We start from the raw sequence: 72089 nt of genomic DNA on the forward strand, positions 1-72089 counted from the left end.
ATCTAGTGAAGGGGCAGTTACACCTTTGTGTTACGTGTTACAAATAAATGTGTTGCTTCTAAAAGGAACAACGTCTGCGATTCAGTTGGACTCACTACACATGTGTAATGCGAGCGTAAGCGAGGTTTCGCCGCTCAGCTCTGGGCCAATCGGATGGCCCGGAGTATTGGGGGCGGGGCCCAGTAAGGTGGGCGTATGGGGAGGTCCGCCGCCCACCTCCGGTCCAATCGGATGCCCGGATGATCAGGGGCGGAGCCTAGGGGCGGAGCCGAGAGGGGCGCTAAGTGAAGGGCGTGATCTGGAAGGTTCGGAAAGGGCGTGGTGGAAGGTGGAGACGGGATGACGTGAGAGGGGAATATAAGGGGGATCCCGAAGAGGCTCGTGGCAGTTGGCATCGACTCGAAGTGGGACCACGTCGAGCCGTGGAAGGTCTCCAGCGCCAGCGGTGTGCGGGAGTGCAATTGACGGAAAGAGCGCGCGGGGCGCGCCAGTGGAACAGCCGGTCCACAGTCGGGACCGGCGGAGTGTGAGCTGCATAACAAGAATAAGACGGAGACCAAGCTGTGTGTCGTCAAAGTCTTTTATTACACATGTATAAGGAACACTTGAAACGTATGGTCCTTCCCATAATTTCCAAGTATCTATAATGGTGGCTTATTCTGGAGCTACCTGAAGTTGGCTCCGAAACATTTTAGTTAATTCCCTAATCACCCCTTCACCATAAGCCTAATGTACTTACACTGCTTTACATCATTTTGAGCTGCAATTACACTTTGATTCTTAAATAAATTGTAAAAAAAAGTTTTGTTTTTTAAAAAATCCACAGGCCATCTCTGATGTCTCATGTATAAACCTAAATTGTTACATTTCTGTTAAAAACATGTCGCTATATAAAAAATGGTGTCGTTCCCAGCTTTTTGCACCACATTATTTTCTTAACAGCCGCTATGAAGTAACTAACGTGTATGTCCTCTAAGCCGTGTTGCTTTCTCTGGGCTTTTGTTCCATTTTGTCAATGCCCATGGTTCTGATCCATATGGTATAGCAAGTAGTATTTTCTTCAGGCATGTTGGTATGTTGCCTTTAATTATGAAATTCACTTTTCCAGATGTAGGCCGTAAGGTGAACAAGGAAAAAGTGGCAAGAAAATGATTTTCGTTCCCACACCTGGGAACTACTTTATAAATTTATTTTTTCATAGACAAAACCATTTTCGACTTTATGTTAAAAGTTCTCCGCAAAATACCCTGCAGTTTTTTTTCAAAATCCATAAATGTATATAATTGTGAATTGGGAAAAACGAAAATCTTATGCTGCTGGTTTTGTTTGTAACTTTATTTATATACATTTTAGCAACACCAAATATCTCTCAAACTGACACTTATACATGTACCTAAACACTTGAGACAGGTTTTGGTGCATTATATACTCAAGTGTGAATGTAGCCCATGAAATATGGCAAATTTGTAGAAAATATGCTTCAACTTCACGGATTGGCACAAAGCAAAATTAAACATAAACATTTTAAATTGAGCAAAACTGTGATGTTTTGTACATCAAAATTTTCAGTAGGTACTGTGTAATCACAGAAAGATACAAATATAAGCACACTTTGGCCCAAGTTGGCTGAAATGACTCGAAATGCTACACTGTCCCCTTGTTTTGGAATGCTGCCAACAAAAATTACAATTCTACCACAGATTCTTTACAGCTCAAAATCACCCTAAATTATAACACAGCGCATATTTCCTCATCGGTATCATCCCTATCACTATCAGAGCCATCATCCCATGTAGGTCTTCTGTTTCCTGTGAAACATTTGCACAATTTTGGCACCGACATAAATCAGTACAAGACAGTCTTGCAGACATACAGGAACATCTTCCAGTCTCACATTTGCTATGCTTGCAACTGCAGTGGACTGCCTGCAACACACTTTCAGGGGCAGGATTTCTAGTCATCCAGGTCACTGTTAACTCACCATCCTCGAGGTGCCATCCATTGCCAACGGGTGAAGGGGCACACATTATACCTTTTCAGAGAATGTCTCATTATGGCTGCTTGGTAGTTTGCCCTTTTGAAGTGTTGGTACAGGGCGTCACTTGTAAGGGGCATGGATAGTTCTGGAAAAGCTGACGATGCCATACAGAATGCTTTGTATCTTGCATCGTTCACATTTTCGGCAGATGACTGGCCATACAGGTGGCACACATATGTGCAAAGTAGCTCAAAGGTAGACTGTTCTAGGTTAAAACTGCTACCCAGATTTGTAAAAGCAGTCAGATATTCCTCTTTCTCACAAGCAACAGAAAATGCCTTTCTTTTGCCTTTGCCATAAAAGGCACTTGTAGAGTCACAACCTGAGAAGGTATGGATCCCAATAAGTGCCAAACAGACACTTGTGCCAAGAGCTGACGACACCTTAGCTAAGTCAATGAGCCTTGTTTTGTTGCCAACCCCCGTGAAAAAATACAACCTACATGGTAAATCTTGCTGCAGACTTAAAGCAATCACTGCCACATCAGTATCAGGGCTCTTGATGACTACAGTTTGATGTTCCTGTGCAGCATGTTGTGCATGTAAAAACACCCTGGTGTCACATTCCTCATGATCACATGTCAGATCTTCAACAGCACTGAGAGTATGTAAATCCTCTATTACAGTCACGCAGTGACACAGGTCTCCATGTGCTATGTACAAGCTTAAGTCCTTTCCCACAGTGGTAAGATCAGCCTCTCGCCACACAACATAGAGGAATTCTGCCAGTGCTTCTTTGTTTGTTCCATCTCATATAAACTTTTTCCATTGTGTTGATGTCTTATGATCCCGTCCATACATTTTCACCAGTTGTGTACCACCACCAGCTCTACGTGACCGTTCTAGGTTTTTAATACTCATTTTTGGATACTGGTCAATCACAAAGTCTATCCGTGTACAGTTTGTTTCAGAGCAAGTTTGACTATGTACTGCAGTATGGTCTCTGCAAGCTCTCCAAAGGTACTTGGTATTGACCGAATGGCTTGAATGACTGCCATGCCATCAAAGAGAATAGCTCCACTGATCACTCCATTGATGGATCCTGGGGCAACAACTTTGGACTCAATGAGTATGTCTTGCAGTCCTGCATCTCCAAACCTTTTTCCTAGAATGCTCAGGTAGGACATGCATGTGTGAAATTCACCTAGTCTAATCACTTTACGCTGAGTAAAGTCATCATCTTTCCAGCAGATTTGCTCAGCTTTGGCATATATAGCTTTGTCAAAAACTAACACTATATGGTCCAGTTCTAGCTGATTATGAATTTGGACACTTCGCTTCAGAATTGTGTTTACTGTTGACATCTCTGTCGGTGAAGCCTCAATGACTGGAAGATAATACAGTGCTGACTTTTGCAGAGTGCCATCACCTTGAATTAATGTATGTAAACCTGTCCAGCTTGGTATTGTGCATCTTTCAGCATCTATGGACTTTACAAAAACATATGCCAGTTCAGTTTGTACAGCAGACGCCGTGTTCAGTTTGTATGTGTCCGCCTGTAATGGAACACTTTCCTGATGAAACAAGTTATGTGGTCCTTGTCTATTAGACTGATGGTACTGTTCAACAGGGATGCTAGGGGGTACTTTCAATGAGGTTTTTCCCTTCTGTAGTGGTTGTCTGTTTGTTGTTGACACAGGTTCAACTACAGAACTTTGCAGCATAATCCCATTTGTGTGGTGGGTAGTTCTACGACCTGACAGTGTCTCCTCCCCAAAGTCAATATTGTCCCACACAAGTACTGTAGGAACCTTCTTTGAGAATCCCTTTGGTATTTTGTCTCTGCCCTCTACTAGTTGAAGTTGGCCAAGGCTAGTGTCTAGACTGACAACTGTGTCCCATGCTGCACAATGTCCTAGTCTATTTAGAAGTGACACAATTTGTGATGAACCTGTTAAATGGCGAACCGTTAGACCAATACACAATGATTTAGGGGTCTGCCTCCGACCCTTAGATGCAAGATACACAATGTCTTGACAGATACATATCACTTTTAGGTTCAAATCATCTGGAATATCAACATAATGGGCCAGTGTTGGTTCCTCAGTTGCACCAATAATCCAAAAAATCAGATTGTACAGTTCAATTGGAACGACAGATTTTGCCTCGCTCACATTTAGATCATCTGATGTGGGTGGCCACGGGCATTTCATACCGGGAGAGTCACACATAAGCATCTTTAATATTAATGCCACACTGTAAAGTGTCCTCGTGTCCTCTGCAGTATTGATGGAGGCCATTGAACTTGGTCTTTGTGGACCAGCTTTTGCACTAGCCCTGTTTTCACAGTCACTTTCGCTAGTTACATCAGTTGACTGTTGTTTCTGTACCTGATGGATGAGGTAGCCTGTCTATCAGCTTATCTGCAGACAATGTCTCAACGAAAACCATCTCACTTATGTTGCGCTTCTTGGGGTAGTGAAACACCAGCTGGGGGAAATCACGGGCCAACCTCCTACTTTTGAAATGTGAAAATGTGAGGGAATTATTAATTAATATTTATTAATATAAAATATTGCTAACTCACTGTTCTTCTGAGGTCACAGTAACTGATGCACTAGACTTTGTCAAGAACCTGGTGTACTGTCTATAACAGGCCTTGTGGTATCGCACCTCCAGAGACACACAGTCTTTGTCTCGAATATGCACAAGAATGCTAGTATCTTCCTTCATCTCAGCAGCTTTCAGCAAATTGCCTGTAAATAAATAAATACTAATTAAACCAATAAAAAACTGTGTTAAGAGTTAAACAATATTGAGTGTTCTGGCTGTAGCTGTATGCAAAACAATGCAAATCTGTCTCTGACTGTAAAATAAACATTACATAAATTATGTAATTGTAATTGAAAGTTAGCCATGGTACCCAGCATAAGGGAATAAAAGTTCAAACGTGTGTTTGTGTGTTTTGTTTTTATCTACGTGCTGACGTTTCTGCCTGTGAAAGATGGTCCTTCTGGCGTTTGCCTCCCACAGTAATGTACTTGTCCGTTGTCTTACAAATTATGCACAAGGCAGAAAGCACAGTACCAGCACAAGCTACTGGCAGGCCGGTCCTGGACCTAAGTTTTTTTGCGGGACAATCAACTGCAGCGATACTAACGTTACTACCCGATGGCTCAGACTGGCCTTGATCTTGAGCTTCAAAACGCTGTGGCCCGTTTCTCGGCCGCATCCAATCGCTTTTTGTCAATGAAACGCCTGTAGCAAGTGGAGTGAAACCCAGCGTCGTCGGGAACATTGTCAAACTCGATTTCTAGACAATGTTTGTATGTTTCTGCTATTCTCCGATTCTCACCTTGCAAAAAAAGCCACCGTTTGACGCAGTTTCTGAATGTATCCCACCGTGTACGTGTAAAATCCTTTGTTTCTTCTTTCTTTATGGACGTGAGATGTATGTAGCATTGTTTAAAATACTTTTTACAGACTTTTGAAGGAGGTCTGGCCGTAATTTTCTCCTCTTCACTACTCGATATTGACAACAAGGGCGCAGACATCTTGGACTAATGTTTACCTCTCGTCACAAAAAAGCGGCCACCTTATTGGTCTAGCGGGAAGCACGTGACGCAAAGCCTCATCACTGATGATCAAAATATGATTACGCGAGGAAAGAAATATTGCCAACTTTAAACAGTAATAAAAAAATAAACTGCAGGATTAGACATGGAGAACTTTTATTTTCACGGCCAAAAGCAATAGATATTTTTATTAGAATGAAAATAATTTAGTGCCCCATATATGGGAACGGGATTAAACGTAAAACGTCTTCACCTTACGGCCTAATGCACTCCAACCTGCTCTTGTCCACCTCTTTATATCATCATTAACTGCCCAAGGTGCAGATACTCTGGATGTGTTTTTCAGTTGTGTCCCTCCAACGGATATCTCCAATTTTTTGCACACTTCTTGTACAAGCCCAACGTTTTTGCATGCATTATTCTCAATCATGTCTTGTAATATGTTCCCATTGTTTTTTTAATCAGAACTGTCATCAGCAAATGTAATATAGTTAATGCTTTTTCCATGTATATGTATGCCTTTTTAAAATCAACATACACATAGAACAACTTTATAGAAAAAACTAGGTTTACTACCCGGCTTCGCCCAGGACATGGATTATCGACGCCCGGCCGTCTTTGTCTCCCCAGTGGCGATGTTCACACCACGGTTACTCGTTTGAGGCTGAGTCGACCTAGGGGAGGCCCAGGACCGGTTCAAATGATCGTCACAGGTGGTGGTAGTAAGTGGGAATCGAACTTGGGTCGCCGAGTTCATAGCGCAGCGCACTAACCACTACACTACCGCTCGCCCCACACACGCGCCCCCCGTCCATAGGTACACATACACGCGCTCATCACTCACCCTCAACACTCACCCTCACCACTCACCCTCACCATTCACCCTCACCACTCTCCCTCACCACTCATCCTCACCAATCACACCCTCACCAATCACCACTCACCACTCACCCTCAACACTCACCCTCACCACTCACCACTCACCCTCACCATTCACCCTCACCACTCTCCCTCACCACTCTCCCTCACCACTCATCCTCACCAATGACACGCTCACCAATCACCACTCACCACTCACCCTCACCACTCTCCCTCACCACTCTCCCTCACCACTCATCCTCACCAATCACACCCTCACCAATCACCACTCACCCTCAACACTCACCCTCACCACTCACCCTCACCATTCACCCTCACCACTCTCCCTCACCACTCATCCTCACCAATGACACGCTCACCACTCACCCTCAACACTCACCCTCACCACTCACCCTCACCATTCACCCTCACCACTCTCCCTCACCACTCTCCCTCACCACTCATCCTCACCAATCACACTCTCACCAATCACCACTCACCACTCACCCTCAACACTCACCCTCACCACTCACCCTCACCATTCACCCTCACCACTCTCCCACACCACTCTCCCTCACCACTCATCCTCACCAATGACACGCTCACCAATCACCACTCACCCTCACCATTCACCCTCACCACTCTCCCACACCACTCTCCCACACCACTCTCCCTCACCACTCATCCTCACCAATGACACGCTCACCAATCACCACTCACCCTCAACACTCACCCTCACCACTCACCCTCACCATTCACCCTCACCACTCTCCCTCACCACTCTCCCTCACCACTCATCCTCACCAATCACACCCTCACCAATCACCACTCACCGTCAACACTCACCCTCACCACTCACCGTCACCACTCAACCTCCCCTCACCACTCACTAATCACCACTCACAACCGCCCTCACCATTATATTTTTGCCCCAGTCAACGCCGGATATTTCCCATTCGTAGCAGTTTATATCAACTCTATAAGCAACTTATATTAAACAGGAAGCGCGATCGTAAAGTAATTTACAACCTTCGATTAGTCCTTTGTGCGATTCAAAGAATCGATTCCTGGCATGTTGGGGGTTTAGATTTTGAATGATAGAGTTTCATTTTAATTGTTTTTTTATTTTTTCAGGAGTTTTTAATTACATTTTAGCCCCGGTCAACGCCGGATATTTCCCGTTCGTAGCAGTTTATATCGACTTTAAGCAACTTATAGTAAACGGGAATCGTCCGAATGTAAAGGAATCTACAACCTTCGATTCCTTTGCGCGATTCAGAGAATCGATTCTTGGCGCGTCGGGTTTAAAAGTAATTACACAGTTGTTTTTTCATTGGTATGTAATGTTTGAAAAATTTCATAAGATTTTAAATGTATTTTCCCCCCGGGCAACGCTGGGTATATCGAGTTTATACGACAAATGCGTGCGCATATTTTTAACGGGAATTAAAAATGGCGTCCACCCGGCAGTGAATGCGTCGTTACCCGTTGCCAGGGGCAACCGCCGTCCAATGAAACTGCGTATGGTCCGGCGACACACAGACACACAGACAGACAGATTTGCGATTTTATATATATAGATATCCTTGTTTGACTCCACCTTCCATTTATTTTTGTAACTTTGTTAAAATATTGAATGAGCCAATATTATGCATTTTCTCGAGCACATCCCAACCTGCAAACCCTGGGACACCTTCTAAACCGTATTAAATCCAAACTCCCCAGCCTGTTTTTTTTCTTCCAATTGATCACTGCATATGTCGTGCACATTTTTCAGACACTTGCGTGCAATGCTGCCATTCTCTGAAAACATCTGGGGGGGATCAGGGGGAGTTTGGGGGTGGAGTTGAGGGAAGAAGTCAACAGATCCATTTGGATCAGACCTACAGCACGCACCTCAAGCGAAAATATTGGCAAGTGCATTTGGCACTTCTATTTACCAAAGCGAACTGGAGGTACACTTACTCATGTAAAAAAATACTTAAGCTCCTGTGTTTTTGATTGAACTGTATTGACATGCATTAAGTTTGATAGAACTGGACAGAAAACCCAACTATAATAACTATGTAATTTGCTGCATCAACTGTCAGCAAAGCTTCCTTTAGTTATGACCATAAACAAGTAAATCAGGGGAAAAATCATGTTTTCGGAAATATACGTACATATTTATCTAGAACTGCGTTTTGTGTTGAGCTTATCCTTCCCCCACACCTCTGATTATCACGGTTGGCCACGTACGGTGCAAAATAAGTTCAACATACGAAATACCAGATTGTGCACCGTATTTAGCTGGCAATAATTACCACAATCATGATGGCAATATTACGCACATGATTTGTGTACGTTAAAAGCTCTGGCGTACCAGACACAAATTAAAATATATTTCTCCTGCTGTGGCTGACAGCCATTTGAGGAGGACCTTGGGTTACACAACTCCTGCAGAAAGGGAGGCAGCCCACACCCATGAAATAGCCACATCGCTATTATATATGGCTCAGGTGCATGATGCCCTTTTGACGTGTTACAGAAAGTTATGCATTTTTTAATCCAAGACACAATCATGGATTTTGATGTCATATTTCTTCAATTAAAGACTGTAAAGTGTTAATGAGAGATCAGACTTCCAGAACACCTCAGCAGGCAATACTTAAAAGGTATTGGCAGACTCATACGAAGTCTCCAAAGCCTTTCCTTACTTGATAAGAGGCCTCACACAGAGAGGGAAGGGTTACAGGTTGATCAAGGGAATGACCTTAAACTACCTTCAGTAGAAAGACTGCATGCAGTCTCAAAATGGTCGTTCGCTCCTGAAGAATGATACAAGGGAACAACAAAGCTTGCAATTCTCCCACACATCTGGGATAACCACTCAAATGGCCACCTTTCACATCACAAAACAGTGCTGCCGATGGTGTAGCTTCACTGATGTCGCAGGCAATGACCGAGTCGAGACGCCTCTAAATGATATGGCGATGCAGTCCCCTGAAAGAGTACTCAAGTACGTAGGGTCCACACAAAACGGTCAGGTTGGCACAGGTGCAGGTCACGATTTCATTTCTGCGTTGGCATTTGAGCGGTGATTCTGGGTATTCAATCTGAGTAGTGTTATGGAAGCCGGGGGGACATCCAACACATCGCGTCTGCATTCTTGTCAGTTACCTTCCCTGTCTACAATTAATTGTTGTTGAAATTAATATTTGTAAATTTGAGATTCGAATTTTATATTTGTGAATATAGATGAGGAACGTAGCTGTGAGTGGTGTAAGTGTAGTAGGTTCGAATTAGGTGCACACACACGCAGCTTGGAGGCAACACTTTTTATTAAACGGTAAGTAATATAACACTGTACATAAGGTGGTGACCACCTTCCTCAACTCACTAACACTCTGGAACACGACACAGACTGGACCAGGCAGGCAATGGCCTGCCTGGCCCAGGACGACGACTCGGGACTTGACGACCGATGATGTCTTCACTTTGGAGTACAGTACAACAGCCTCGCTCTGCGTTCACACCACGCTTATATCTCCTTTGGCGTGGCTGGCTCCGCCCCGGCGTGGCTGGCTCTCTTCAGGCCACGCCTCCCTTCCCAGGACACGCCTCACTTCCCCCACCTCTGGGAAGGTCCGGATCCCTCCACCACGTGACCCCCCAGGTACCCCCTTGGGGCCCCCAGCCTTCGTACAGGCCGACACAGTAGTGACCATTCTATGTCACTACATCACCCCCCCCTGTATAAACACACAGCCGTCCCCGGCTGTAACACAACTGTGAAACATCGAAAAGGTGTGCCTCCGAACCAGCAACATCAATAAATGACCGGCGACCGATAAGAAATACAATCACGTAATATATACAGAATCGACGAGGGTAAAAGGGAACCGCATAGAAAACGGGGAATTAACAACAAATATACATGAAAACTGGCTAACCCACTTACGCTCCAGCACAGCCTCCCCGTGAGAATCACGCATGCACTGACATGTGAGTGTGGCCATTGGAACGACGGCATAGGCAATGAGCAAGGAGTCTGAGAGGCATGTAGAGCAGCCAGTCTTCAACGAGTCCATGTGGCCGGGCCTGGGGAACCAGAAGCGGCCCAAAGGGCACGGCCCCTCCCCCCAGGAGTCAGAACAGGAGGAGCAGGAGTAGCTGACGCATGCTCCACTCCCCCCCCAGTCCATAGCCGGTCGGCATAACCGGCGACTTCAAGGTGCCAGGTAGATACTGCCTCCTGTGACGAGAACCAAACCCTCCTGAGGCATCACTCAACGAACACTCGCCTCCGCTCTTCGGACATGACAGTCACCTGTTAGCACCCCCCCCGCCTTTCCGACGTGGCGTCACAACCAGTAGCACGCGTCGGCCATATCGGGGGGAAGAATTTGCATGTTACCACCCCACCGCCTTTCCGACGCGGCGTCACAACCAGTAGCACGCGTCGGCCATATCGGGGGGGGAATTTCCATGTTACCACCCCACCGCCTTTCCGACGCGGCGTCACAACCAGTAGCACGCGTCGGCCATATCGGGGGGATTTTAACCCAGTCTCTCTCCAAGACTCGCATCGCAGCATATAGCTGTACCGACCGAGCTGAGACCCAGTCTCTCTCCAAGACTCGCATCGCAGCATATAGCTGTACCGAACGAGCTGAGACGACCTAGTCTCTCTCCAAGACTCGCATCGCAGCATATAGCTGTACCGACCAAGCTGAGACGACCCATCATTCACTCACTGCACAACATGCACCCTAACAACTGAGGGATACAGTCTCAACGTAACAGGACAACTCCACCTGAACCTTACGAATCTCCAGCCCACTGTTTCAACGTGCCTCGGAGGGTCTCAACCTCCGAGCCGTCAGGTCAAGCTGTCAGCCATAGCATGACGGGACCACACTCCCCGAGCCATGTGAGCGCACAGCCCACAAGGCTAGACAAGCCACAGAGTGTCTCGATCTCCGGGCTGTCAGGTCAAGCCATCAGCCATTGCATGACGGGACCACACTCTCCGAGCCATGTGAGCGCACAGCCCACTAGGCTAGACATGCCACGGAGTGTTTCAATCTCCGGGCTGTCAGGTCAAGCCGTCAGCCATTGCATGACGGGACCACACTGTTCATGTTAGACACGCAACACTCACTGGGCCATCCTGGTCAGGACCTGCGCCCCAAGATAGGTGACAGCCAGCAGCACAATTCCAAATCCCTGACAGCATGTCACCATCGCAATTTAACACCATCACAACACATACAATTTGAATTATGATCCCCCACAGAACTGATCCAATGCCGAACAGGTACGCACAATTTGTGACGATCCCGAATATTCAATGGTCACAACAATACACCTCACATCCCGTATCCGTACACATCATCTCCGAGACTCGCATTGCAGCATGCAGCTGTACCAACCGAGTGGAGAGAGCAACGCAATTTGACGGCAATTAACGGAACGCACCCCCGATCCATGTAGAACACAAGGAGCATTCCCGCACAAAAGACATCATCTGTGCAACAACGGACAGGAACCAACCAGTGAGTTTGAAACAAACCGAACCTGTCATTTCAAAATCCCCTTCAACATTAACCATGGGACTCAGGGCATTCGAATTTTGAGAGCAAAAAAAAAACTAGACACAAACGTCAAAAATCGCCGAATTGATTAATACAGTATATGCAGTATACCAAGTTCGTACAGTCAATCATTTGGCGCAATGCTCCATCCAGTCCCCACATGGCAACACACACAATCAATACTCCAGACAATCCGTACATAGTAAATAATCACAAGCAAGTACCCAACAGTCCATACACTGTTAACAATTTCAAGCAAAGCTCCATACGGTCTGTACATTGGCAACAATGACGATCAAAGTTTCTGACAGTTACAAGTGACAATCACGAGCGAAACTCCATACAGTATACACAATAACAATGGCGATTTCGCAACACAACGATGTAACAACACGAGTCATTAACACGGCAACATACAGGATATAAACGGAGCTCGGGACACCAACAACAAATTAATCATTAACTACACCCAGAAGATACCGATCTCGACGCCGTAATTAACAACAACACTGTTACAAGCAGAAACCCGCATGGTCGCCGCGTCACTTTATCACGCACACAACCGGACGAACACGCTCCGCAAACCAGCGAGTTAAAAAAAAAACACCCGCGATCGCAACCCGGCACACGCAAGATGGGTGAAGTTATTATTATTTTTCTTGAGGCCGGGTGCTTGTCATGTCACGACTCGCCTGGCAAACTGTGAATAGTGGAGGACGGCAAGGTGGAGGACTGGGACACCCCGAAGAATCTTGCATGGTGAACACGGCCTGCTCTTGCGAACCCCCATCCACAAGACGGGGGTGCCACCTGCACGTGTGGAACTCCCCCTCTGCAGGCGTTGATGTCGGCGGGAGCGGCGCTTTGGCGGGGACAGTGCCCCGACCCGCCGCCGAAATGGCGGGAGCGGCGCTTTGGTGGGAACAGCGCCCCGACCCGCCGCCGAAATGGCGGGCCCACCGCGTGGGCCGCATGCCCGGGCCTCCCCCGCCAGCTCCGTTCCCGATGGCGGCGAAGCAGCAGTGCGATGCAAGTCCCACCGCTCCGCGTGCAGCGCCATCTCTCTCTCTCTCTGTCACCGGGGCTGCCATCCCCGGGGCTGTCCGAAGGATGGTCGTCACACCGTCCCCGTCGTACGAAGGTGTCCAGGTGAGTTTTATATTTGTTTTTCGTGTGCCCATTTTACTTCCCTAGGATAACACCTAGCAATATTTATTTTTCCACAACTTCTGACGCCAAATGTAGTAGTTTCGAATTAGGTGCACACACACGCAGCTTGGAGGCAACACTATTTATTAAACGGTAAGTAATATAACACTGTACATAAGGTGGTGACCACCTTCCTCAACTCACTAACACTCTGGAACACGACACAGACTGGACCAGGCAGGCAACGGCCTGCCTGGCCCAGGACGACGACTCGGGACTTGACGACCGATGATGTCTTCACTTTGGAGTACAGTACAACAGCCTCGCTCTGCGTTCACACCACGCTTATATCTCCTTTGGCGTGGCTGGCTCCGCCCCGGCGTGGCTGGCTCTCTTCAGGCCACGCCTCCCTTCCCAGGACACGCCTCACTTCCCCCACCTCTGGGAAGGTCCGGATCCCTCCACCACGTGACCCCCCAGGTACCCCCTTGGGGCCCCCAGCCTTCGTACAGGCCGACACAGTAGTGACCATTCTATGTCACTACATAAGTAGAAACAGCTGTATGGCTCCTTCAGGTATGCAAGTTGCATCTTTCGCTGAGCACGTTTCTGACAGCACAGCAGGGAAGAGATGCATTCACAACGTTTCAACACAAACGATTAATATCAATGACCTATTTCTTCTGAGCTACTATCCTGACAGGGCTTTAAACCTCTGGCTCATCCATCTCGGTTTTTCAGTTAAGAGTGGTTTGTCTGTGCCTCTTATTATTTTTAAATGCTTTTACATTTTAAGAACACACACCGACATGTACTGTTTGTTGAACTTCTTTTACACTATACGTAGCCAACCATGCTAATCGGAGGTGCGGGGGAAGAAGAACATAAACACAAAAATCAGTTGTAAAGAAAAGAGTTTTCAATCTATGTATATTAACAATCGTGTCCATAGCAAATCCCACAAGACGAACTAACACTCTGTGACGTGGTTTTGGGTCAAATAGTCTGTGGGCCAGGGCAGAAATGGGTACCACCTAAGGGAGAAACACTTTAGTCGTGCTGATGTATTTAGTCTCATAAGGAGCTATTCGATAACCCAAACCTTTCAAATGGTTATACCATAATTAAATTAAATAGGAACCAAAAAAGTTCTGCCACTTCAAGTAGTACCGACAATTGAGGTCTCGTGGACTAAGAGTTTGAGTAGGAGGGCCCAACAATGGCCAACAGCTTGACCTCACAGATGATGAAAATACCATTGACAAGAAATACCATTCACAAGAAATACCATTGCCACAACAGTCGCTTCAATTCCCCTCCACAGCAGCAGTTTCTGAGATACTATGACATGGTTTCCTGAAAGTTTAGAATGGACCTTTGGACACGTGCATGTTGCTGGTCTCTTTAGGCAACCGTATACTGCATCGTCAGCATTCCAATGTGTATTTTTCATCTTAAGACAATATCTAAAATGTTTATCTTGTATATAGAAGAAACTTTAGTTGCTAAATACAAATGAAGCGTCATAGCGATACTCTGCTACTCCTGGCACAATGGTCTGGCTCAACCACTTCAATGTAAATTCATAGTTGCGGCTCGAAATCAGCATACGAAGTTTGTACTCAATTTCATATGAGACTTAATTTAGTTGAAGAATATATATCTTAGCATTGGTAAAGATTCGAAAGTTATTTAATGCATTGAGGATTTAATGTTTTCATGTCTCGATGCTTTTAATAGTAACAATGACATAACCACGAGATAACAAAAAATATATTAGTGATACGGCATGTGCAAGGTAGTAATAGTTGTGGTTAAATACACGTGACACTTGACAAACGTCAGGCACGTACTCGTGTTTATAGCCTAATCAACTCCTGGCCCTACACATTCTAAGGGAACCCGAAAAATACATCCGATGAAAATACAATTGCCTCAAAGAACATTGCACGAACTGGAACAAACGCTAAATGTTGAGTCATCAAATAAACAATTTCACCTGCAGACGATAAAAACATATTTTGACAAATCATGTTAGTTCACGCGCTGTTAAAACTGATCAACGTGGTGAGTTGTGTTCAGAATCGTCCAATAAAACGAATATATGCCAAAGTGGTTTGTGAAGAGATCAACTTCAAACCAGTTGTGTGCATTATGAAATTCTACGCATAATAAAGGTTTTTTGGGTTAGATCGCGTAAATTTGTGTCGTTAAAACCCGCCACCACCCGACACAGCCAACTCGTAAGGGTTGTCACGTAAACAGAACATGCCAATTAATCACTAGTACAGCACACCGGTGTGTTGGGAGAGCCAAGCCACAACATTTACAATCTGAGTACGACGTTTCGCCAGTAATTACAACTAGCTTCATCAGGCGACAGCCAGATTTGTGGAGAAGTCCATCTGTTTCGTTCCTTATATAGAGGCATAGATGTGGTGACCACGCTTCTGCGCTCTTGCGCAAAGTGGGGGGGGGGGTTACTGAGGCAACGTACATTATGCATGTGCATTAATGCGAGCCCTTTGAACTTGTCCTTCCTGTCTATTGTATTAAAATAGCTGTACCAACGGTAATCTCTATTGAAGTACGCTGCCCTTTATCGGCATGCATTTAAATAACGTATTATTTGATGATTCGATTCCACGCAGCACTAAGGCGGTAGCTATCTGATTATTTATTTCTTTAAATTTCGATAGATTCTCTCATTAGTCTTGGCCAGTAGTAGCTAGTTTTGCACAGAACTTCAACATTATCCAAATCAATTGAGTGTCCTTGTTGGCACGCGTGTTCTGCTACTGCTGACAGTTGTATTTGGGAGAATTTAATATTTCTTTGAAGTTATTTTAGTCTCGTGCTGATCATTCGTCCTGTTTGCCCAACATAATAATATTTACCACACGTGCAGTTAATCCTGTACACACCTTCTGCTGATAGCTTCGTTAATACATCTTTTGCACCAGATATGAATTTCTGTATTTTATGTACCGTATCAAATCTGACTCTTTCGGTAAACACTGTTTTACCATTTCCACCCCGTCCGAGCAGAATATCCAGAAATGGTATAGTTATGTTAGCTTCCACTTCCATGGTGAACTGGATGGATGGTTTTGCGAGTTGAGATTATTTAGAAATGCGTTAAGTGTATCTTTGCAGTGTGGCCAGATCACTAATGTGTTATCCACACATCTAACCAAGCAGATGGTTTGTGTGCTTGAAGCCATTGCTTTTGTTTCAAAATCTTTAATACACACAATAGACAGGAAGGACAAGATCAAAAGGGCTCGCATTAATGCACATGCTTAATGTACGTTGACTCAGTAATCCCCCCCCCCACTTTGCGCAAGAGCGCAGAAGCGTCGTCACCACATCTACGCCTCTATATAAGGAACGAAACAGATGGACTTCTCCACAAATCTGGCTGTCGCTTGATGAAGCCAGTTGTAATTACTGGCGAAACGTCGTACTCAGTTTGTAAATGTTGTGGCTTGGCTCTCCAACACACAACCGGTGTGCTGTACTAGTATACTACACTATACACTACACTATATACTAGTGCTGTACTAGTGACGAATTGGCCACGTTCTGTTTATGTGACAACCCTTACTAGTTGGCTGTCAAGTGGTGGCGGGTTTTAACGACACATTTATATATTTACGCGATCTAACCCAAAAAAACCTCTTAAGGATATTGGTCGCGATAGCAGACTCCGTGTTAAATTCTATTCAGTGTTTGAACTTCACGACTGATAGCGCGGAACTCGAAAAAGCTGCACTCCGACAGCAAAGGGTTCAAAAAGTCACCATGAGGGGGCTCTGTTGCTATTCATTTTGGAAATCTGTTTGAAGATCAATATAATTGATAACTCGATCCCGTTCAGACTTTCAGATATTGAATGCGTGGTGTTTAGTGAAATTCACCCTGGTGCTGTGTACTGTACCGTCAGTGAATGGAAGTTATTTGCTGTGGTGCGATCCTGAGCAATACAGCACCTGATCGTGTGGCCAATTTAACATTGCTTCGTTTTAACCACATCCGTTGGTTTCATTGCAAGAGCTGTCGTTAATATAACCATGAATGGTCTCCAACAGGAAAATACATTTATATTTAAACAATCTAGCTTTAACAAAATAGACAATGTTTCTTTTAGATGTTTAGGATTTAATCAAATGAAGCTTGCACTTTATTCATATTTGAACATGTTATTTTTGCGCGGCAATTAAACATGTACTTCCGGTTTGAGACACCAACACTGGCTCACGAGGTAAATTGTTGCTATGTATCATAAGGTAAGCAAACTAAAGATTGGCTATTTTATTTCTGATGACGAACGCTTGTGTTGCGATCGAAACGTCGTAGTTTTAAAAATTATTTTTTGGGTATTTTCTTTGAACCTATCTACGTGACTTTACTGAAAGACCCAAACAATTACATACTCTTTGGTTCTTTGGTAAAGTCACGTGGGTAGAAATAAAATAAATCACGTTTCGATCGCAACACAAGCGATCTTCACCAGGTGGGACAACCACAAAAGAAAATGCTGAAGTCGGCGGGAGAGCTGCCGTGGCAAGAGGTTATGTAGGTAAGAGGGGGGAGGAGGCAATGGGGGAGAGAGGGGGGTGTGGGGTAGTGGGGCCACGTGAGCGCTAGGGGAAGCGGACGTGAGGCTGGGGGAGGGCATGTAGGCAGGGCTAGCAGTAAACCGGCAGGTAATGATGGAAATAAGTTAAGTCATTACCTGGTTGATAACATCCTTCCAATGATTGTTCTATTTGTATCCATCTTCTCGGTTTAAGTTTTGTCTATGTTTATATATCTGGATGGCTTCATGAACAAACCTTTGATAGTAGCCTGAAGGTTTGCAGAGTACTTTGGTCTCGAAAAAAACAATATCATGCGAGCCCACAGCATTATAACAATGGTCAGCTACGGCAGAGGTATTGGTTCTGCCATGTTTCAGATCTGCCTTGTGTTCGTGAACACGGTCCGAGGCATGTCGTTTCGTTTCCTCAATGTAACTGCTACCGCAAGTACAACTCAGTTTGTGGACTCCAGGGTACTGCATGTCAGGAATTACCTCCTTCACAGATGGGATTAGATCACGGATTTTATGTACTGTATTGAATCGGACCTGGATCTTGTGTTTAAGATTTTGGAAATATTTTTGGTAACACCTGCTATGTATGGTAAAGTAATGGTTTTGATTGGATTCTCAGGAGATTGTTTCTCCATGGTTGGAGAAACAACTTTCCGAATAATGCGGTCCGAGTAACCATTCATCTTAAGGGCCTGGTGTACGTGTTCCAGTTCACTGGCTAGGTGGTGTTGGTCGGAGGTGAAGTGGGCCCTATGGTGTAGTGTTTTGACGAGGGAATTCTCCTGTGCCGGATGGTGGTGGGAAGCAGGTTTCAGATAGGAATCTGTGTGGGTGGCTTTCCTGTAGACAGTGTCCCAACGAACCGTCAGGTCTCTTCTCAAACAGAACATCCAGGAATGGTAGCTTACCATCCTTCTCCACTTCCATGGTTAATTTGATGGATGGGTGTATTGAATTGATGTTTGAGAAATTGGTTCAATGCTGACAGGCCATGTGGCCAAATGACGAAAGTATAATCTACGCATCTCTTCCACAAGGAAGGACGTAGGGTGGATTGTCTGGATGGCCATGTTTCAAATTTCTCCATTAAAATATTCGCTATCACTGGTGATAAGGGGGAACACATGGGGGTACCTTCATTTTGTTTGTAGAAAGTACCATTCCAGGTGAAGTAAGTGTTGGTAAGGCAGTGCCTAACCAATGTTGGTACATCAGGATCCAGTCCATGTTGGACCAAGTCTTCAATTACTGCTAAGGTGTCAGGTACAGGAACCTTGAACAGAGAGACTACATCAAAGCTGTCAAGCAAATCATCTGGAGACAGTGAGGTGGCCTTGATTAGAGAGACCAAGTCAGCTGAGTTACGTACTGCAGAGGTATAGTCTTGCCTGTGAATGGAAGCAACATTATTAAAATGTTTCCAAAAAGTCAAGGTGCATACCTCATATATCTCACAAGGTTTAAAAACTGAGATTGATAATTGCAATGTCCACTGGGATGTTGACAGAAAGATAAGTTATTCAAATTTGTGGTGAAAGAAACACAATTGAAACAAATGCCATTTTTTTCTGTTGTCTTCAGGGAAATTACTTTTATGGGCACTTGAGATTGACAAACACTGTCTCGTCAGCAGCTGCAAAGGTTCACGTGCAAATAAAGACTGGTTGTATTTGAAGTCCCCACCTTGTGTATACTTTAATGATTCAGTCACTGTCCCAGATAATTTTTATGAGCATTTATTGTAATTTTTAAGTAACATAAGAAACAGTGTAAGGCATAGGAGATGCACTGCGCCAGGTGGTGTTGCAATGCCCTGACTGCAGGACCACGCGATTATAAATGACACGACCCTCTCTGTTACAGCTATCGTCATTGGGCTTGGCGGAAGCTGCGGTACTTGCAGTGAGTCACGGTAAAGCTACGACCTCTGATTTATCCCTTAACAAAATGTCTTGCATTGTGTTTCACCAGCTCAACAAGATGTGCTCTGGCCTAATGAATGCAATAAATATCAAATGTTGCGTTGCCTTCGGAAGTATTCCGACATCAATGACCATGAGACATACAACAATCTGTAGTTTTTGCTATCTGGTAAAATTGACTGCTGAACTTTGATAAAGAAATTAACACTGCATGAATTAACACAGCAACTCTAAGTGTGTTACAAAAAGCCTGAGTGGCATTACATTTTTGTATTGTAGCAGAAAGTTAAATATTATTTTTTCCCCTTGGATTTTCCTTTTGGGTTTTTGCTTTGCGATGCCTCTGTGGTCTTTTTGTTTCGATTCTTATTCTTCACATTGTGCGTTTCGTAATATCGCACTCCCACTTTCTTGGACTTCTGGGATCGATCCAGTTTCCGTCTCTATGGAAAAATAAATACGAATTCACACATTGTTACTGTTTGTACATCTAATACACATATACAATTGTCTGAGTGATGGATGTCATTTCAAATGATGATATCTATAAGCTACAAAACAGATGTTTGTCAATTTTAGTTGAGTCTCCTTCAATTGGGAAAACATCTAAAATTAAAACAAAATTTTGGGCCTTCCATAATTTTGGCAAACATTCGTTATTTATAATGTAGGCTTATGAAATTAACTGACATAAGTGAAAATAAAACTGTGACATGACATTTAATTTTAACACTATGTATAAAGTAGCTCAAAATTTACAAAAAAAACCCCACTGAAATTAACACTCATCTCAAGAAGACACTTAATAAGTATGGAATACTAAATTTACCTTATAACAATTCTGCTTTCTTCCATCTCTTTATAAAACTAGACATTGATCCCTTTATAAAACTAGACATATGCTTTTCAAGCAGAGGGGCTGAGTACACAGTTTGTATTGGCCACTTGTTAGAAATAAACTCATTTTCAAACTATTGCACCTCCTACCAAAACTCACAACTTGAAGCTAAACAACCAGAATACGTGGGCTTTTTGCCCCATTTTTTTGCAAATATGGGGGGGTTATTTGCCAAAAATTGGATGAAAATGAACATTCACCGACTCACAAATCAGGCCCAAAGTGCCTCCAGTCAAATGATTTCTGGGTTATGTGCTTCGACATCAGCAATCGTATATAATGGCAGATGCCAGAAGCCAGTCCCATCCAAAAGATAACCAGAGGCCAATTCTCACAAAGTGGAACTCATTTCACAGCTCTGGAATTATGGACTACATCAATGTCCTATTGGGATTTGAACTCACAGCCTATCTTGTAAACATTTACCATTGTAAATGTTGTGGGTTTACTCTCCAACACACCGGTGCTGTACCAGTAATGAATTGGCATGTTTTATTTACATGACACACCTTACTAAATGATTGTGTTGGGTGGTGGCAGGTTTGACTATACATTTATATTTACGCGATCTAACCCAAAAATCTCTATTATGGAAAAATGTGGCTATTTGTGGCCAGGGTGAGATTTGTTTTCCCTTGTTCTGTTGAAATGCAATTGCTTTCACTGAGGAATAAAAACCAGAGGCTCCTGACCTTCACATGTGAGCAATTGCAATGGCTTAAGTGCCACAGCCAATGAGCCTGATCAATATTGACACAACCCTAACTGAATATTAGGTCGCTTTAAAAACACCGAAGGCCACGTCTCGCCACCGAAATTTAGATGTGATGGGCCAAACCTGTTTGGAGGTCATCTTGTCCTGCCCCTCATCACTCCACCACTTCTCTGCATCATCATCTCCACCAGGCTTCCCTCTCCTCTTCTTCTTGGCGCTTCTCTCATCCTCCTCGTTGCCTTGAAAGTGAGCAATAAATGCTCAAGATGAACTCAGACTACAACCATAATCTCGACTTTGTTACTCATTAAACGGTGCCTTAGTATTCTTGGGTCTTTCGGTAAAGTCACGCAGATAGGTTCAAACAAAATAACAATTGCAACCTATCTTCGTGACTTTACCGAAAGACCCAAGAATATGAATTCCTGCAGTCACGTAAGCTTTAAGTCAAGGTGCCTTAGTAGTATAAGCAAAAGCCAAAAAATATAAACACGCTTTATTCAAGAAAGATAAATTGGATTTTAAGATATTTTCAGGATACATTTGACAAATTCGTATATCAACATGTGTGGGATGAAATTGGGAGTTCCTGGAGAAAACATGCATTAGCAAGCTAGTTTTTGGTTTCTTTGGCACGAGTAATATAAATGCATCCCAAAACACATTACTATTATGATATAACTACCACATACTATCGATCATACATGCAATGTTTAATCCATAAAATATTCATATTTATTTAATAACACATTTCATGATTGTGAAAATGCATTTAATTTCTCACTGTGCTATAGAAATGTAGCACCAAGACAAAGCCGCAGACTAACGCCCATTACTTCTGATTCATGAGAGGTCAGCGGACTTAAGTTCATCTCCATTGGCTGGGCACTCACCTTCGTTTGAAGGTCGCTTCAACTTTTGCTTTGGATCCTCCGTGTGCATGACCATCTTGGCACTGAGAGCCTTTGGTATCCTTCATTTTGGGTACACAGTGAAACATTTACCACCCTTGCAACACTTGCAACATTTAGAACCTGCTTGCAAATTATGGCAAGAACGGTCAACATACTTAGATCATACGAAGCTGTGATGTTCAACATACATTTATTGCATTAAAAAACTACACATCCTGAGGAAGTTACCAAGAGATACATGGGAAAAAAGGCCATACTGTATTTATAATTTTCCGTTTTAATTTAAAACAGCTCAGTAGGCAAATCAAAATCACTGATCGCCTTTGTGTATGTCAAATGGAAGTTTTTTTATGGAATGCCTCTTTAAAATAAGTCTAAACTCAATTAAATAATTGTTTTACCCTATTCCTCTCTGGAATTCAGCAGACGAAGGAAGCTTAACACATTTAATGGTTTTGAAGTCATCAGAATATTTTAGCAACCGATATATGCACAAAACCTTCCCCCAACTACCTAGTCCACTCAGACCATAATGAGTTGAGATCAACACAGCACTTAGCTGATATATGAACACAGGACACCCCCAATCTATTCCAGATATTATAAGGCCATCCAAGCAATATTCCGTCGGTATAGGCATATTTTGAAATATTTAAAGTTAAAATACATTGTGACATGTAACAATCATAATGTTCCAAAATACGAAATAATTAAAAACACTACTCAAACAGAAACAAGGGTGTGCTTATTGTTCTGGAAATGTATACTCGGAATTGGCCGTTGAATGTTGTGTTTTAAAATAATTGTTTTCTAATACAACCTTGCATTTTTGTTTCATTCATTTTGCCATGAATTGATTCTCACGTTTTATTACAGCAACACTTAATAGACTGCTGTAATGAATCCATCTGTTTTTGGCCCTCACATGAAAGATGTATGCTTATCCACAGGCATGTTAAAGTTAAGTGTACTGTCACAAACCTGGTTCTGGGCTGTGACCTGCTCAGTGTGAACTGGGGAACACAAGCTGAAGCAATTACTCAAAGCGATAATTTGAGACTCAAATTTATAAACGTGGTAATTCCTACCAATTATTTTATTGTAAATGCTTACCATTATCTGTATGTCATGTACTTACTGTTTCATACAATTCTTTATAAACCTGCATATTACTTCCTTACTTGTGTGGTGGGTTCCACAGAGGCGTACACTCGAACTTGGAGGCAACACGTTTATTTCTTAACACAACGAGGTAACTATATTATCACTCGACGGATAACGATTTAGGGTGGTAACCACCACGAGTAACTACATAACCACTCGATAACTATACAATCGGACCAGGTCGGCTAACACGCTGCCTGGTCTACGATGTCGTGCGCGAAGCCCGAAGACTGAGGACTGAAGACAAAAGAGACGTAGCACGGCAGGTTGATTCCAGAAGACATCCGCGATTGCTCTCGGGCCATCCCTCTTATGATGCCGAGCGTGGCCTTGCTCCGCCTCCGGCCACGCCCCCTTCTGAAGGATCTGGAGCCAGCACCACATGTCCCTCAAGCCCCCTTTTGGACCCCTTTGCTACCCCGTGCCGGTCACGTGTCCTCTCGGGTTCACCCAGACGGTCAAGTCCTCACCCGACCTCGAAACCACTGTCACCCGAACTATGCCATCTAGGGGCCCTTCTGTTCCATACTCATTTCAGTGCTAGAGAGAAGCTCCACACCTCCAGTACCCCTCTTCTCTCGCTACTGGCGCTACACCACAGTGACTCTATACACGCCACTACTTGTATCATAATAAACATTCCCAGGGCTCAGTTGTAAAATTAATATTCTCCTGGCTTGCATAAGAGTGCTTGTTTTTCAACAAGTGCAACATTTTTATTTGAGAAGTAAAAAAAAATGGTGCATTAACTCCTTGACAAGTGCAAATAAAACGGAAAAAATTACACTTCCATAATATATCTTGCAATTAAAAGTTTGGCTCAATTGAAGTAAACACTTTCAGCAAGCATGAAAACACACACAAATAAAAGCACTTGCCAACACACACACAAGTGTGCACACTCAAACTGCCATGCCTAATACTGCTACTGCTGTAATCAAGGGAGACTTCTTACAGCAGTGGGCCTTTGATCCCTTTGATCTAATAGTTCAATTCTTGGCCACACGAGTATGCCAATTGGTGCTTCCAATTATTGCACACTGGTAGATGGTAGTACTGCAAACACCACCAGGAAATTATAAGCTCATAAAACCACTTAATAGCTTTCAACACTAGTTGGGCACAAAACGTTAACTTGAATCCAGTTAAATACAATATAAATATGTTGTTATGCATGTACTGCACAAGAAAATGTTCAATTTTGTTAAGTTATAAATGTGTACGTTTACTACAAAACGTGTAGGCTAACCACAGAGTGGGTTGCTGAGGGTTTACTATACAGAACTCAGTAATGGTAGGTTTTAACCCTTTTAACTGGTACAAAACTGACACCTTTATTCAAGGCATCATGTTTGCAATGACCACAACACAAGTAGTCAATAAAGCAAACAAAAAGAAGCAACTCTGATAAGGATAATAATATGCACTGTCCTTGAAGTTGATTGGCCCACACCCGAGACGGCTTTCTTTAGAGCCTAGTCCCCATTGGTGTAGGGCCAGATGACACCAGAAGGCGTACAACTCAAAAACAGTGCAATATCAGAGTATTGAGAGTTCGGGGTAAACATTTACACTATGAGATCTCTTTTACCAGTGGCAAAATATAATGGTAGGTTTTAACCCTTTTAACTGGTACAAAACTGACACCTTTATTCAAGGCATCATGTTTGCAATGACCACAACACAAGTAGTCAATAAAGCAAACAAAAAGAAGCAACTCTGATAAGGATAATAATATGCACTGTCCTTGAAGTTGATTGGCCCACACCCGAGACGGCTTTCTTTAGAGCCTAGTCCCCATTGGTGTAGGGCCAGATGACACCAGAAGGCGTACAACTCAAAAACAGTGCAATATCAGAGTATTGAGAGTTCGGGGTAAACATTTACACTATGAGATCTCTTTTACCAGTGGCAAAATATAATGGTAGGTTTTAACCCTTTTAACTGGTACAAAACTGACACCTTTATTCAAGGCATCATGTTTGCAATGACCACAACACAAGTAGTCAATAAAGCAAACAAAAAGAAGCAACTCTGATAAGGATAATAATATGCACTGTCCTTGAAGTTGATTGGCCCACACCCGAGACGGCTTTCTTTAGAGCCTAGTCCCCATTGGTGTAGGGCCAGATGACACCAGAAGGCGTACAACTCAAAAACAGTGCAATATCAGAGTATTGAGAGTTTGGGGTAAACATTTACACTATGAGATCTCTTTTACCAGTGGCAAAATATAATGGTAGGTTTTAACCCTTTTAACTGGTACAAAACTGACACCTTTATTCAAGGCATCATGTTTGCAATGACCACAACACAAGTAGTCAATAAAGCAAACAAAAAGAAGCAACTCTGATAAGGATAATAATATGCACTGTCCTTGAAGTTGATTGGCCCACACCCGAGACGGCTTTCTTTAGAGCCTAGTCCCCATTGGTGTAGGGCCAGATGACACCAGAAGGCGTACAACTCAAAAACAGTGCAATATCAGAGTATTGAGAGTTCGGGGTAAACATTTACACTATGAGATCTCTTTTACCAGTGGCAAAATATAATGGTAGGTTTTAACCCTTTTAACTGGTACAAAACTGACACCTTTATTCAAGGCATCATGTTTGCATCATGAACTCAGTAACATTTCACCAATTAAAATTCAAGCATCCCATGAAAGTATTAATTTCTGTTGGGTACCCTATACTAGCACCAACTCAGAGATAAAGCCAGCTTTGGCTTTAACATTTATAATGCGAACAATCACACACGGTCAGAATACAAATCTAAAGCTTATCCATTCAGAACAGGAATCCTGAGAAGGAATTGTACATACCTGATGGCAGAAAACCTCTTGGCCTGGGCTTGAGCCAGGAACTTTTTATATTTGTCAATCTTGGCATCAAGGTCTCTGATTACACTTTTAGTGGACTTGGCTTCCGGCTTCTCTCTGGCACAGGAGGCACTGTCTTCAGTTGCACCCTCCACGTCCTCCGGAAGCCCCACATTAGGAGGCCCGGCACCTTCATGCCGGGCAGAGTTCTGCTCATTGTCTGAAAGGCTGTCATCTGGTAAAGAGATTCATATGTTAAGCAGAACCAAACCCACCACTTCTCACAAAAAGTTACTATCGGAATCGATCATTTTTTTTCAGAAATTCCATCGGCCCTTCCAAGTTTCAAGGCTTACAGTTATTTTCTATGGAATATACAAGTTTAATAATTTAGTTGTACAGTAGTTTAAAGTTATAAACAAATGCTCATGCATTAAAGTGCTCCTTAAATTAAAATACAGTAAGTTTTATTCAATGTTCCTTCATTATTGATAACATAATGGATATATAGCAACATGAATGACTCATATTCTTAGGTTTTTTCGGTAAAGTCACGTAGGTAAAAACATTAAAAAGTAAAATAAAATAAAAATCACGACGTTTCGGAGGCAACACAAGCTTCCGTCTTCAGGTGGTACCGTCACAGCCACGACAGCTGTATCAAGTAAATGAGAGATTGCAGGAGTTACCACTGCGTTTATATAATGGTTGGAGAAGGTGGTGGGGCAAGGGCCGCATACTTATTATTAATATGGTAAGGTGAGGCTTGAGACTAAGAATAGACTGCATAACAAAGGCTGAGCTGTCGTGGCTGTGACGGTACCACCTGAAGACGGAAGCTTGTGTTGCCTCCGAAACGTCGTGATTTTTATTTTTATTTTATTTTTTAATGTTTTTACCTACGTGACTTTACCGAAAAAACCTAAGAATATGAATCATTGCAGTCACGAAAGCTTCAAATCTAGAATGAATTACTCAATGTGAAGTCAATGCTTGTGATGTGAAAACAGGATCAGCTCACCTCACAATCAATGGCTCATCACCAGTTAATTCGATGCATACCAATCAATCACCTCAAATGTTTTAAATTAAACAAAGTTTTTGTGATACTGCATTGGTCGAGATGCAAATGCATCAATACAAACTCAGCCCATGTGTTAATAACACTGTGGCCCTAAAAGGAAAAAGATACATAATAGGAGACATTTTGGGAAATAGGCCTTCCTCATAAAAAATATGAACTCCAACGTCGTGGCACAAAACCATGACAATTGGACATGGTGAGTAAACCCAGGGGCATCAGTGTTTTTTTCAAATGAATGTTTTTCAATGTCAATACTTCATAGCAATGCATTGTGTGTATACCATGGCAAGACAAATACCTGAATGTTTCTATACTTGCCAACATTTAAACAACCTCGTTAGTCTGAAATGCAAAAAATAATTGCTTGGAATGTACAGTCATATGTCCATATGTATTTGGAAGGCAGACAATACTATGAAGATTACATCAACTGGCGTGAGACCCAAAGCAACGTTTGCCAAAGTACCAAATTAACCCGTCACCAATTCAAGTGCACTAGACGTAGGGGTAGATCAGCGTGTTGTAGAAGTGTGCTCTGCCAGTTGAACAGGTCCACATGGAGTCAAGGCGAAGCCTCACCCACCCACAGCTCATATAGCAGCCACCTTTGTCATCTTCATTCTCATCCTCAGATGGCAGCTCGATGGGTTCAAGAGGGAGTAGATCGTCTCCAGAAAACTCCAGTCCCACACTGATGACGCTGAAGTCCTGGTGGACGCTGGGGTGGACCACGCTGGCTGAGGCGTTGACCCCCTCTTCCTGTTCCTCCTCCTCCTCCTCAACCGCGACAGCATCTCCTTGCCCTGACACTTCCTGGCTAACAACGGGATTGCTCGCAACTTCTGTATCCTGCGTTTTTGTGTCTGCTCCAACCTCTGCTTCATTTTGGGCTTCCGTGTTGACTCCCTGTACACATTGCATGATCAAGATGTATTATCAATGTTGAGTATTTTTAAAATAACGTTGTTTCCATGTATAGGAAGCCTCAAATTGACATTTGCTTGACCTCACAAATTTAAACTCTTTTTCATAATTGTGTCTGTTATCGTAAATGTCTTAACGGAATAATTTTTTTGACTAAGAAATTATCTAATTAAAATCAAATCCGGTCAATTACCAGAAATTGCATATTTACCCTTATGTCATAAAAAACAAGTTATGGCAGTACGAATGCCTTTTCCTTGCTAACAGCTTCGGTTGTAGACCAGTAGTCTTCTGTTTCATAATGGAAGGGCCTATAAGGACCCTTCTCACTTAATGAACAGCACATCATCTTTGTTTGACAAAAAAATGTAAATCATTTATTTAGGGACATCATATTCCTGTTTTGATTTCAACTGAGTAACATTTTTATGAATGAGCCTGTGGTAATCATACTATCCACAAATGTTTACATTTTCAATGTTTGTGTTTCTTAATGAACAGAAAATAAACATCCCAAACGGTGCAACAAAACATCGTTTAGTCACCATGGCCAGATAAACCCTACCCTGTCCTCCGAGCCTTGTCAGAGCCGGGTTATACTTTGGGTCATGTAGCAGTGTAAACATCTATTTGGCATTTTGTTTGTATATTTATTAAGACTGCCCGTAATTTATTTCACACAGCACATATGGTCAGACTTCCTAAATCCACTTCATGCAGGATATGGCACAATAATTTCTGAACAGCAAGCTTTGCTGCACACAAGTGTGAAGACGGTAATGTATTATGGAGATGGCTTTGTGGTTGAATGTTCTACAGAAAACTCACCTTCACTCTCAAATACTTTTTGACTTGGCGCCTAAAGATGTGATGGAAGATATTTTTTTTTCATGTACTGTTTGTTCTCTTGCAAGATTTAATGAAACTTGGACAAGATTTTACCAATGTGCATAGTTTTCACTATTGAACATTCACACACAATATTATTAACCTCAAGGGAAATAACAATCTAAGTGATCCTGTGATTAAGGCACTATTGGAAGGCTGTAAATTCAATGGATGCCACGATAAGCAGCAGGCTAAGCAAGTGGTAGGGTTTGCTGCTGCTGTGGAGCCACTTACCTTCACACCCCCTGGGGCTGCTGGCGGCTTCACAAAGAATGGGATCCTACCCCTCTGGAAATCATTGAGCACCATCTTGGCCACGGTCTGGCAGTCTGGCTCCCCACCCTGACCAACACAATAGGGAGTGATGGGCACACGTTCAAGCAGCCGGCAGCGGCAACACCTTCCACCCATAAACTCCAAAACTTGCAGGGCACTAGAAGCAGTGGGTGGCCGTTAGATAGGCAGCCTGAAGACTTGATTGTTTGCAGAATTATACTATGTATGTTTTTGGAAGTTCATTTCTAAATCTTAATTTTAGAACTTTCGTGACTGCAGGAATTATTATTTGGTTCTTTCGGTTAAGTCACGTCTAAAGATAAAATAATAAATTAAATTAAATAATAGAATACGACGTTTCGATTGATATCTGTCTGCTAATATGTCTGTCTATAGTTTTCTGGTTAGATATTATGTCGGTATTTCATTATACCTGATGATGATTGCTTGTGTTGCAATCGAAACGTCGTATTCTATTATTTAATTTAATTTCTTATTTTATCTTTAGACGTGACTTAACCGAAAGAACCAAATAATAATTCATTTCTAAACACAAACATGGGCTACATAATGGTCAAGTGAAATGTAATTCAAGATTAATGAGCATGAAAGCAGTAATTAACTCTCATTCACAACTATGAGCCAAGTGGCAATTCCACATTCCTATGACAGGATACTCATTTTATCAACCCCAGAGGGATGATGAGTCAATCCCCAACCATGATTAGAACTCGCAACCGTCCCATTGAGAGCAGCTCTCTCCTGCTGAGCCACATGACCAAATGTGTAACCTCATGGTGGCCTCAAATGAGAAATGTATTGATTATATTTGCTGAAAAAAAATCAGCCGAAAGCTATTTTGCAATAAAAATTTTTTTGAAATAAATTATGTAAAAACCGGAGCAATTTGAATATTTTTCTTGCACGACTAAGAGCATTTGTAAGTTGCTTTTCATGAAGTTGAGTTGTCCAAAAGCACTCCAACCTCTCGTCCACCTCATTATTTCAACAGTTTTATCCCAGTCCACCTTAAATAACTGACCTAGGTACACAATAATGTGTTGTCCAGTTGTGTCCCTACAACAAATATCTTAAATTTAGTTAACAGTACTTAATTGTTGTATTGCTCGTGTCATGAGCCAAACTTTTCAGCTTTCTTAATTTAGTTTATTATTTTATTAACTTCTTGAATTATTCAGTAATTCTAAATTCTTGAATAATGCATTTTAACATACGAAATTTCTAACGTAAAAAGTGCTTCGATTAGCATATATCTACTATAAAATATTGGTCAGAAACAGAAATTTACAAAAAAAAGTCGAAAAACTGAAAAATGCAGCAAGAAGCACGGAGGTGCATGTTTGAAATGACAAGGAAAACCAGAAAGAGGAATGCACGGGTTACAGAACCTACGCAAGTTAGAGGCATCATATTGACGTAAGGAATAGGACCTTGGGCAGGGAAAGTTGCTAGAAGGGATGATGGCTGGTGGCCTAGACTAACAACAGAACGGTAGCCAAAGAAGGGAACATTCTCAAAAGGGACATCCCACTGCAGAGATCGCAGCGAGGAGATCTGCTCGTTTTCAGGATAGAGATGAATTGTTGCATTATAAGACCAAATACCATGCACAGATTGATTATATACAACTATATTTAAATGCATTATGAAAGAAACAAAACCAAAATATTAAACCCAGGTTTCATTTACAAAGTCCACCATGTGGCTGAGTAAGCTGTCCCTCTCTCCAAGCACGTTCTCCATCAGCAGTTGCAACATTTTCTTTGCTTGACCCATAAACGGAATCACACGACTAGCTCACTGTGGGCCGAGAGGTTCACGTGAAAACGTCGCAAACGCAACTTCACTTAAGGGAAAAGAACGTCATGTTTGCGAATGATGCCATATTCACGAATGAAAGGAATAGTCGCCTGTTCGCAGTGAACAGCCCACTTAGCCAATAGCTCACGTAAATCAGTGCTCGCAGAGTCACAACTAACTCCGTGGGCTCAAAATGGCCCATGGGCTGACGGCTGCACACTCCTGGTCTAAATGAAACAAAGATGCTCTGCGTAACCATGAATACATGCACGTTGTATTATATTAATGAGATTACTATAATAGTAAGCCCAATGACGACATGGAGGTACACACAATTATTGGCAGTATGAGAATCCATTATCGTTCCAGGTTTCCTCAATAAACTATAACCAGGACAGTTTGCTTGTGTTTAAAGGCAGAGTGCAGCCTTGCTGTTCTCCCAAGGCTGTAAATGCTGGAATCTACATAATGGGCCCAAAAAGTTTCCAACTACAGATACTGAAATAATGTAACCACACGTGTCAGAACGATAACATTCAACTGTGTGATGGCAGAAAGGTCATGAAATACCATAAGCCTTGCGGATTACCTTTGTACCGAAGACTTAGTTATTCCGTGAAAGCAATAGAGCCATGCAGACATTTTGTCACTACAATAATGTTACATTATTATTCCTTGTGTATATATTAGAAATGTTATGCAATAATAATACAAATCACACAAGTTATTAAAAGCTCATAACACATAATTCACAATATTACATTTGTACACACGTGTGATTCGTTGATAAAGCTGTGAATAAGTTACGGCTTAAATTTTTACTTAAAACTTTCGTGACTGCAGCAAATCATAATCTTGGTTCTTTCGGTAAAGTCACGTAAATAGAAAAAAAACATTTAAATCATATAAATAAAATAAAAAATGTATCTAAAATAATAAAAGCAAAAAACCCATAATCAAAAATAAAAGATAGTAAAATAAAATAAATTGGAAATAATAAAAGAAAAAAACCCTCGACGTTGATCGCAACACAAGCGGTCTTCAACAGGCGGTGTGTTACTATCGAAACGTCGTGGATTTTTTTGCTTTTATTATTTTCTATTTATTTCACTATTTTTTATTGTGGGGTTTTTGCTTTTGTTATTTAAAAACGTTATAATTATTTATTAAAAAGTTTTTATTATTCTACATGGAAAAATATTTCATTATTTATTTTTAATTATTTTTTTCTATTTACGTGACTTTACCGAAAGAACCAAGAGTAAGTGAGAGCTTGTATACACTTCTATACGTGCGAATAGAACATCACAGCATTATGAAGTAGCCATACAAAACACAGAGATATATAAATACACACATCCTATTGAACAAACTGAAATGGTTCTAATTAACGGTCCACTCCACGTATGTAAGCACTAGAACTCAGCACAATAAAAGCACAGCTCCTCCAAGCAGCAAAAGTGGCTGAGCATCAGCAACTTGAGATCTTGGTGTTGTTATTAAACAAGATTGCAGTCTTGATTTTGGCTGCACTTTCTAATGAAACATTCAACTGCTACTCACGTTTCACTTTATACTTGGCAATTGCTTTTGCAATTTTTAAAAAATAAAGTATTAAATCAAATATTCCACTATATTTCTAATTATGCAAAAAAAACAATTTTGCTGACCATCAGACTTTTATTTTATTTGCTATATAAGAATAATTTTAATAGCAGAACTGTAGGGATAAGTATACATCTCAGTCGAGTGAATGATAATCATCAACCAATTTGACAGCATATAAATTACATTGATGGGGTGTTTTAACCTTTAATGTACACTGTGGCCAAACTGGTACAAGGCAATGTGGGTGCTCATGAAAAAGTGAAATTATCCTCTGCGACATAAGACTATTCCAAAAGCTGGGTTAAAGAAACAAAGGCAAAGCGACAAATGGAGAAGACATTATCCATCTCAGATTTGCTGATGATATAGTTATTATAACATTTGTTGAAAACGAATGACCAAACAAGAATGCTGCATAGCTGGGTTCAAGTTAGACAGAGCAATACAAAAGCAAAGTACAAGTTTGCCAAAGAAAAGAAAATGTGCTGGATGTACACTACTGAAGAAAAACAGAGTATACATGCCTAGGTCAATTATTAAAGGTGAATTTGGAATAATGCATTAAGAAAATTTATTTGATAATGAAACGCAACAGAGCAATGTGCTTAAAAGAGAATATTTTCAATCAGTGAATATTACCTTCTATGAAAAATAGATGATAAACATTATTACTCACAATACAATGAAAGAAAAGCAAAACACAAATGATAGAATATACCAAAAACTAGCCTTTTCCCGTCCAAGGACGGGTGTATTTCAATAAATCTGAAACTTGCTAGCGAAAGCAGACCGCAACGTGATATTAATTGCATAAATTTGTGTGCAATTTGTAAGGCCGCGCTGACACAGACTTATTTCATGTAAAGGTTATAATCCCTTGTTCATCATGACGTCCTTTTAACTTCTATGTCTCAACAGCGTGACGGAGATCACGTGACGTCAGGGTTATAAGTTGTCGCTGAGGAGGCGCCTCTCGCCTCCCCAGTGGAGTGACATCACCCGCTAACTATTAATGGAGGGGGGGTGTCCATTTGGAGGACGTCACCTGTTCATTGATTATTGAGGGGGCTGTTCGATGGAGTGATGTCACCTGCTCATGATTATTAATGAGGGGGGGGCAGGTCCATGTGGAGCACGTAACCGGTTCATGATTATAAATGGAGGCTGGTCGACGTGGAGTGATGTCACGCGCGGGACACACATACATTTTTGGCTCATTATAGGAGTAATTAGTGACATTATATTGACTTAAAAAGACTAAGTGGACTTTGATAGGACCCGTCACGAGTACTGATGATGGCAGACGGGTGAGGCTGGCGAGGTGGATGGTTGCATCGCAAGACCTTTAGGGATGGCAATAGATGTTGGGAGGCCTTCATCCAGCAGTGAACAGATCATGGCTGATGACAATGGTGCCAACATGTTTAGGAACAAGCTTCAGTGAAGCTCAAAAACAATTCTAGATCACATAAGAAAACTAACAGAAATGTGTGTTGATGATGTATAAAATACCTTCAGTAGCTTGCCCATGCGGAAAGCCATCTTCTCCAGAAAGTCTTCTGGGCTTGACCAAGACTCGATTTTGTATGTCTTCTGGATGTAGTCTGGCTTAACACGGTTCAGAACCTCTGGTATGTGATCTTCAGGCGTTTTAATTTTCTCTATTTGGACCTAAGGCGCACACAGGCCAGGGAGTGATTTAAGAGCAGTTTTCAGAAAATAGACTCAATTGAGCCCAGCAATTGGGCATATTTTTGGATAACCTTGAAGCATGTTTATAGTTATTAAATACATACACTTCCTTAAACTATATGTATGGTGCACAGTGGCTGAATATATTCTTACATAATTTATTTTCATGCTTTCTAGATTAAGTTTTTTATAAATATTCCTGTAAGCTTTCTACAAGTACTGATTACAAACCTAGCTATTCAATAGCCACACCAAAATTTGTATAACTGATTACTGTGCTTTATATTCAACATTTCGAATAAAACAGGTCTCACGTTGAATGTAATAAAAAAAATCGAGATTAAATTTTTTGGCTACGCTACTTCTAACGAATTTCCATATGCAGTTTCAAACATATAACTTATATAAGATCACACGCGACATAAAACTTTATTTACCACTCCTTTGAGAACAATCTCCGTCTCCGTGTCGCCAGAAGGGTAGACAACACCAGGGCAATCGATGAGGAAAATGCGCTTCATCAGTGTTATGTACTGCCAGACCTTTCTCATGCAACAGTCACAAAACACAATACCAAATTTATGACACATCTGCTTCTATTCTACAGGAGAGACACAACATGTTCCATTCCCAAGGATGTCTCTTTTGCATATCTGTTTAAAATGATTGAACAGATATCTAAAGGTTGACAATGTTGGTGCAACACCTGCACACACGCATATTCGTAGGCTCGCTGAAGCCAGGTCAATATTCGGTGTGTAAATCTTACAGGGGTCAGCTGTACAACACGTAATTGTTCACACCGTATTTTCCGTCTGATGGCGTGTTTATAAGAACAGCGCTCCCCATCATAATGGGGAGCGGTGGCACAGCAGTTAGCACGCTGCACTAGGAACCTGAATTGGTCGTAAACATTTATTTAATTTGCACATGAAACGAGAAATTAAATGCCATTCATTTACTGAGGATAACCACAACTTTCTCCGTCTTAAGACTTTTTCAGCAAAAACCTACTCTTAATACTCATTGACTGAGCGATTAGAGCCCTACTCTTATTACTTATGATTCAACGTGTCTCTCTGCTAATGTGTGGGGTAGTGGACATCTCCATTTTGGTCCTGGATGAGCAGAAACACTACAACCCAAAGTCTAGAGCAAAAATGTGACCTAATTTACCGACTCCAAAAACTCAATAACCCTGGCAGGAATATGAAATCACAACTTCTGATTGAGAGCTGATCTGTGCTACAGCACCACTCATCTTGAAACGTGACACTCAAATGGCAACATAGATGTTCTTGCACAGGACATTGTCTCACCTTGGTTTCTCCTGCAATCGGAGCCACCTTGCACACTTTCTTTGACCTCAACGTGTTGATGATGGAGCTCTTGCCCACATTGGGGTAGCCGATGAAGCCAACACTAATGTGTTTCTTGTCTATGTGTAGCTGCAGAACAATATTGCAATAAGGCCGCCATCAAAACGCACCACACATTTATAAACATATGCACTCCATTCATCTTTAATAAAATGTAAAAAAAAAACCCTGGCTTACCTTTCCAAACTGTCTAAGGAGTTGGATCAGGGCTCCCTTGCCAAAGGACTTGGTAATGCTGGCATGGAAGGCTAGCGTTGGATACTCACTGGACAGAATGGCGACCCAGCGTTGCTGTGAAAGAAATAAGCCAGTAGAATGTGAAACCATCTACAATTTAAATTAACTTACAATTTACACGGCATTTTTGCACCAAAGTCAAACAAAACAAGAGTTGGTTATTGGAGATCCTTCTCGGTCGAGTGGAAAATTTAACATGAGGAAATTGCGCAGCGAGCATTGGGCCTTGGCTGCCTGGTGCCTGTGCTGGTGCTTAATGGCCCTTTCATGTGGTTGGCTGCTGGTTGGCTGCTGGCCGGCTTGAAAGGAAATTTCTTCAGTGATTAATAGATACCGAGCATTGCTATAATTTTAATAGCAGCTGTACTTGGAACAATATGTAGGTTGTACCATTTACTTTGTTTATAAATGTTGGTGAAGCAAACACACGAGGAGCCAAAATGGCGACATCACTGTTGCTCTTTTAATTAAACTTCACTTTGCATTTTATCACAAGGCCAAAATGAGCCCAGGTTCCACTAGACGCCTATCAAAGGGTCGTCTTACATCCAAAGTTGGCCTCTTAGATCACAGGATGCAGACTTGCTTAGTATTAGAACAGGGAAGAGATATTCAAACATATTTATGATTTAGAATTCACTCTTGTAAATTATCTTGTACTACTTGCTTTTAATTTATGTGTGCAAATTTATTACGAATTTTCTACTTCTTAATACAAATTCTCTGATGCATTTAGCTACAATATTTTATAGTTTTTTTGCAAAACCCCTTTGAGGCAAATACTCTGGGGAAAGGTCCGATGCAAAAATTAAGATTGATTGAACTATGCATTGTACTTAAAAAATACTTAAGACTAAATCATAAAAATCTATTTTTCTAAGGTTCTTTCTTCGTGAAAATACAAAGCAGCATCTCTTTATAGTCAAACTTGTGCATATAACACTTAACAGGGTGCTAAAATATTCACATACTAATAATAATATTTGAATTGCATCTCAAAGAACCTTACATCACATCTCATATCAAACATTGGAAGGGGATCACCGTTGGCATCTGTTTTGGTATGGCACAAGGCGACTTGGCACCAACCTGCAAGTGGAAATTAGTCTGCAAGTCATGGGCAATGGTTTGCTATGTGTAATATCACAGAAGTAATTTGTGAATATTTCAAATGTGTCAATTTGGACCATGACGCCAGCAAGGAATGGCCTGCTCTTTTTGAATCCCACCACATGATCTTCCATTTTGAAGCATCTACTGTTAAGTAGGCGGCGTGTAGTTTTTATGTTAATAGACAGTATTATACAGGGTGGTCTATCGAATCCGAACCACGAACCTCTACACCATCCATCGAACGCGTGACCGCTTGACCATGTCACTGCATATATACTTATTAGGATGCATGTGAAAAAAGTACATACCGTCACCCACGTTGGGACAAGGTCACACTTATTGAACACAAAGATCAGATGTTTCCAAGGCTTCTCTTTACGCAGGTACTTCTCGATGTGCTTCGAGCGGGTGCCCATTGGGTCACGAGCATCAAGAACTTGGATAACGACATCTGATGAGTCGATCACCTAGTGAGTTGTTGGCGGGGGTGGAGTATTATAATCTACATGAGCAACTTCAACTATACACACAATTAATATTTTTGTGAATGCATAAGTATTTGCTGAACTTTTGAACATTAAATTACAATTGCATTCATTGCAAAATCGACTTATTTTGATAATGCATTCATTATATTCATTGTGAAATTACTATGTCAGTTGTAAATAATATATGTGCAGCAGACCGATAGTCTTAGCAAATTTTGTATTACAAAAATAAATATTGAACAAGCAGTTCCTATTCAGTCAACATGACAGATAAAAATAAACAAAACTGCAAATCATTGAGATTTGCTATTTATTCAATCAGCTTCCATATAACATGTACAAAAACTCACATTTGTCATTAACACTGCCTTAAAAGAAAAAATATATAATCGACCAAGTTACGGGAAATAGTCTTTCTTCACGGCACACAAGAGCGTGCCCTTGGTGTTGAGTGCAGTCTCCAACCCCGATTAACTCTGGCCTCTGTTTGTGATGAAAATAACACACAAGATGCCTCTCTGCAGTGGGCCTTACCTGGTATAATAAAATAAAAAATTAGGCTGACCAGGTGTGAAAAGTTGCTTTACAATTTTTAAGACAGGGGACAAAATATGATAATAGGGTTTTCCCCTTCTGTCTGGCAACAAAACAGGCGTTAAGATGTAAAAACACCAAACTGAAACCTTTCACAAGGAATCATGTCTGCATTAACCACTATGCTTGTGGTCAGAATGCAAAGGGGAAACCCCTATTATCATATTTTGGTACTGGCAAAGGAGATCCCATGATATAGGGGCCAAACAAAAGGCCATCTGTCCTCCCATCATGAGACCCTCTGAATACACGGCTAGAAGATGGTGCTTATTTGTGTTCTTTTCAGCCATGAAACCAATACGTACATGTAACTGCACCTTCATTCACCAGCAAAAACATTTGCATTTATGAATCGCTCAATAATTACCTTGTACAACTCCCCCCAGATTCTCTTGGACTGTCCTTTTTTGAAGATCTCTTCTCTTGCCTCATCCCTAAAAATTCAGAGGAAAAATATTTCACTTCACCTTAAAGTAAATCAAAATATACCATTACCATAGAGTACATTTTATTGCATGTATAATAACAAGCATATTTAGGTATCAAGGGGTGAATAATGTGGCCTACTTCTTACCAATATTTAATAAAATAAAAATCTAAACTGCTGCTAGTTTTGCCAAAGTCACATTTGTTTGTAAAGCTTTTAATCCCAACACATTAAACATACGGGGTGATGACATGGCCCAGCGGGAGTGCATTCACAACTTGCTGCAGATGTTTGCAGTTAAAATCTTAAAGGCTGCCATGCTTAATACCCGGGTGTGTATTAACCATGAAATATTTCGCCCCTTCTGCCTCACAGGGGATGTTAAAGATTGTGTGCTGGCGTCATGGTCTGAAATATAAAAATAGATCTGCAAATTACTTATTGGGAAGTCACTGGTTGCTTCACTTCGGCCCGTTTAACATTGTTCGCTACTACGTCACCGATGAATCACTACCCATTTATGCATTTAACGTCGTGTGTTATCGCTCTAACGTCGCTGCCAGCAGGCAACTACGTTCCATGGCGGAAAGTGAGGCAGCTGTATGCTCTATGCGGCCAGACTGTACGGCAGGTCCTCGCTTTCTTGCGCTGCGCTAGTCAGCGGGGTGATACAGTACACGGCAGCATATCTTCACGTCGGTTCATTGTGGTGACGTCACCGTCAATTCGTAGTGAACGGCGGTTGTTATTGTTGTGAGAGTGAGTGGTGGTGCAGTGGTTTGTGCACTCCGCTGCCAACTCGGCAGAGACCAGAGTTTGATTCCTGCTCACAGCCACCACTAACAACACCAGTGATAGCGATTATCTGAACTGGGACTCCCCTAGTTGGACTCAGTCCAAAATGAATACCTGGTGCAGTGTGTATTAAACGTCACCACTTGGGAGACAAAGACGGCCATGCGTGTGTGGTGCCTGCCACCCACATTCTCGTGTGCTGTGCCGGCATTCATAGGCGCTACTCGCTAACAGCACTTGCACCGAGCCTGCTAAAGGCTACAAGGGGGATCTTTGTCTTTGGTGCAGTGGTTAGCGCATTGCGCTGCAGACCCAGCCAACCTGCGATGACTTCTAAAAAAATATATAACTTAAAACATCTGTCAATGAAATACACACTGTGTGGCCTGGCAATGGCCCTTCTTCATGGTCTTAACCTAAACCAAGCTTTTCTCCACTTATAGCTACAGTTAATCATCAGTGTTATTATTCGTTTTTCAATTAAATATGTACATTAAGAAAGCTTTTTTACATTCTTAATTTTGATAGGAAAATTCCCAGGAACAATAACCCCCCCTATTTACATTGTTTCTTATGGGAAAACAGGTTTCGCTTAATGCTGCTTCACTTAAAGTCATATTTTCCAGGAAAGTAACCCCGAAGTTAGGCGAGGAGTGACTGTACAAATATCAAGCAATGCCCCCATACTGAGTCACAGCTAGCACTTGGAGTACCCTTCGAATGATTGAAGCATGTAGCCACCATATACATGTACATATTATTATTCCTTTGACTTTTCACAAATTACTACTGAACTCTGACCATTCTGTAGATCTAAAACCACCAAGCACTTGCTACACATTGGTCAAGTGACTTTCGCTTGCCCTCGGTGCTCACCGTATGCCAGAATCTTCCACCACGAGGTCGCGGTCTTTCTCGAGGTCGTAGGTGTCGGCCGAGGTCTGGGCGCTCTCCAGCAGGGCCTGTAGGTCGGCTGCTGGCAGGCTCGGCCGCTTGCGCTGTGCTTTCTTCCCGAATGTTGTCTCGAAACTCTCCGTGTCGAGGATGTGCACCCGGGAGTTCTGAGAACCATGAGGCATGGCAGGAGTGCCTTGGTTACAGCAATTGTTACCTCCGATTAGCACGGTTGGCTACATTCAGTGCGAAAGAAGTTCATACTTACGTGATATGGGAATTAAATAATACGTTAGATGCAGGTGGTTGAGTGGTTCAGGGGTCATAACACGGAGTGGGGACAGCTAATACCCAAAGTTAAAATCTGGATTTTAGCTACCTGTGATTAAATTAGGTTCCCTAAGTGTAGCAAGTTTATCACCTCACTCCTGTCAATAATGACTGCATTAAAAAGCATCAAATTAAATTTGTTTTTCATTTAATTTGGCAAAGTTCTAGCTCTAAAATTGAAAAATATTGGTTTAACTGCCGAAAGCAAATATTTCTCTGTGCAGGGTCAGTGGGAAAGTGATTCCAAAGAAGTTACTTGAAGGGGTCTCAGAAGTTGTTCTTTGGTCTATCCTTCCACAGGCTGTTTTCTGACACAGCGTGATGCATTGCTATACAAGTTCGAAAATAACATTGTTTCATGACCACGCAGACAGCACAAATTGGGAAGAAAATAAAGAGTATAGTTTTATTAACGTTGATCAAAATATACAAATATTTATTGAATTAAAAAGTTAAATGTCTTAAGTTCTATTGATTCCAAAGCCAATGATCAAAATTCTATATTCCTATGACAACCCACCAATCTCTCCATAGGAAACACCATCGTTGAATTCGCACAAGGTGGTACTAATTTTTCAATGCCAGACAGATGGGTCGAGTCGCTCCTTAACCAGGAACCTAACTCAAACATTTTGATTATGAGCTTGTGCAGTTTTTACTTTCAGGATGTTAATTATCAGGAAATACGTATTACAGTTTATTCATGTCATCCTAGACAATATGTTGGAAACAATACCCACCCATCAATAAGTCACAAAGTACACTTACATGTGGCTTGCTGGTCTCATTCAGAAGAGAGATTGGAAGTTTACTGGTTTTCAAGATAACTTTGTACGGGTCCTTTATAACTTTTCCCATTTCTTCCTGAAACTTCTGCAAGGCAGCCTGCTTGATGACGCGGGTATTTCCTGTTACACGCAAAAACAGCAATATGTTTTTTGGAAAACCTTTAAAAGTCATGGTCCTCTTACATGCCAGTTTACAAGCAGCCTATTTGTTTCCTTTGTTGGTGTTATTACTCAATAACTGTAGGCACTTGGAAGTCCATGTACAGAAATGCTGGCTTCCACACACCAGCAGTAGGCAGGAAAGCCACCCTTTAGAGTGGCGTAAACTTCACTGAGAAACAAATGCAGAGAAGTGTTAATTCTTGAGAATCAAGTTTGAGTTAGGAGAGTACTGCCACCACATTTGGTCAAGAATAGAATAAAAACATAGAAAATCTTGGTTGCTTTAAACGTAATTGTATTGTGACACAAGGCACAACTTTAATCGAGGTTCAGTAAACTAAACCAATACCTATGGGACCCTTTTGCCAGTATGAAAATGGAAAAAAATAAGAACAAACTTTACCCTGCCAGAAAGTGTAAAGCCTATTTTTATATTTTTCAAACTCAACCAAATTTACATTTAATAAACCATGCATAGCAACTGCATAACTTGTATCAATAAAAGACAAAAACACACCACAATTCACTTGGCATGCATTAAGAGACAAAATTCACCCGGTTTTCCTTTCGAAAACTAGGTCACAATATAGCTGGCATTCTATCCATCCTAATAACCTGTTACTATGAATTAGTTGGTGTTGCTAACCTATGTATTGCTTTGGATATTGCAATATCGAGCATAGCAGAAATTTTAAACATTTACAATGTTTAATATCTTTGGTTCTTTCGGTCAAGTCACGTAGAAAGAAAATACGTAGTGTCTGTTGTGTGTCTCTCTGTGTGTCTCTGTGTTGTCTCTCTCTGCTTGTGTGTCTGTCTGTGTGTCCCCGTGTCTGTGTTTTGTCTCTCTCTCTCTCTCTCCCAAATTTAGCAATCTTTGGAAGAACGTAATTAACCAGGTAAGGTGCTGACTGTTGTGTTAGCCGACTCTGTGTTGGATTGCATTGTATTTCGAAGTTCACTAGGTTTGTTTTCTACCTGATGACGATTGCTTGTGTTGCAATCGAAACGTCGTATTATATTATGTAATTGATTTTCTTTCTACGTGACTTTACTGAAAGAACCAAAGAGTAATTCCTGCAGTCACGAAAGCTTCAAATCAATGTTTAACATGTTGTTTACTTTGTTGACTTGTGTGATCAACAGTTGTGTGTTTTTTTTACCAAATAGGTGTATGTTCATACGTGGTTGATCACATTGTTGAACTTTTTTTGCACCGTATGTAGCCAACCATGCTCTGGGCAGGTGCACTCAAAGCACACATTCATACACTACGTGCCCATGGGATAAATCATATTAAACCAATCCAATCCAATTACAGATTTATAAAGAACCACTACAAATAAAATACACGCATTAATGACTTAAAATGCTAAAATCAACTTGGTTGAAAAAAAACTTACCAAACCATTTTCTGTTTGGTTCCACTCTGGCAACAGTTCCAGAAGCCACCTCCGACTGGTAAGGCAACCGCTTGATCACCTTTCCCAAATTGTTCCTTTTAAGTGGAAAAAAGATTACAGTACATATCAGTAATAATCCTGCAGGTAAACCATTTCAAACAAAAATAAACATTGCTATTACACAACAAGAGAAAGGTGCTTCTTTACTGAAATGATTGGGGCGGTACTTGTCTGTTAGCAGCCCTGAGGTAGAAGTGGGAATTCCACATCGTGGGGCCCTGTTTATGCACAGGGCAACCATCACTGATACTTATTTGTAGGGCTCTGGTCTAGCAGTGCTTTTTGGATTTGTATACATGTTCTTACAATGGTGGCAAACCATTACCAATCTATGGTTATGTTTATGTTGTGCCCCGTGTGCAGAGACACAAAAACACTCATTAACTCGTAAAAGGCTAACATGGTGTTTTAATTAGAAGACTTGAGGTACATACACGTGTGCTGCACACAGAATTACAGGTGTAGGCAGCCATCGTCTCTGTCAGATATTCATTTTCTGGGCCCCCCTCTGGCAGGGGCTCTTAAATAGGCATAGAGTACTTGGTCATGTGACCAACTTCCTGAGGCAATGCACATTAGTGCCCAAACACACCAGTGTATTTTCCCAAATGCTTGCTTTCATTGTTTAATAAATGGTCCACTTTAAAATCAAGGAGAGGAAAAACATTTGTCAGAGTATGTTAACTGGGACAAAAAAACAGTATGTCTGTACGTTGAACTTCTTTTGCACCGTACGTAGCCAACTGTGCTTATTGGAGGTGCGGGAACATTGTGTATAATTTGTATAAAGTAGAGATTCAGTTATTCTGTAAAAACATATAGCGATCACAAATAAAAAGTGGTTGAATTGCTGCCAGCAATGTTGTCATTTAAAGTATTACAAGCATGTTTCTTTCAATCAACCAGCATGTACAGGATTTTACTGAAAAGTGTTGCACTCTTTGTTGTGTCCACTGCTGTGCACAAAGTTGGTGTAGTTACTGGATGCCATGTATACTCAGTGTGGGCCGTACCTCCTTTCCTTCTGCCTGTACATGTTGAGGCGGCGGACGGTGGCCCGATCCCGCATGTTGTGGTCACCGGCCCCCTTGGGCCGGTCTATGCACAATTTCACAAATTACTTTTCACTCAGCCATTGCATTGACAGGCACACAATACAATGCAAAATGCTACTTCTTTAACTGAAATCCACATGTAAGAATCGAGTCCCATTATCAATAATGTACGAAAGTAAATTTTACTATTAGTATTCTTTGGGTCTTTCGGCAAAGCCACGTAGATAGAAAGAGAATAATAAAAAATAAAAATATCACGACGTTTCGATCGCAACACAAGTAATCGTCATCAGGTGAAAAACTATAGCGGGAGAGCTACTGAGGCAGGAAAAAATATAGCGGGAGAGCTGCTGAGGCAGGATGTTATAAAGGTTTGAGATGGGTGTAGCCCAAAGGACATAAGCGAAGTGGGCGGGGCTAGTGATGAAATTTGCGTGTAAATTTAAGATCGGAGAGCTGATGTACCTCCACGACTACGAAGCTGTGGAGGTGGCCATTGTATTGTGAGAGATCAGCATGTCAATCTGTTAATGTAAGATTAGCATCTTCTTGGTTCTTTCGGTAATAAAATATTTTATTATGTTTAATTTTTATTATTTTATTACTTCCCTTCTACGTGACTTTACCGAAAGAACCAAGAAGATGAATCCCTGCAGTCGCGAAAGCTTTAAATCGAAATTTAAGATTAGCATGTCAATGTAAGAGAACTACCGCAATGGTGGCTGTGTTAATGAGACATTTAGCCTGTTAATGCAAGATTAGCATGTCAATGTAAGAGAACCAGCACAATGGTGGCTGTGTTAATGAGACATTTAGCCTGTTAATGTAAGATTAACATGTCAATGTAAGAGAACCACCACAACGGTGGCTGTGTTAGTGAGACATTTAGTCTGTTAATGTAAGATTAGCATGTCAATGTAAGAGAACCAACACAACGGTGGCTGTGTTAGTGAGACATTCAGCCTGTTAAAAAACGAGGGCCACCGCCACATCGAGGGAAAGGAGCAGCAGTGGCTGTGTTAGTGAGACATTTAACCTGTTAATGTAAAGACATTTAACCTGATAATGTAACTCTGAGAGTCGGAAATAACTGCTCACATCGACAGGTAGGATGGAAAAATCACAGCCAGTTATGACTTAAACTGGTTAATAACGTCCTTCCAATGATTGCTCAGTTTGTACCGATTTTCTCGGTTGAAATTGTGTCTGTGTTTATATATCTGAATGGCTTCATGAACGAATCTTTGTTGATAGCCAGTGGGTTTGCAGATTACCTTCGTCTTCGAAAAATCTATTTCGTGTGATCACAGCGTTAAAACAATGATCAGCCACGGCCGAGGTATTGGTCCTACCGTGTTTCAGATCTGCCTTGTGTTCACGAACACGGTCCGAGACATGTCGCTTAGTTTCCCCAATGTAACTACTGCCGCAGACACAGCGTAGTTTGTAGGCGCCGGGGTATTGCATGTCAGGGATCACATCCTTCACAGATGGAATCAGATCACGAATTTTATGTACTGTGTTGAATCGAACCTGGATCTTGTGTTTGCTCATGCTTTTGGCAAGGTGATGGTTTTGATTGGGTCCTCAGATGTTATGTCTCTCTCTCAAATTTAGCAATCTTTGGAAGAACGTAATCAACCAGGTAAGGTGCTGACTGTTGTGTTAGCCGACTCTGTGTTGGATTGCATTGTATTTCGAAGTTCACTAGGTTTGTTTTCTACCTGATGACGATTGCTTGTTTTGCAATCGAAACGTCGTATTATATTATTTAACTGATTTGGCCATCATGCGAGCAAAGAGCGTGAACCTTACAGTCATCATGGACCTCGTGCTGTCGTTCTCCTACATGTCAGCTCTGCATGAATTCATACTTCTAAGCAATATTCCTCACATCACTCACTTTGTTCCATCTGCTGCCAAGACTCATCCATGCATTTACTGCCTGTCGCCTTGAACATGACAAACTCCATCCTCGACTGTCGTCCCAAATACCTCACCTCCATATCCTCAAATGATTCATGCCTCATCCATGAACGAGACCGCATCACCCCAGTCCTAAGCTCACTCCACTGGCTCAAAAGTCCAGTCGCGAGTCTATTGCAAGATCAACAGCGTTTTTTAACACGCTTTTATTTAACTCACTCTGTCTGTTGTTGTCGTTGTTGTCGTATCCTCAAATCTTGTAACTCAATTTTAACCCACTTCCCAATGTGGTATCGACTGCACACTTCGTATACTTATGTCTTACTGATGACAATACTATATTCTATCATAAGAAATAATACATCTATTTTTAAACAATCTTTTTACACGCTTTCTATTAACTCACTCTGTTGTTGTGGTATCCTCAAATCTTGTAACTCAATTTTAACCCACTTCACAATGTGGTATCGACTGCAAACTTCGTATACTATATTCTATCATAACAAAAAAATTAAACCATCTTTTATATGTTATGTTTCGCCTTGGGTCTAAATGTCCACGCTAAACTGACGTTGGATGTAAATCACCACTGCCCCTTACGTTATGGCAAGCCTCGGGGCCACTTCCTGGAGTCGTGGAGTTCTGCCATTACTCGTCCGGTATATTTTATTAAAGCGTGTTTTGGAAAAAAGTATTTTTTAAATATTACTTATTAAGATTCTTCATGGACTTGTCCCAGCCCCTCTCATTTCACTGTCATTCACGCTCTCTCTCTTGATAAGCAATGCCCTTCTGGACAAAAAAACCCTTAGCATATACTCAATGGGGTGGGGGGGGTCAATCTTTCTATGCTGCTGCACGCAACGGCTGGAATCTCCCAGACCCCAACCATCCACGCGACCAACCCCTTGGCCTTCAGGCTCAAGATCTACCTTTTCCTCTCCTCATGAATTTTCAATTAAACCTTACTCTAAAATTATATCCAACACTCTTTCATCTACGTGATGCTCATGTTCAGCTTTTTGTAGGCCTCCAGATGCAGTTGAATTTCCACGCGATATACTGTACACCAACTTTGTACTTCCCACAAAGGTGCACCAACTTTATCGACCCTTGGAACAGCTGACCAGGATGGACTGACTTGGTCGTGACCTCAAGTGTGAACTTCACCTCTTGACTACCTGAGATGATTATCACACGAGCGATTATACTATTAAGGGATTAAAGGATTAGACGATTTCCATCCACTCCATATTAGGTGCACGTGTATTTCGGTGAGGTTCAAAATGTGTACATCAACGCCGCCAGAGCAGCCTCGCGTTACATCGCGCGCCTCCATTCACACAGAAAAACCTCAAAGTACCATCGGTAACTTTGGATCGTCGTAAAAATTGCACATATTTGGTGCGAAAACCTTCGTGTTAAACTTAATATGCACACGCGTAAAATATGCGGGTACGCGGACTGTCGCATTTGCAAGCGTGTGCTTGGGGCCTCCTGGTCGCCGCTGTCTCCCCGCTCTCGGGAAGCTTCCACAACAGCTGGTGCCACGGGACTCGGGGACACGGGGCTGCGCGATGAGAGCGTCACCTGGGTTGGAGCTTGCATTGGACGGGTTGATGGTGTTCCTCCCCTTGTACTGCGGCTTCACCATCGTGAGCTGCACGTGGAAGCACTGTACGCAACACGCGCACTACTGTGCGCAACGCGCGAGTGACGTCACGCTCAGCCCCTACGAGGCGCGAGAGGGGGCTGATTAAAGGCCCCGTAACGCGATTTTAAAATGAACGGAGGGGCGTCAAGGAATTGCAAAGCATTTGCTCGCTCATTGCTGACTGGCAGAGCGGTCAGGGCGGGATGTGTGATGTTGTCAGTAATTGGGAAATTATGGTTGTGTGAATGTTAATCATGTTCTAGATGGTAACTAGCCTGTTTGAACAATCTAGAACGTTAATACAGTAACATAAAAAAGCTTGACGTGCATTGTTGCATATTTGAAATAATATTCATGTCAGGTTGTGTTTTGTTCCAAAGTTGGGTGAGGTATCTATTTAAATACTTTTTCAAATGTGTCTGCTTGGGATCACTGTGAAGTTTATATTTGTAAACAAATCACCCGGAACGCCCCCGAACTCCTCGGATCGTGAGAGTTAAGCAGGCGCGGGCCTGTATATCGCCACAGGTGCTACAGGCTGCGGAGCCAGGGCTGTGGGCAGCAGGGGGCAGTGCAGCTACATCCATTGCACAGGACTGTACTTCTATGCTCCCCGCTTCCCCCAACTCGCACTGACCAGCGTGGTCAGTGCGAGTTGACCAGCGTGGTCAGTGTGTGGTCAAACAACTCCCCGCGTGGGAGGAACCGCATCCAGCAGTGGGTCGACTAAACGCCTACTACTACCTGCATTGTGTGCACTGCGTTAGTCACGGGTGGGGGTAGGTGGCGCCGCGGTTCGTGCGCTGTGCTGTGCACCTGACGATCACGGCTCACATCATTGCCTCGACCCCGCCCCCCCCGCTTCTTGGCCCACAGGTGCACGGCCCTCACACCGAGCGGAGCCCTGCAGCGGTCCACCGACAAGGGGCTGGCAGATAACTGGTGACAACTACTCGCGTAACTCTGTCACTTCTTACCGTTGTGCATGTCAACACGCGTGCGATTTCTTAAAACAACTGCTGCAGCATCTCACAACACAGCCCTCGACATTACATTCACCAGTGCACTGCTCATATTTACAGTCTTATTAATATATACATTTTTGTATATATTGTCAGCATTCGCGTGGATTTAAAACATTTACTGTAATTCTAGATTTGAAGTTTTCGTGACTGCAAGGGTCCATACTCTTTATTTTTTTCGGTAAAGTCACGTAGGAAATAAATAAGTATATATTTATTTACAATATAAATAAATATATATATTTTCCTACTTGACTTTACCGAAAAAAACAGTATTTACTGTAATTGCCATGTGCAATGTGTACGACTATGCCAAAATTAGCTTTCTATATTTAAAGATTTGCATGCATTATTTAATTGTTTTATTTAAAGTGTCAACATTGACAGGAACATGGCTTTCAATCTGGGATTCTCACATCTCCACCCGAGGATTTGGCAGCAAAATGCCAAGAGTGCCACTCCAGGGAAAACGAAGAGTGATGCGTCAGCAAAGCTTTCACAAGAAAATCCCATCAAAACACTGGGACATTTTTCGTGCTTCGGTCACGCAGAAGCCAGAAGCCAGTCAGCGAGCTCAGTGACAAGTACCTCTGTCCTGGGGCAAGCCGACCCTGGGCAGGAACAATGGGTGATGATTGTCCGTGGGATCGCGCAGGCCTGGAGGCGTGAGCACCGTGAATAGGGCTTGTGGTATTTGTCGGGACTAAGATCCATCAGCCAATTCACGATTTAAGGGACTAAGCCCCAGTGAAAATAGTTTTTTGCATAAATGACAATCTGTGACCATGAGAGCTGATGCCGGACGTAAGTCACATGCTGCTGTTTTATTTACACGAGAATTAGCAAATTATCTAAATGTCAATAATTTAATACACAATAACGAAGCATTATTAGATTCCGTGGTTTAGGGTAGACTGAGGTAACATTACAATTTAAAACAAGACTGATGCCTTGGTTAGACTGTAGAGTATATTGTTTGCGTGTGAATGGCAAATTAAATGCATTAGTACTGTATTCATTACACGAAAAAGTATTATAGTAAGAGTTTTTACTTTGAAACTCACAGTTAAAATGCAATTACTATAAATTATTATAACAAATACTTCTTTACAAAAATTTAGTTAAAATTTGCGCTATCGTCAAACATTTAACTGCTGTTGATGTAATCACATTTTTAAAGTAAGGCATTTAGAAAAAGCCATGAAAGTAGTTTTTATGGTAGGAGACAAAATAACCAAGTTTGAAAGGGATTTTTTGTTCATGAAAAACTGGTCACAGAACTGATATCGCAATACAGGAAAGGCATACCACAGCAAAGCTGGAGATTAGCTTAATGCATGCCCCAGGGAAGTGGTCAGCTGTTTAAGAAGAGAAATATTTGCAGAATTATCCCATTTCGACAGTTGAATCCCAAGTGACCCCACGTGAAGAGAACATAGTTGAGCCAGACACAATTTCCAAGTCGCCCAAGGTAATTTCGAGTTATTTAATTTTCTATTATACCATAATTTTCTCATCATTTAATACTGCTAACTCTTTATCTCTAACAGCTGAATAATTATAACAGCGATTTAGAATGTATTCCCTGAAATATGTTAGTGTAAATTTCGATTTAAAGCTTTCGTGACTGCAGGGATTCATCTTCTTGGTTCTTTCGGTAAAGTCACGTAGAAGGGAAATAATAAAATAATAAAAATTAAACAAAATAATTCTCACGACGTTTCGGCCACAACGCAAGCAGCCGTCCTCAGGTGAAGAACAGGTCTGTCGGAAAGACAGCGTCTGAACACTATGTTAGTGTACTTTACTAAATATGGACGTTGCATAGCCAATACAAAAATACGCATCATTTTTTGGGTTGAATCACTGTGTCTTTCTGCCAAAATTATTGTCATTAACCACCACCCAGCAAGATTGTCATTATACGTGTCTGAGTATTGATAAAATTATGACCAATAAACATCTCTAGTTCAAGTTCATGTATTAGGCATAGCCCTGTGAGCCATTCGGCTCTTGAATCGGGTGCAACCGCAACAAACAAAAAACAAAAACATGAACAAAAAACATCTTAAAGTGAATATGTGACTGAGTGCAAACAGAAAATCCAAGAAAAGACAGTAAAATATTGCAGAAAAGCACCGTACACAAAAATGTGCAAAAATCCCAGTGGGATGCAAGTCAAACAACAACAACCACAATATAACTTAGATTAAGGCCATCAGTCTAACTCTGTACTACAACAAACAAACATGGCCAAACCAAAAAACTTATCGAAAATCACCAAAATAAAGCCATAAAAGCAATGAAACAGTCGTCATAGGAACTGTGACCGAATTTTCACAATAAACGACGTAAACAACATGTACTACCAAACTCTGCAGCCGTAGCTGGCTGCATGAGTCACTCCATAACAGTAGGAGCATCAGTCGGAGTATCAACATTTTTCAATGCACCTTTAAGATCAGCACACTAAATCAAAACAGATCATACTTTGCAGCGATCATCCGGAGCGAAACATTGTATTTTAGGCCACTGAATAGCACTGGCAGCTAGGGGTGTACAACTCCTCTCGAGCAGTTTTGAGTGAAGATCTCATAGGTAGTGATTCAAGTTACAATTTATTGGCAATAGCATTCCAGACCCTGGGGGCATCAATAGCAAAGGCCCTTCCTCCAGTATTTATACGGCAATAGGGAATGCGAAGCTGGTAAATGAGCGAAGACCTTAGGTCAAATTTGTTCTTTGAAACAGAGAGGAGATCCAGCAGGTAATCTGCGGATTTTTTTGTAAGTACATCATGAATAAATAAGATCTGATGCACAAGCCGTCGAACATTGAGAGATGTTAAGTTTGACCCAATGTAGAGATCACAGTGGTGAGTCCTATATGGGCAGTTCAATGCAAATCTTAAGGCCGAGTGATACATTGAGTCAAGCTTCTTCAGTACAGTACTTGGGGCTGATTTATACACGATGTCACAGTAATCAAGTAGAGGCAGTATGGTAGCTTTTATTAATTCCAAGCGGAACATAGGGGGGAAGCAGTGCTTGTGTCGATACAGAAAACCAATTTTTATTTTTGTCTTGTTACCAATATAATCAATGTGATCTTCCAATTTCAATTTTGAATCAAGAATGACCCCAAGATACTTATAGATCTTGACTTGCTCTATTTGATAATTATTTAAGGAATGTAATTGGGGAAAAATAACTTCCTGCTTTAGTCCCGGTGAGAAGCATAGCACCTCGGTTTTGGAGGTATTCAGTACTAGTTTAAGAGCAACTAGCTGATGTTGTATTTTGTTGAAATCACCCTGGAGCTTGGCAATCACGTCATCCGGAGAGCGGCCAGTAGTAATCAGTATCGTGTCATCTGCAAAAAGATTTACCCTGGAATGATCCTGGTCAGTGCCCAATTCATTGACATAAAGAGAGAACAAGAGGGGGCCGAGGATTGAACCCTGTGGAACCCCTTTTGTTATCTTAACACTGTTTGACCTCCAACCATCTGTGAGTACAGTTTGGGTGCGAAAAGAGAGGTAATTTTTAACCATTCTACTGCGTGTTTGGAGAAACGGAGGCAACTTAGTTTGCTAAGCAGGGTGTTGTGGTCGACTGTATCAAAGGCTTTGGACAAGTCAAGAAAAAGACTGGCGCAATACTGCTTATTATCAAGGCTACTGTAAATGTGATTCAGAGAGTCTAATGCAGCAGATGTGGTGCTGTACTTTTTTCGGAACCCAGATTGTTTTCGATGTAATAGATTGTTGTCGGACAGGAAACTGCTAATTTGGTAGTTCAATAATTTTTCAAAGAATTTCATCACCGGGGACAAAATTGAGATAGGTCGGTAGTTATTTGGATCATCTTTATGGCCTCCTTTGTGAAGTGGACGAACATATGAATGTTTCTATTCTAGAGGTATTGATGCTTCTTTGATGGACAGGTTGAAAATATGGGCTATAGGTTTATATATTAGGTGACCAACAGTTAGCAGAGCAAAGACGGGAATACTATCTGCTCCGGTAGAGGAGGACCCTTTGAGGTAGGACAGTTGTTTCAGAACATTACTTTCGTGGATTGGCTGGAAACTAAATTCGTTTAATGTTTGGACAGGGGTGTATGAATTTGTATGCGCAGGGGTGACTCCCAATACATTATCAAAAAGGTCACCAGCTTCAGAAAAATGAAGGTTAAAATTGTCAACTATTTTTTGGGGCTCTGAAAATATTCCCCATTTCGGTTAAGATCTACGGGCAGATTATCTGTGTTAGATGCCTTTTCGATACTTTTGATTGTTTTTCAGAAGATCCTGGCATTTCCATATGATTCCAGGAGAGTGGAGTAAAAGTATGCATTTTTTGCATGCCGTATTTTTTTGACGCATCTATTCCTTAAAATACTGTATTCTAGCCAGTCATGGACCAAATTACTTTTCTGAGCACATGCTCAAGCCTTGTCCCTAGTTTTCATGAGCTTAGTAATCAAGGGATCAAACCATGGTGGACGGTTGCCTTTAGTTTTAAATCTAACCAACGGAGCATGTTTGTTAAGAATTTGGAGAAACGTGTACCTGAAAGTCAGGTTTGGGATATCACAGACCTTGTCAATATCCGAGTGAAGCACATCATTATTAAATGCCTGAATGCTGAAGTGTCTCATGGAGTGCTTCTCAACCAATTTAGGGGGGGCTTTGGGTCTGGCTGATGATCTCACCCCAAATATGAAGGAGTGGTCACTAAGGTTATTACCCAGAACACCAGTCAGCGCGAAATTGTGAGGGGCATTTGTTAATATGACGTCAAGCAGAGATGACTGTCCCGGGTTGTTTAGGTTGGGTCTTGTGGGGACATTTATTAATTGAAATAGGTTAAATTAATCTGCAAAATTTGTGGCCATGGCCGGCGGGTTTAGCCAATTCCAATTGAGATCACCCATTAAAATGATTTCACCTTTAGGAAGGCCCCCAAGAAGCTCCCTCAGTGCGTTCCCAGCTTCAACATCCTTACCACTAGGAGTGCTGGTGAAGTAATAGGACAGAGATAGGGTTTAAAAGGATACAATGGTGGAGTGTAGAAGTGGCTATAAGCTGTTTCACTAGCAGGTGTAGTGGCAAATGGAGCATCAACTATGGACGAGAAATAACGAGGGCTGCCAGTGGTGGAGTTGTGTTTGGCACTAGATATGGCCGGGAGGGACAGCACTAGAATACACAGCAGAATTGCCATCTTTAAAATAACAAAGAACCACAACAGTTAAACACACACGTGTAAACGTACAGGTAGGCCGAGCGCGAGTAATGTCTTGCCGCACTCGTCGCACATGTACGGCTTCTCGCCCGTTTGACGAGCGCCCTCCACGTAGGCCTCGATGTAGACCCCGAAGTAGGCCTCGAAGTAGGCTGAAGGCTTCCATGACTGAATTCAATATCAACAAATGACGTTTCAATCAATCTGTTTTTAGCTTCATGCAGTTATCGACTAGGAATTCAGTGATTCGACTGAAATACAACACAGACAACATCCAGGGCGCACAATCTTCATGATTTTCATTCAACACAGCTGACACACTTTTACCGCCACCACGACTGCTCCGGTTCGCAATCACTCCCCCACCCCTGCTTTCACATTCCTTGTCCGACTCGTTCCTGCGCCCATTTGCACCCTTGTGTCCCCACGCTTTCTACTTCAGCCCGAGTGCGGATCGGACGGACTACTTTGCTAGATCCCAGCTGCTCTGGGAGACGTCGCAGTCTTCAGTCCTGTACGCACGGCCTCATCTTGCCTCGACACGCGCGCACATCGCCCTCGATCTATGCATTTGCATGTCCAGGGGCCCGGGCGTCTCTGCTCCCGCCACTCACTGACTCCTGGATCATTGATTTTCTAGGAGCCCCCTCTTTGCCGATTGGACAGCATTTGGATCCGAGGCATTTAACAAAACGGGTTGCTCCTGCCTTAGCATTCTGCTGGGAACCGCAGTCACCATTCACCCTCAACATAATTGGATGCAGGTCACCCTGACTCTTGACCTGCACAACATACCGACCTGCTCGTTGACAGCCGCATATTCCCTTTAGAGTGTCCATCTGCCTTCATGGCCACATGTTCATTTTCACACCATTTTCATTAACCTCATTACATCCCATGCACTTCCATGGTAGAATTCAGTCACAACACGACCACGGTATCAGTACAGTAATACCCTAGTTGCTTGAATACACGATTAATCACATAGAGAAATACAGCACAGTAAAACAGTCAAACTATATCTTGACTTAAAGCTTTCATGACTGCAGGAATTCATATTATGTGGGTCTTTCGGTAAAGTTACGTAGAACAAAAAAACATTTTTACAAAAAACTACGACGTTTCGAATGCAACACAAGCAATCGTCATCAGGAGAAAAAAGAGGGGGAAAGCTGCTGAGCCAGGCTGTTTTAAAGGTTTGAAATTGGTGTAGCCCAAGGGTCATTAACGAAGTGGGCAGAGCTAGTGATGTTAAAGTGAGAAATTTGCATGTCAATGTAAGATCGGGGAGCTACCTCCACGACGAGGCGCGGAGGTGGCCATTGTATTGTGAGAGATTAGCATGTCAATGCAAGATCCAGATACTGTATATAGACACAGACACAATTTCAACCGAGAAGATGGATACAAACCGAGAAATCATTGGAAGGACGTTATTAACCAGTTGAAGTCATAACTGGCTGTGATGTTTCCATCCAACCTTCTGATGTTAGTAGTTATTTTCGACTCTGATTTTACATTAACAGGTTAAATGTCTCACACACAGCCATCAATGCTCTTGTCGTCTGGGATCTTACCGAAAGACCCAAAGAATAGTCAAACTTTATCTCCACTCTAGCAATGGGCTGTGCTCATCTAAGTTGATGGACCCGAATCAGTACTGGAGTGGGAATTCTGCGGTGTTATTACAGGGAACAATCTTCATAAGTAGTCAATTTTGACTTCTTACAAAATTGAACTATTTTAAAAAAAATTTAATTGGTTTTCCTTATAACATATAACAAATAGACAGACTCACACTTAACTAAGTACAAAGATGAAATTCGCATGTCGTGAACAAATACACAAGATACATTTTAAGTAAATAAATATAGAAAAACAACAGAAACGTGGGTTATGTCATTAACTTACATATGGAACCAGTGGAAGTATGACATTTAAAACACAGTATTTATTGTCAACATATAGGATTAAAAGAATGAACATACCAAATTATGCACTGAATAATGAGACTGCAAAAGCTATCTGTATATGCAAACACAATTAATTGAGATGTTATGACCAAAGATAGTAAGAGCATAAAAAGAGATTTCTACAATGTATCATATTAGTATAAAATATAATATTGAAGTGACATCGCATGCATGATATAAAGATGTTATTCACGTGACATCATTGTCATAGATTTATTTTCCCGCATGCAGAATTTTACCACTGTATTGGACTTAAACAATAAGGTTCCAGACATTGTGTCAGAAAAAAGGCATATGTAAAAAAAACATTGTATCAACTGTTTTGTGTAGTCTGACATGCCCAGGTCTGATACGTATCGTACTACACATTAATGTTGAAATGTCCATAGCAAGTCCTATGTGTGCTCCATGGCTATCAATTATGGAGTCCATATTCAGAGGTGGTCTCATTCTTCAGTAAAGCATGCAAATCTCTAGAGTCTCATGGTTAAGTGGGCCTCTTATACTGTACACACGTGATTTAATACAGTTCATATGGCAGATGCTGATAAGTCAAAACACCAACTATACTAGGGCCATTGGAAAACAGATTAAACCTACCAAAACACAGCATATGTGCATGAGTTATGCTATATGAACTCAACTCACAGACATTTGTGAGTTCAAATCTCATCTGCAATGAAACTCAGCCACATATCACTCTGAGGTCAATAGATTAAGTAGCATTTTGTGGGAAGTTGTCTTTTTGAATACAGTGTTCCCCATCATAAGAATGCTGAATTTTCAGCATTCGTATTGTTTGTTGGCTGGCATTTCATCAGCGACTCCACTTCAACACTGTTGTTCTTTGTAGCATGAAAACCATTGTGATAACACAATTATTTGAATTGATATTTGACTGTCAGCAGCTCGTTGGTGTTAACAGTTAATGCGAACATTCTCAGCAAAGCGTCTAAGCAACCTGGAAAAGTAGAACCAGATGATTTTATCTCACAATTTACATCCACTCATGACTTTCATTGTCAATGCTATAATCCAGCTTTGGCTGAAGAAGGCTCATTGCGCAGAGGTAACCAGATCTGGACAAGTGATTTCACACGCGATAGATAACACACTCTCACCGTTAAACAGCATAAATGTTATGAGAAATATCCTTGCATACCAGCAGCATTTTGAGCCTATTTCAGAAAATGTGAACTCATTTATCTTGTGTGTACATCAGGTGACTTGTATTTTGGTTGACTGGGAAGTGACAATGGTATTTTACTTATTGCAGTGTTTTTAACAGCAAGTTTATTCACATATATCACAAAGACTTGTACAATGTAATTACCCATATTCATAGCTAGCGGCTATGAATATGGGTAACAAACCATGCCACTCCTGTGTATGAGGTTTATTTGAGGTTTAATGAGATGGGAATGTGTTACAAAAGTCATTATCATTACAGGAATTGTTATTGCTATGCTCCTGTGAATTGTTGATGAAGTCAAGGCGTCCTGACTCCTGGCATCCCTGATCACTGTTATCAAGTTTTAGTCAAGCAAAATTCATTGTTATTATTCGTTTTATGTATAGTAAGACATATTGTATGAATGTACGTAGATAGTTTACACTTGCAATGCAAGTAATCATGTTATGAATAATTACTAATCGAGGAGAATGGAATAAGTTTTTGCATGTCCTAACAGCTACATGTCTTCATATGAGCAGAGGAACTTTTGAACATTCTGTGTAAGTTCACTTGGAGTTGTATTCAACATAAGCTATATCCTTGTCTATTTAAATACTGGTGTAATATCTTAAATACATTTTTATTGTTTTTGGTTCTTTCGGTATTTTTTTCTATCGACGTGAACCATAGAAGATGAATTCCTGCAGTCACGAAAGTTTTAAGTAAAAATTTGTATGTTTTTGTAACCGAACTTAAAGACAGTTTTTAAAAGTAAGTTGTCGAAGCAAATATTTTGTGCAATATTTATTTGATTTTATATTGACTGCTTGTGCACTATTCTTGGTTCTTTCGGTAAAGTCACGTAGAAGGGAAACAATAAAATAATAAAAATAGAAAACAATAACATTTTCACGACGTTTCGACTGCAACACAAACAATCATCATCAGGTGTGAAATCCACAGCAAGAAAATTTGAAAAAGTGGCGGGTTTTTTTTTGTGCACTGTTTTTGATTTATTCTGTCCCACAATTGTTCTTGCTCTCATATCTAGTTGGTTTTACTATGATTTATATTTGCTTTATTGTTTTACTCTGTATTCATGTAATTTATTTTTTTATTTTGGTGACCCAGTTCACTCTGAAAAATGTGAATATCCTGTTCTCTTGAGTTCTCACTTGGCTAAACAATGATGACTTCAAATTTAAGTGACATGACCACTGATAGGTTTCAATTGAAACATATTTCCACGCACCAATGAAAGAAACACACATGACCACATTCCTGATGAGTATCATGATAATACAATTCAGTTGGACTTGTTCACATTGCACAGCTCAATTGCACCCCATGCAAGGTGCGTTTTGTGCAGGAGCAGGGAATATTCTCACACTGGTGTGGATGTGTTTCCAGAGCAGTGACAAAAGCTTTCGCCACCCACTGCCTCATAGGCCTCAGGCAGGTCACATTGAACACAATCTTCACGTACGTTTTGTCTATGCCATTTTCACTGCAAGACAAAAGCATTGACATATCTGCAGAGAGTTATGTATATTTCTTCACTTCACATTCATTCCTGTAGATTTAATTGGGATTTATATTATTAAGCTTGTTTACCAAAGACTTTTGTTAGGAGGGTCCTGTCAAGTTTTTCGCAGTAGGAGGCGATGTTGCTTTGTGTGATTTCAATTGAGTGATATGCAGAAAACAATTCAGCATAGGCGTATTTGGTTACCTTTTTTATATTGTATTTAAAAAATATATATTTTTTATCAATGGGAGGAAACAGGAGAACTCATTGGAATCCCATGCAGAACAGGGGGGAGACATACTAACCACACACAGCCTAGAAACAGAGCCTATTTGGGGATCGAATTCAGCCCCTTCTTGCTCTGAGTATTGGCAATGTACCACCCTGCTGCTATTTTATTCACTGCCATTGAGTGTTAAGGAAATGATGGTAGTTATTTGGCACTTTCCTTTCATTGAATGGCAGTTATATGAAGCCGTGTTGTGATATAGTGTGAGCAGCTTGGGTCTTTTTATGTTAAAAGCCTTCCCACACTACCAATCAAGAGTAATTTTACATCGATCCTGAATACATTTCTTAAAGTAAAAATAAATTAAATTTCGATTTAAAGCTTTCGTGACTGCAGGGATTCATCTTCTTGGTTCTTTCTTTAGCATGCCGTGTTTGAGATATGGGACAGTGTTGGCATTTTGAGAAAAATGTCCAAGAGGAGCAAACTAATTGTGTTGAGTGAAGCGTCATGGAATGCACACCAGATATGTGTCTGCAGGCACGAATTGCTCCGTAAGTTCAACCCAAACCTGTAGAAATCCCCAAAAGGCATAAAACGCAATGCCTGCTTTACATATATTTAAATTTACTGTCATAGGTGATAATTTAGAAGATCATTACATTTACATTGCAGTAAATGTTTTAATTTGTACCAATGTGCAATAACTTCAAATGTAAATGTTTGAGGACAACAGAATCAAGTTTAGACTCTTATGTCTGGCGTGCTGCTAACAGGACGTGTGTGGAATTTCAGTATAAGGTCAGAAGCTACATTCCTTGTGCAGCAAGCACACTTTTATGGGTTGTACTAAATTTACAATTGCACAAAGCAATTCAGATAAATTTACAATCGGTTGGTAAGAATATGGTAAGATGTTCTATATGGTTAAAATGTTGGTTAAATTTGGTAAAACTAGTATGACAAATGCAAAGGAAACCTATTCTAATGTGGAAGACTTTTGGACTGCATTAGGGAGTGCTACTTATTTTGTAATATGCAGTTCATTTTCAAGCTTACCAAATGGTTTTAGAAGGCAGTGGGTTAGCTATAGATATATTTAACCCATACTATTGTAAGTTTTTTTGTCTAATGCAGATACAAAATGTTTAAATGAAGCTAACACTCTAGTTGTAAGGCAGGTAATGTAATTGTGTGGCCAAACTTTTGTATTGAGAAGACACAAAATACAATGCAAGTTGTAAGCCTTCCTGTTGTCTTTACCTCCGTTTCTGTTTTCTAATCGCTTTCCTGCTTTCTTTAAGTTACCTCTCATTCTTACATTGCTTAATTGTACACATTGCTATCAGAACCATTGTGTCAATACATGTGTAAAATAAAAACTTACAATTTGGATGTTAACTGTAGTAATATGGATACTTTGGAGCTTTCGTGACTGCAGGAATTACTCTTTGGTTCTTTCGGTAAAGTCACGTATAAAGAGAAAATAAAAAAAAGTATTTAATGTATTATTTTCTCTTTATACGTGACTTTACCGAAAGAACCAAATAGTAATATGGATGTTTAGCAAGGATGATGAAATTATTTTGAAGTCAGCCTATGTGGAGCTGTAGTTGAGCACTCGACTTCCAATTGGAAGGTTGTGAGGTCCACCCAGCCCATCGTGTCTCTGTGAGTTCCACCCAGCCCATCGTGCCTCTGTGAGGTCACCCAGCCCATCGTGTCTCTGTGAGGTCCACCCAGCCCACCATGTCTCTGTGAGGTCCACCCAGCCCATCGTGCCTCTGTGAGGTCCACCCAGCCCATCGTGTCTCTGTGAGGTCCACCCAGCCCATCGTGCCTCTGTGAGGTCCACCCACTCCATCGTGCCTTTGTGAGGTCCACCCAGCCCATCGTGTCTCTGTGAGCTCCACCCAGCCCATCGTGCCTCTGTGAGGTCCACCCTGCCCATCGTGCCTCTGTGAGGTCCACCCAGCCCATCGTGCCTCTGTGAGGCCCACCCAGCCCATCGTGTCTCTGTGAGGTCCACCCAGCCCATCGTGCCTCTGTGAGGTCCACCCAGTCCATCGTGCATTTGTGAGGTCCACCCAGCCCATCGTGTCTGTATGAGGTCCACCCAGCCCATCGTGCCTCTGTGAGGTCCACCCAGCCCATCGTGTCTCTGTGAGGTCCACCCAGCCCATCGTGTCTCTGTGAGCTCCACCCAGCCCATCGTGCCTCTGTGAGGTCCACCCAGCCCATCGTGCCTCTGTGAGGTCCATCCAGCCCATCGTGTCGCTGGGATTACTATAATAACCACCCCTTTTTGGGAATCTCAAGTCATCTTCCTATGGAGAGGCAAACTCCTGCCATGGAAATGTGGAATTTCAACCATTTATTCAGGTTCACCGATGTAGATGAGTGTCATTCCATTGTTGAGTTTGGTTTGGAAACACTTTGATTTTTGTGAGAAGTAAATTTCTTATAATTCCTTTTTTGTGTTTGTCAAACCTGCACATTTTTGTAATAGTTGTATTTGTCCTTGTTTTGTCGTTTGGCATAATGTTCACCGATCCATCTTCTTGTTTTGGTTGAGGTCCAGCAAAAACAAAACAATTCATTATTTTTTGTAACCGATATGTGTTATTTCCTCTGCGCTCCAGACACTAAAGTGTGCTGATATTTTCCATATGAGAATGTATGTATGTATGTTGAACTCTTTTCGCACCATACGTAGCCAACCGTGCTAATCGGAGGTGCTGGGGAAGGACAAAAAACTAAACGCAAAAAGCAGTTCTAGAGAGAAGCTGATCTTAGGCATAGAGACAGTCTAATATTTTATTGTGTCATTCAGATATATTACAACGATTCACGACTACAATATATCCATATTTTAAGATTATGACTTCTCAAATCATGCTGCTGTATACAGCAAAGAAGTAAATTGAAAACGTTGCCTCAGTACAAAATGTGCTCGCCACGTGTTGACTCATCAACATTTAAATTGTAAAGCCATATCTTGACTTAAAGTTTTCGTGACTGCAGGAATTCATATTCTTAGGGTCTTTCGGTAAAGCCACGTAGATAGAACAAATAATAAAATAATAAAAATAATAACAATATCACGACGTTTCGATCGCAACACAAGCAGCCGTGGCTGATAATTGTTTTAACGCTGTGCGCACACGCAACATTTATTTTGCCAAGACGACGGTACTCTGCAAGCCCACTGGCTATCAGCAAAGATTCGTTAATGAAGCCATCCAGAAATATAAACACAGACAATTTAAACTGAGAAGATGGGTACAATCTGAGCAATCATTGGAAGGACGTTATTAACCAGTTTAGGTCATAACTGGCTGTGATGTTCCCTCCCTACCTACTTATGTTAGCAGTTATTTTAGACTCTGAGTTACATTGACTAACACAGCCACCGTTAGCTGTATTAGTAAATGGCTTTTTCCCAGCTCTCTCCGAGCTTAAATTTACAAGCAAATTTCTTACATTGACATGCTAATCTCTCACAATACAATGGCCACCCCCACAACTTCGTTTGTCAAGATTTATCTGATCTTACATTTACATGCAAATTTAATCTCTAGCCCCGCCCACTGACCCTTGGGCTACACCCATCTCAAACCTTGATAACTTCCGGCCTTAGCAGCGCTCCCACCATATATTCTCAGCAGCTCTCCCGCTATATTTTTCACCTGATGACGATTGGTTGTGTTACGATCGAAACGTCATAATATTGTTATTATTTTATTATTTGTTCTATCTACGCGGCTTTACCGAAAGACCCAAATAATATGCAAAGCCATAGTTAAATATAACTGTGGTAAAGATGATAAATGTGATGGGTCATTGCGATCAATGATCATTAAAATAACAATTTGAGCGCTTTAATGATGGTATCCTCACTACTGACGACAGCTTACAGATTAGTAGATTACGTGGCTGCATCTTACCCTACTGGATTTGTACTTTAAGTATAATAATGAATCATTTACCCTTTTCGTCAGCTATTAATATTGAAGTTTTTAAAAGATGCATTAAAAAAAATGAGCTGCCAAAAAGGTTAGGTCATTGTTGAATACATCACATTTAAGTCCTAAAAGAGAGCCGATGCATGATTTATTACCAAGGTCACTCATGCTAAGTAGATGCCTTATTTGTGCTGGCTTTGCATCCATGCACTGTATACTGATACCACCAGGAGTAAATAACTGTGGACATTCACTGTTTGCATGCTTCTTGCTGGAGTTTCCAAAAGTGATGCATAAGTTGGCAGCATTTTGATAGACTGTGTTCAGCGATGGCTCACTTCGTCCTTTGAAGCATGCCAGATCTAGTTCTGCTAATGAGACACTGAATGTCAAAAACCATTCAGTGTTAGCTTTTATTAAATCAATGCTGCTAAAAGAATGAACTCCCAGAAGGCCATGTGGTTGATGGGATGTTGAAAAAAATGCTTTTCTTTTTGATGTAAGCAAATTATCACTACTTCAAATGACTGCAAAGGGCACTTCGCCTGGTACAAGTGTAGTGATGTATATTGAGTCACTATGGCGTCTAGCGCTAGCTATTGGAAGAAGAGTGATACTGTACATGTTAGCGTCTCTGTCTGGCACCAGAGCGTGTATGGCACAGAAGCGGGCCCTAGAGGGCATGCTTCTGGTGACGGCCAGAGAGAGGGCACTTCAGGACATGATAGTCTAGGTAAACCCGACAGGGCCTGTGACCAAGAGTGGGTAGCAAGGGGGGCCAAGGGGTGGCGAGAGGAACACATGACGTAAGGCCGAGAACCTTCTAGTAGGATATAGAAGGGGCGTGGCCTAGGGCGGGGCCAGGCCACGCTCAGGGGCATAAAAGGGAAGTCCCGAGCATCGATCCGGGCTGTCTTCTGGAATCAATCCGCCGTGCTACGTCTCCGCGATCTTCGGTCGTCACGTTCGGCATCCTGGGTCAGGCAGTACGTTACTGACTTTACCCAGTTATGTAGTTGCCCGTTGTGGTTTAGTCGGTAGTGGAAGTTAGCTACCACCTATGTCGTTATCCCGTAAGTTTATGTAGTTACCTTGTCGGGGTGTTGTGTGTGTCTCCATGGGTGCCACTACACAAGTGGTGACATTATGGTGGCTGTTGTCATTCTGTGCATGTGTAATGACGACTTGACACACTTCTCTTGAGATGGCACTTTATTGAAGACACGTTCACTTGACATCAGGTAGAGACCCTACTGCAACAGCCCCGAGTCTCCCGCACATCTCCCTTATATACTAACGAAGGCCACGCCTTCCTTCTCGATCATTCTCGCTGACTCTGGACGCTCGCTTCACCAGCAGACTCTACCGTCCTCTTCCGTCACCTGACCACGCTCCTTTCCCGAACATTCTCTTAGCCACCAGTCCCTTCGCACTCACAACTGACACCCCTGTCATTACCTCCCGTGGCCACTAGTGCATTCGCAACGCATGCAGGCTCTATTGTTATTACACATGTGTGCTTTTTATGTGTGTAAGACAGCTGTGGGGAGTAATAGTGTCGTGGTTAGTGCACTGTGCTTAAAAACACGACGACCCAAGTTAAATTTGCACTTAAGGCTAATGTGATGTATACGTTGGCACTGTGGAGGCAAGCCCCATACTGGCTTTCATTGGCGCTAATAGCACTGTTTGTACTAACAGCACTAACAGTACTTTCCGCAGTAATCTATTATAGGCTGTATGGTGGATCGTTGTCTGTTTGTGTCAGACCCATAAACATAGGAATTAAGGGGAAACTGTTGCTTCAAAATAGCTCAGGAGGAGTTTCTCATCCACACCCACGACCCTGCTCAGTGTGGTTTTGCCATGGGAATATGATTGGCTCATGGATGCCAACACAGAAAGTGGATCGGACTCTATGTCTCGTAAATGGGGAGTCATGTTGCTTGTAGACACCTCTAGACATATGCAACTATGTAAAGCAGCAGTATTTTTATAATTGCCGGTACATATATTAATAATCAGTTGATATTTACAGCAATAAGTAGTCAATCAACCATTGAGCCTTGTGGACCAATGTGTTGCACTACATGTGTAGGAAAGGAAAACCCTGGACGGCCTTTGTGCTTTTGAAGGACCTTGGATCAGAGAGAACATTTATTTTCATTTTGATGATGAACAAAGATTTTTGTTGTGTATTTACAGTAGTACCCACAATCTGCCACGCAGTACAAAATGATTGATATTTAAAGTGTTTTTTCCTGTGTCAGGTACATGTAAGTAACTCAGTTTTCTGTAGTCGAAGGATAAACAACACAAAATTGTTGCAATTTCTGAGACATTTGTTGCAAAACAATACTCATTCAAGCTATTAAATGAGACTGGACAAATTAGGGAGCACGTTATAGGGCTTGGTGCAGTGTTACAGATGAGAATGAAATGTCAATCAGCTTTAATAGAATGTATCGTACAATTTGTGGATGGGTGGTGCAGTGATTAGCACACCTTACTTTGATACCGGTGACCTGAGCTTTAGGTGACATCAGCGGCGAGTAATATCTGAAGCGGTTCCGGCCAACACGAACCCTGCACTAACCTGCACTGGCTAGAGTGGTGAAGTATGGTCAAACGACCACAATGACTGAATGGGGAGAGCTTAATCCATAAGTGGATTGACAAAGACATAACATTGATTTCAGTATTGTAATTAATTGTATAACTTATCATTATGAACTAAACAATGATGGGAAAATCCCCCTCTAAAATATGTGTGTTGATCTCTTTACTGGTGCACACCCGACTGCTGTATGAGAACAATGATTATGTTCTTCATGATAACTCACCAGCATTGCACTTTCCTCAGAGAATGAAGCAGGAAATGTGCGTTTCATTACAGAAATATACAGCAGATTAGTTTTAACAACTCAAGGAAATCCTACCAGCACAACATATGCAATCAATTTAGCAAAACAGCAATATGGAAGGAAAATAGAAACAGTTGAAAATATTCACCTTTAATATCCGTGTATAATCAAACTGCTGCCTACATGTGTGCAATAATACTGCTCGTTTTCGAAAACAGCAGCTATAATGTTGCATATTGAAAGAAATTTTTTAAATGGGTATACATTCAAAAAGTATAATATGGTACTGTACTAGCAACCTTTAGCATGCTAAGCGCACCGCACGGGTGACTGGTGTGTTCTCTCATGAAACTTTGTGTTTTTGCTTTTATTTGTCGTGTATTTACAAAAAAAGTTTATTTCCGTTGGTTGTAAAAGGTGTTGTTTTATCAATTTTGAACAAAGAGCAATGCTAATTATAAATATTATATAAGAAGGGTATTTATGAATGTCTGTGTTCAATACAGACCAAGCAGTACTGAATTTGTAAATGTATTCACTCACACACAAAACATAATATACATTCATTCACTGTTTGACTTTGGTGGCACATTTTGCAAACTGCAACATGGGCAAAAAAAATAACAACGAGTTTTTCTCGATTATTTTCCCTTAATTACGAGTAAATGTGTATCGAATGCAAAACTAATATACTGTACCAAACACGTAAGTACAGGAGTAATATATAAATACTTTACATAGTCATAAAGTGGATGACTGCAAAGCAATACAATGAGATTTCCCTCAGTTACATGAACATCAAAGGTGCGGGGAGGTTGAGGAGGAGCATTGTTGAGTTTTAATTTAGTCACTTAAATATTTCACCTTCAGATGGCACATCTCGGTTGCAAAGGCGTCAATTGACACATACGTAGCAAACACAAAATGACGCGTCTACAAACACTGTAAATGTATAACTTATCCAGTATGCATCTATACAAATAATATCACACCCAAACACCTAAATATATATTCTTGGTTCTTTCGGTAAAGTCACGTAGAAAAGAAATAAAAATAAAATAAAAATATAAAACAATTTAAAAAAAGTTTTTCCCTTCTACGTGACTTTACCGAAAGAACCAAGAATATGAATCCTTACAGTCACGAAAGCTTTAAATCAAAACCTAAATAAATGTACAAATGATTTAATAGTGCACATCTCTGGTTCACGTAGAATGCACTCTATCTTTAACAGTGGTGAATTATGTACAAGTGTTTAAATAAATGATTTCAATAAGTTTAGACTGGTGGCCTATTTTAGTGTCCGAGAGATCATTCAAGCTGCTGTGTATGACTGAGTATGCCTATTCAGGGTTTTACTTTAGGGACAGATACGTTGTTATGCTTTTTGGACTGAAGAGAAACGTTATTGTTGCAGTAAAATGATAGATGTTGTGTTACTTTAAGGGGGAGTTTTTAAATGTGCACATTTGTAGATACCATATGGATGCCCAGTGAGTCAGTATTAACCCAGCCCCAGCGGAGCCTCTGTACATGTTGGCTTGGCTGAAACTCAGGAGTTGTAGTTCTAATCCAGAGGGAGCCAGAGGAAAAAAACATTACTGCAGTTTCTAATTCACCCAACACTAACATCCCAGGGGCCCCCAGCTCACAAGGAGGTTGTTTCTCCTAGAACGTGCAGCAGATTCTGCTTTGTCTCCGCAACCCTGTGCTCAGGGAATAAGGCTGAATTCTAATCTCTGAACAGAGGTGATACAATGCGTTGCCTTACTCACGACGAAAACAATGCCAACGAACAACTTCAAATGACAACTTCCACAACGACTCTAAATCTGCATGAAGACATTGGTGGATAACAGACAACTTAAAAAGGCTTTGAACGCGAAACATTGTGAGAAGTATTCCATTTGAAGAAGTTTATTTAGAGAAAACATGGTAAATTCAAGAAAATTTTTGTAAAAGCCCGGCGTTCCGTTTGTCTGTTTGTCCGTCAACTAAATTGAGAGAGCCTTTCAGAGGGCCTTTCAGAGGGCCTCAATCAACAGGCACTAAGAGTGGACCCCCCTCCCCCCCCCGCAGATGTGGGGGTCAAAGTTGATCCAACAGGTTTCCAAAATTTTAATTTCACTCCCCACCCCCCGAAAAATAAATGTACTTTGTAAGCATATACAGTATGCCTACACGCGCTACATACAAAAGAGTCAGTAGCATCTGCACACACTGGGGAAGTAGGGGGAGGAAGAGGACATCAGTGGGGGCGACGGGCGAGGTGCGCAGCGCTGAGAAGCAGGCGGCCACAGGCTGCCGACACCCTCGTGTTTAAAGCTCATTTAAGTGGTTCTCCAAATGTCATTCTGCAATACAAATGTGAAAACATCTCTATGAAACACATTTCAATCAGATAGTCCGAAATACATATCTTATGTAATAATATTCACTGTTTACTGAGGAGTTTGTTCTGTAAAACAAAGTATCTTCTTTATAACTGGCGGTGGATTCGATGCCATCCCTGACACCTGTATATTTGGAGTTTGCATGTTCTCCCCTTGGTCGCTTGGAATTTTCTCCGGGTCCTCCGGGGTTTCCCTCCGCATTTAAAAACATGTGTTTCAAGTATTTGGCTACTAAAAATTTCCACATAAGCCACTTCGTTGAGCTATCATTTGTGGCCAGGTTGCTTCTGAAAATGAGTTATATAGCTCAGTGAGCCTTATCTGGTAAAGTAAAAGTAGTTATACATTTTTAGTTAGTTTATAAATCTGAACACGTAAGGTGCAGGACCACTACTCAGGGTATAATGGCGGGGTGCTAGCAAGAGGATGTGGCGGCATTGATGTGTTTTACATTCAGTGTCCGCATGGAATTTGTGATTCAATTTGTGGTTAATGGTTTGTGGCCTTTGTAATCTCAGAACCACTTTCTAGCCGCCTGTTGGGAAGCCCTGCGCTTTTTGTCTATACAGCTCAACTCAGTCGCCCGTTTTTGGCCATCCCCTCCTGCGGCACGCTCTGCCACTCTCTTGGCTTGGCAACAAACAACAGCAAACTCGAATATTTTCCTTTTCATTTTGTTTTCAAAGCATAAATCCATGGTGTTCGTCATTTATGTTACTACTCTATTGGCAAGTGCTTTGCACGCCTGGCAATTATTTAACTGTTACATGTGGTTCAGTTCTGGCACCCTTATCCTGCCTGCCAATGTTTTCGCACATAATTTTGATACCCTATAAAATGTATTTTTTTTGTTATTATGTATAATTAGTTAATTATTTAGCAACATCTTTAAGATGGCCACTTGAAAAGTAACACTTTCTTTACAAAGTGCATTGTTATAATTACATTACATTATTTGCGAAGCGTTTTTGAGAAAATCAGACTTCTCAGATGTAATAATGTTTGGCAATGACGAACGGCTACTATTATCTAGTAAATATAAATTGCTAGACTTGCTGTGGAATATTAATACAACTGTTGTGTAACCTGCATTGTGTTTTGTTTTCACATTTAGGAACATTACACTTTGTTTATTACCAGAACATCTTGACAATGGCTCACCTCCTCCTATTCTCCAAGTAATTTCCCCTAAGAATCTTTTCCTAAATTCAACCATTTGTGAGGGCAACAGCCAAAATGACATTGGAATGGCCTTGTAAATGGCTTAGACGAGAAACCACGTTTACGATTCCCTGTGAATGTTTGGACAATGCTGCTCATAAAGTGTAGGAACCAAAACATATGAGATCCTTTCCCTTGTAAAACATCGATTAGGACCAATTTAATGACACTGCTTCACTGCAAAGCATTCAAACAATTTAGTTGCCATAGGTTTAAGAACATTGCACAAAGCCAGCATTCTTGCAAGAATGCCGCTTGGGTAAATTTTATGCTGTTTCATATCTTCATTGCCTGAATAATTGCACATTTTTAAAAAATACATATATACATGTATATATATATACTTTACAATGTCCAGACTCTCCATCTGGATTTGAGTAAAAATCTGAAATGAAGTTAAATGACGCATGTGCGCTGTGAAGTGTTAGTATTTAAAACCATTACCTAGCTAAATGAACAACAGAGATGCAGGAATTCTGGTGACGCATTATCCAGAGAATATTTACAAATCAAAAGCCAACCATAATCCATTTTACAATCAATAAATAAGCATTTGTGGTTACATATTTAAATAAAATTAAACAACATAACGATTTGTTATTTTAAATATCAGGAGGATATATCTATACTTTGAACGTTTTTGAAAAACAATTCCAGTATTTTGCAACAAGAAAAAATATTTAAACCTTGTATCCACATTTTTAAGAAAGACACAGCTGAAACATTGTTTATATATGTCAAATGCTTTTCCCCACTATATACAATGAAAGATAATCTGGTGAAAGATGCTTCTGCTGAATTTGTATTTTCACATCAAAAAGTTCCACATCAGTTAGTTCGACGTAAACAATATGAAGAAATGGATTCTTTGGATGACTGTAGTTAGAGATTAATACTAATACCTTGTCAAACTAGCTTAGAGTGATCTATCAAAATAAGTCTCAAGTAAAGCATACATTTTAACGAATAATGAACATTTTTTACATTTGCTTTTGACTTAAGATCAGATGTTATTTCATTGATATTATTTTATATATTTTCCACCCATTATAGATACTTAATTACAAAACACTTTAATTGTATATGTAGCATTATACATGATACATTTTTCTCTCTTTAGTTTAATATTTTATACAAAACTACCTTAAACCCTTTCTGTAATAATGCCACATTTAACCAAATTTTATGGTACTATATTTACTAAATTTGCTTTCTACCGTGCTTGTTTATAGGTCCTTTCTCTCCTCTGACCGCTATGGGCAGGAATTCCACACAACTCACCCTCTGCCCCCTCGCCCTCTCTCTTTATTTAAGGCCTCGACACAGAGACGTTGTCTTTCTGTGTGCCTATGTGTGTGTCTCTCTCTGTTTGTCTCTGTGTGAGTCTCTCTCTGCTTGTGTGTCTGTCTGTGTGTCTCCGTGTCTATGTTTTGTCTCTCTCTCAAATTTAGCAATCTTTGGAAGAACGTAATCAACCAGGTGGGGTGTTGACTGTTTTGTTGGCCGACTCTCTGTGTTGTATTGCATTATATTTCCAAGTGTACTATGTTTATATTATTATATTATTTTATTATGTTTTATTTTTATTATTTTATTATTTCCATTTTACGTGACTTTACCGAAAGAACCAAGAAGATGAATCCCCGCAGTCACGAAAGCTTTAAATCGAAATTTACTATGTTTGTTTTCTCATTCATTTGTACCTGATGATGGTTGCTTGTGTTGCAACCGAAACGTCGTATTCTATTATTATTTAATTAAAAAAATTTCTACGTGACTTTGCCGAAAGAACCAAAGTCTATATTGGTACTTAATGCATTATAAAGGTGATTTAGTGGCATAATATTTATATTAGTTACACTAATACAAAATACAAGTTTACAACCACTGTCTAAATAAAATAGTATCTAATCTATCCAACAATTATGATGTCCCTGCACCAGTATTGCAATATTCTTTGGTTCTTTCGCTAAAGTCACGTAGATAGAAAAATAATAATACAAAATAAAGTGAATCAAAATCAAAATAATAAATATAAAATGAAAATAAAAAACAAAAAAACACAAATTTTTACTGTAGCCTGGTTCTTAATCGGACTGAGTGTACTGGCAGTCTATAATGTGGACTGTAGCCTGGTTATTAAGTTTGTTGAGTGTACTGGCAGTCTATAGTGTAGACTGTAGCCTAGTTCTTAACCTCGGTGAGCATATTGGCAGTTTATAATGTAGACTGTAGCCTGGTTCTTAACCTTGGTGAGTGTACTGGCAGTCTATAATGTAGACTGTAGCAATGGTTGTTAAAATGAGTGAGCGAACTAGCAGTCTATAATGCAGATTGTAGCCTGGTTCTTAACTTGAGTGAGAGCACTGGCAGTCTATAATGTAGACTTATTCTTGGTTCTTTCAGTAATAAAAATAAAATAGAAATAAAAACAAAAACCAGGACGTTTAGATCGCAACGCAAGCGTCATCAGGAAAAGGGGGGTTCGCATCTAAAGACAAACTGTTTATAAAGGTTTAGAGATGGGCGTAGCATGGGCGGTGCAGCTAATGTTAATGTTGGAGAAAACAACGACACCGGTAGTAGGTCTACACCAATCAAAGGGCCACCAGGCAATCATTGCACCTTGCTCCACACACCCACACTGCTGACGGTGGAGGTTGTCAATAAAACACAAATCAAGTCATGACCCAAAGTGGTTGATGACA

At 41.2% G+C, this 72089-nt stretch overlaps 1 protein-coding gene and 1 long non-coding RNA gene across 2 annotated transcripts; one reads left to right on the plus strand and one right to left on the minus strand.

Moving 5' to 3' along the window:
• Nucleotides 1-19452: 19452 nt before the first annotated feature.
• On the minus strand, nt 19453-47837 carry GNL2 (G protein nucleolar 2). Its single transcript, XM_078856294.1, has 17 exons — nt 47701-47837; nt 44143-44227; nt 43070-43164; nt 41485-41624; nt 40369-40553; nt 38638-38704; nt 37497-37655; nt 36016-36129; nt 35779-35907; nt 34897-35001; nt 34280-34438; nt 29297-29404; nt 27856-28156; nt 26170-26401; nt 22161-22240; nt 21391-21506; nt 19453-20097 (listed from the first exon to the last, which is right to left on the minus strand). Exons 1-17 carry the CDS (start codon nt 47762-47764, stop codon nt 19948-19950), a joined length of 2289 nt encoding a protein of 762 aa, XP_078712420.1. The 5' UTR covers nt 47765-47837; the 3' UTR covers nt 19453-19947.
• A 108-nt stretch (nt 47838-47945) lies between these two features.
• LOC144932177 (uncharacterized) lies at nt 47946-54815 on the plus strand. The gene is made up of 3 exons (XR_013636855.1): nt 47946-47979; nt 48641-48706; nt 54477-54815. It is a non-coding gene; the product is annotated as an uncharacterized LOC144932177 (long non-coding RNA).
• The last annotated feature ends 17274 nt before the right edge of the window (nt 54816-72089 follow it).

This window comes from Lampetra fluviatilis, chromosome 5 (genome assembly GCF_964198595.1).
Source record: "Lampetra fluviatilis chromosome 5, kcLamFluv1.1, whole genome shotgun sequence".
NCBI classification, from domain to species: domain Eukaryota; kingdom Metazoa; phylum Chordata; class Hyperoartia; order Petromyzontiformes; family Petromyzontidae; genus Lampetra; species Lampetra fluviatilis.

Coding starts and splice junctions, on each gene's coding strand:
- GNL2 (XM_078856294.1), bottom strand. CDS start 47,764: ATGGTGAAGCCGCAGTACAAGGGGAGGAACACCATCAACCCGTCCAAT. Junction 35,002..35,778: donor CGATTGCAGGAGAAACCAAG/GTGAGACAATGT, acceptor TGCATGAGAAAG/GTCTGGCAGTACATAACACT. Junction 29,405..34,279: donor GCATGGGCAAGCTACTGAAG/GTATTTTATACA, acceptor TGTGTTGGTCAG/GGTGGGGAGCCAGACTGCCA.